We start from the raw sequence: 72,089 nt of genomic DNA, 5'->3' as shown, positions 1-72,089 counted from the left end.
CCCTTTTTTTTGTTTTTTTTCTATAGTGTAGTGTTTTATTTTCTTTTCATTTAAAACTCAATGTTTTTTTCTCTTCATAAACTGATAAGAGGAGAATTACTATTTTCATTTTTTTTATTATATATTTTATACTGGTTTAACAATATCTATGATTTTGACAATGTCCAACTTAATCTCGATTTATGTTGTTACTGATATATATATATATTTGAGATAATTTTCCTCTTGATTGTATTTCTGCTCCTTTTAAATTAATAAAAAGATTAATTTTTAAAAAAAGGCTCTTAAAAGATCCTATTGTATCCACCTCCGCCACCGTCGCTGGCAGTACATTCCACGCACCCACCACTCTCTGTGTGAAAAACGTACTCCTGACATCTCCTTGGAATCTATTTCCAAGCACCTTAAACATATGCCCCCTCGTGTTAGCCATTTCAGCCCTGGGAAGCCTCTGGTTATCAATATGATCAATGCCCCTCATCATCTTATACACCTCTGTCAGGTCACCTCTCATCCTCCTTTGCTCCAAGGAGAAAAGGCCAAGTTCACTCAACCTATTCTCATAAGGCATGCCCTCCAATCCAGGCAACAACCTTGTAAATCTTCTCTGCACTTTTTCTGTGGTATCCATATCCTTCCTGTAATGAGGTGACCAAAACTGAACACAGTACTTCTAGTGTGGTGTGACCAAGGTCTCATATAGCTGTAACATTACCTCACGGTTCTTGAACTCAATCCCATGGTTGATGAATGCCAACACATCATATGCCTTCTTAACAATACTGTAAAATTGCGCAATAGACCCCAAGATCGCTCAGATCCCCCACACTGCCAAGAGTCTTACCATTTTGTATTATATTCTGTCTTCAAATTGGACCTACCAAAATGTACCACTTCACACTTATCTGGGTTGAAGTCCATTCTGCCACTTCTCAGCCCATTTCTGCATACTATCGATGACCTGCTGTAACCTCTGACAACTCTCCTGACTATCCACAACACCCCCAACTTTTGCGTCATCAGCAAACTTACTAACCCACCCTTCTTCCTGATCCAGCTCATTTATAAAAATCACAATGAGGAGGGTTCCCAGAACAGATCCCTGCAGAACCCTCCGTGTACAATACGAACCAGCCAAAACAACTCTTAGCCTTCTGTGGGCAAACCAATTCTGGATCCACAAAGCAAGGTCTCCTTGGATCCCATGCTTCTTTACTTTCTGAACAAAACAAAAGAGATGGTTGTTGACTTCAGGAGGACACAAGACGACCACTCTCCACTGAAAATCGACGATTCCTCCGTAGAGATAGTTAAGAGCACCAAATTTCTTGGTATTCATTTGGCGGAGGATCTCACCTGGTCCCTCAACACCGGCTCTATAGCAAAGAAAGCCCAGCAGCGTCTCTACTTTCTTGAAGGCTGAGAAAAGTCCATCTCCCACCCCCAATCCTCACTACATTCTACAGAGGTTGTATTGAGAGCATCCTGAGCAGCTGCATCACGGCCTGGTTCGGAAATTGCACCATCTCGATCACAAGACCCTGCAGCGGATAGTGAGGTCAGCTGAGAAGATCATCGGGATCTCTCTTCCCGCTATAACAGACATTTACACCACATGCTGCATCCGTAAAGCAAACAGCATCATGAAGGACCCCGCGCACCCCTCATACACTCTTCTCCCTCCTGCCATCTGGCAAAAGGCACCGAAGTATTCGGGCTCTCACAATCAGACTATGTAACAGTTTCTTCCTCCAAGCCAAAAGACTCCTCAATACCCCTTGCCTGGACTGACACCAACCTACTGCCCTCTACTGTGCATATTGTCTTGTTTATTATTTATTGTAATGCCTGCACTGTTTTGTGCACTTTATGTAGTCCTGGGTAGGTCTGTAGTCTCATGTAGTTTTGTGTTGTTTTACGTAGTTCAGTGTAGTTTTTGTATTGTTCATGTAGCACCATGGTCCTGAAAAACGTTGTCTTGTTTTTACTGTGTACTGTACCAGCAGTTATGGTCGAAATGACAATAAAATGTGACTTGACTTGACTTGAATAAGTCTCGCATAGGGAACCTTATCAAATGCCTTACTAAAATCCATATACACGACATCCACTACTCTACCTTCATCAAAGTGTTTTGTTACTTCCTCAAAGAACTCAATCAGACTCGGAAGGTATGACTTGCCCTTGACAAAGCCATGCTGTCTATCCCTAATCAGATTACGTCTCTCCAAATGCTCAAAAATCTTGTCTCTCAGGTTCTTCTCCAACAACTTGCCCATCTCTGAATTCAGACTTACTGATGTATAATTTCCTGGGTTATCTCTTCTCCCTTTCTTGAACAAGAGAACAACATTTGCAACCCTCCAATCCTCCGGTACTGCTCCCATCCCTATTGATAATGTAAAGATCATCACAAGAGGCTCAAAAGTCTCCTTCCTCTTTTCCCACAGTAGCCTGGGGTATATCTCATCCGGTCCCAGTGACTTATCCAACTTAATGCTTTTCAAAAGCTCCAGCACATCCTCTTTCTTAATGTCTATATGCTCAAGGGTTTCAGGAACAACCCCACAATTACCAAGGTCCTTCCCTGGTCCATTCTGAAGCAAAGTACAGTACTCATTAAGCACCTCCGCTACCTCCTCGAGTCCATGCACACATTTCCACTATTGCACCTGATTGGTTCTATTCTCACATGGCTCATCTTCTTGCTCTTCACATACTTGTAGAATGCCTTGGGGTTTTAACATAGTACATAGAACATAGAATAGTACAGCACAGTACAGGCCCTTCAGCCCACAATGTTGTGCCAACCCTCAAACCCTGCCTCCCATATAACCCCCCACCTTAAATTCCTCCATATACCTCTCTAGTAGTCTCTTAAATTTCTTGAGTGTATCTGCCTCCACCACTGACTCAGGCAGTGCATTCCATGCACCAACCACTCTCTGAGTAAAAAACCTTCCTCTAACATCCCTCTTGAACTTCCCACCCCTTACCTTAAAGCCGTGTCCTCTTGTATTGAGCAGTGGTGCCCTGGGGAAGAGGCGCTGGCTATCCAAGCTATCTATTCCTCTTAATATCTTGTAAACCTCTATCATGTCTCCTCTCATCCTCCTTCTCTCCAAAGAGTAAAGCCCGAGCTCCCTTAATCTCTGATCATAATGCATACTCTCTAAACCAGGCAGCGTCCTGGTAAATCTCCTCTGTATCCTTTCCAATGCTTCCACATCTTTCCTATAGTGAGGCGACCAGAACTGGACACAGTACTCTAAGTGTGGCCTAACCAGAGTTTTATAGAGCTGCATCATTACATCGCGACTCTTAAACTCTATCCCTTGACTTATGAAAGCTAACACCCCATAAGCTTTCTTAACTACCCTATCTACCTGTGAGGCAACACTTAGGGATTTGTGGACATGTACCCCCAGATCCCTCTGCTCCTCCACACTACCAAGTATTTTCCTTAATCCTGCTCACCAAAGCCTTCTCATGGCCCTTTCTGGCTCTCCTAATTCCATTCTTAAGCTCCTTCTTAGTAAACTTGTAATTTTCTAGAGCTCCAACATAGAAACATGGAAAACCTACAGCACAATACAAGCCCTTCGGCCCACAAAGCTGTGCTAAACATGTCCTTACCTTAGAAATTACCTAGGGTTACCCATAGCCCTCTATTCTTCTGAGCTCCATGTACCTATCCAGGAGTCTCTTAAAAGACCTTATCGTATCTGCCTCCACCACCGTTGCCAGCAGCCCATTCCACCCACTCACCACTCTCTGCATAAAAAACTTACGCCTGATATCTCCTCTGTACCTGCTTCCAAACACCTTAAAACTGTGCCCTCTCGTGCTAGCCATTTCAGCCCTGAGAAAAAGCCTCTGACTATCCACACAATCAATCATATTATACATCTCTATAAGGTCACCTCTCATCCTCTGTCACTTCAAGGGAAAAAACAGCACCTAGTTTTTTGAACCTTTCGTAAGCCTTTCTTTTCTGAACTAGATTTTTTACATATTTTGAACACCATGGTTCTTTAACTCTACCATTCTTCCCTTTCCTCAATGGAACATACCTTTACAGACCTCCATATTCCCTGAACATTTGCCACATTTCTACCATGCATTTCCCTGAGAGCACCTGCTCCCAATTTATCCAAGTTCCTCCCTAATAGCATCATATTTCCCCTTACCCCAATTAAATGTTTTTCCAAACAGTTTGCTCCTATCCTTCTCCTGTGCTATGGTGAAGGAGATAGAGTTGTGGTCACTACCTCCAAAATGCTTTCTCACCGAGAGACCTGGCATCTGACCAGGTTCACTTCCCAATACCAGATCAAGTACAGCCTCTCCTCTAGTTGGCTTATCTAGATATTATGTCAGGAAACCTTCCTGGACACACCTAACAAACTCCACCCCATCTAAACCCCTTGCGCTAAGGAGATACTAATCAATATTAGGAAAGTTAAAATCTCCCATTGCAACAATCCTATTATTATAGCACTGTTCCAGAATCTGCTCCTCGATATCCCTGTTACTATTGGGGTGGGGTCTGTAAAAATAATCAGGAGAGTTATTGCCCCTTCCTTGTTTCTGACTTCCACCCATATTGACTCAGTAGACCGTCCCTCCTTTTCTGCATCCGTGACACTATCCCTAATTAGCAATGCCACACCCTCCCTCCCTGTCCTTTTGGAAACATCAAGACCTGGCACACTTCCTGCTACTGAGACATCCAAGTCTCTGTAATGGCCACAACGTCACAGTTCCACGTATTGATCCGCGCTCTAAGTTTTATCTGCTTTGTGTATGATACTCCTTGCATTAAAATAGACACATCTCAAACCATCAGGCTGAGTGCATCTTTGCTCTAACATCTGCCTGTTCTTCCTCACAAACTCCCTGCAAGCTGTCTCTACTTGTGCTCCAACCTCCCTGTCCACTTCCTCTTTACTTCGGTTCCCACCCCCCTGTAATTCTAGTTTAAACCCTCCCCAATGGCATTAGCAAACCTCCCCACTAGGATATTGGTCCCCCTCGGATTCAAGTTCAACCCGTCCTTTTTTTTGCAGGTCCACCTGCCCCAGAAGAGGTCCCAATAATCCAAAAATCTGAATCCCTGCCCCCTACTCCAATCCCTCAGCCATGTATTTATCCTCCACCTCATTGTATTCCTGCACTCACTGTTGCATGGCACAGGCAGCAATCCTGAGATTACTACTTTTGAGGTCCTGCTTCTCAGCTTCCTTCGTAACTCCCTGTATTCTGCTTTCAGGACTTCCTCCCTTTTTCTACCTATGTTCTTGAAACCAATATATACCACGACCTCTGGCTGCTCACCCTCCCATTTCAGGATATTGTGGACACGCTCAGAAACATCACGATCTGTGGCACCTGGGAGGCAAACTACCATCCTTGTTTCTTTTTCACATCCACAGAATCGCCTATCTGTCCCCCTGACTATAGAGTCCCCATTACTGCTACCCTCCTCTTTTGTTTCCTACCTTTCTGAGCCACAGTGCCAGAGGCATGGCCACTGTTGCTTCCCCCCAAGTGAGTCATCCCCCAACAGCACTCAAAATGGAGTACATTATTAAGGGGGACAGCCACAGGGGTGCTCTCCACTACCTGATACCCTCCCTTCCCTCTCCTGACGGTACCCACTTATCTGTCTCCTGAAGGTCATCGAGCTGCAGCTCCAGTTCCCTAATTCGGTCTCTGAGGAGCTGCAGCTCGATGCACCTGGCGCAGATGTGCCCATCAGGGAGGCTGACATCCCACAGCTGACACCCAGAGCTGAAAACTGGACTTGCAGTCATGCCCCCTATTCTAATGCGCAGACTCCTGCAAAACTTTTTTTAAACTTTTCTCCTCGACCTGTGCGAAGCTCCCTCTCTACTTAGCGATTGGTACGCCGCTAAGACATCTGTGAAGAGGCTACAAGGGGAGCTGCAGGGGGCTGTTTATAAGTTACGTAGGTAGAAATTTAGCAAATGGGTTTTCATTTGGGGAATGTGAAGTTCTCCATTTTGGTAGGAAAACTAAAAGCTGAGAGAGTACAGGTCTGAGTGTCTGATACAAGACACAAAGAACGCTGTTAAGCATATACTCTAAGTAGTTAGGAAACCTGACCATAATAATGGAGATTGCTTGTTGCTGGAGAAATTGAAATGTTAAGGGATGTTATGCTTTGGTTGCAAAGGGCATTGGGGGGACTACATGTGGGGTAAAGTGACAAATTGGTCTCCTGATTCAAGGAAGAACGTTAATACTTTAGAAGTAATTCAGGGAAATGTACTGTAACTGGGTGCCGTGGTAGCGTAACAGTTTGGTGTTCAATTCCCTGACGTCCTTTGTTAATGGTTTGTATGTCCTTCCTGAGTGTGTGTGCATTTCAAAGAGATGTGAGTTATCAGGTTAATTGGTCATTGCAAGTGGATCTGTAATTAGGCGAGGGTGAAGTAGATGGGTTGATGGTCAGTGCTGCTCGTTGGGCTGGAAGGACCCTGTTCCTTGCTGTACCTCTAACTAAAATAAATAGTACCTGAACTGGAAGGGTTGGAGAGACTAGGCTTGTTCAGGACAATGGCAGGTATTCATTGAAACATATAAGATTCCAAGGAGTCTTTGCAGGATGAATAGGGAGAAAATTTTTCATCATATGGGAGAATCTCTTTCCCATCCTTTGGGTCCCCCCCCCCTTGTCTTTCTTCCCGGACCTCCTGTCCCATGATCCTCTCATATCCCCTTTTGCCTATCACCTGTCCAGCTCTCGGCTCTATCCCTCCCCCTCCTGTCTTCTATCATTTTGGATCTCCCCCTCCCCCTCCAACTTTCAAATCCCTTACTCACTCTTCCTTCAGTTAGTCCTGACGAAGGGTTTCGGCCTGAAACGTCGACTGTACCTCTTCCTACAGTTGCTGCCTGGCCTGCTGCGTTCACCAGCAACTTTGATGTGTGTTGCTTGAATTTCCAGCATCTGCAGAATTCCTTTTGTTTGGGAATATATGATGTCAGCCACCCTAGAGGAAGAAATAAAACAACAGAGAATTATTTTTAAATGTGTGGGATTGTTGGTGTTCAGAATTCCTGAAGGGTTTTTACAGGGTAGCTGGCAGGTTAGAACCACAGTGTCAGAGTAAGCGATTGGTTGGACAGAAATCTCTGCTTTAAGGGGTGCTGAGGCTCAGCACTTGATTAACAGCAAAACTGAGGTCTTGGCAGCCATTAATCTAACTCAGGCTCAGTAAATACAGTGTTTAAATTATATATAGACATTGAAATGATTCTAGTTTTACAGCCAGTCCTTTGCAAAAACTGAACACATTCCAACTTACAAAGGGTAATGGGAAGCCAATGGTAAATCAGAGAGGGCATGGTCTATTCGAAAGTAGCAGCTAAAATCAGAGGAGAAAATAGTCTCCAAGGAAGTTTGCCTCCCGTTGTGTTTCCAGTTTCTAACAGCAGTGGTGAGTGATAAGGGTATACTGGTAAAAATGTTCATAAGAACAGTTTTGAAGTTTTATTTCTTGCACAAATATTGATATTCTGCATGAGAGAGACGGTTTACATACAGAACTGCTGTCATCCAGACTGCAGGCATGAATGACCTATCAATGAAACTGTTCTCAGATAAAGAGGGTGGTGAAGGAAGATAAATGTATTTTTTGACACAGATGTAAAGTGGATTGTGTAGGTGGGTAGATGGAGACACCTGGCAGACAGGAGAAGTTCCTGCAGCTCAGTAAAGTGGTGAAATAGGAGTGGGGAAATTCAGATCTCTCTCATTCCTCCCAACTCTCCAGTGACAGCATTATGACAGCAAGTATCTCTCCCACACCTGGTCATCTGCTGATACCCCAACCATCAGCCCACATCCCCAAAATGACAAGAGGACTTGAAAGCATGTTGAATGAATAGAAGGAAGACAATCTGTAACCTCCACTTCCTTAGGAGTCTGCGAAGATTCGGCATGACATCTAAAACTTTGTAAAACTTCCATAGATGTGTAGTGGAGAGTGCATGTGTAGTGGCTGCATCACGGCCTGGATTGGGAACACCAATGCCTTTGAACAGAAAATCCTACAAAAGGTAGTGGATTCGGGCCAGGACAGCATGCGTAAATCGTTCCCAGCCATTGAGCACATTGACAGGAAGCACATCCATCATCAAAGATCCTCACCACCCAAGCCGTGCTCTTTTCTCACTGCTACTATCAGGCAGAACATACAAAAGCCTCAGGGTCAGGAACATTTACTACCCCTCAACTATCAGCTCTTGAACAAAAGAAGATAACTACACTCATCTATTGAGATGTTCCCATGACCAATGATCTCACTTTAAGAACTCTTCATCCTGTTATTTCATGTTCACATTACTTGTTGCTATTTATTTATATTTGCATTTGCACAGCTTGTTGTCTTCCATGCTCTACTTGATCCTTCATTGATCTTGTTATCATTTGATAGTTTTGCAAAGTATACCCATATAGGAATAAATCTTACTGATGACTTAAGTACTTTGATATTAAAATTGACATTGAACACCAGCACCATCACCTGTAACATCAAAGTATCACCTGTAGCAATGGCATCAAAAGGTTGTGACCAGGGCAACATTGTCTATTGTGTTGGTGTAGAGGGTAAAGCACACAGAGAGATGAAAGCAAATATTTGTGATCTGAGGGAGTCGAAGAGATACTGAATTACATGTGATTATGCTAGTGAAGTTTCATTAATCGTCACCGACCCTTGTGGAGCACGACTAGAAAACCAGAAAAGGATCCTTTTATTCCCACTCACTCCCTCCTACCAGTCAGCCAATGCCCGAACCATATTAGTAACCTTCCAGTAATACCATGGGCTCTTAATTTGGTAGGCAGCATCATGTGTGGCACCTTCTGAAAGTCCAAATATACAACATCCTCTTCATCCACTTTATCCATCCTACTTGTAAACCCCACAAAGAATTCCAACAGGTTCATCAGGCAGGATTTTCCCTGAAGGAAACCATACCAACTTTGTACGATCTTGTATTGCGTCACCAAGTACTCCACAACCTCAGACATAGCAATTGAATCTAATTACTTTCCAACCACTGAGGTCAGGCTAAATGGTCCATGATTTCCTTTCTAACAGAATGACTGTCTCAAAGAAAGTAAAGGAAGTGATGAATGAGAACCAAGAGACGAACAGCCAACCACGTCACACACCAACAACGCTCTAACATCCAACCGACCTCGTCCCCTGACCTCTTATCTCCCTCCAACATCCAATCGACCATATCCCCCATCACTTATCTCCCTCTAACAGCCAACTGACCACGTACCCCACCCCCTACCTCCCTTAACATAAAATGACCACTTTCCCTACCCCCACCTCCCTTAACACCAATCATGTCAACACCCTCTTAACACCAATCGCTTTCCCTACACCCTCCCTCAACACTAATCGATCATGCCCCCACCCCCTCCCTCAACACCAATCGATCATGCCCTCACCCCTTCCCTCAACAACAATCGATCACATCCCCACCCCCTACCTCCCTTAACACCAATCGATCATGTTCCCATCCTCTCCCTCCCTTAACACCAATCGATCACGTCCCCACCCTCTCCCTCCCTTAACACCAATTGACCACGTCCCCACCCTCTCCCTCCATTAACACCAGTCGACCACGTCCCCACCTCCCCTTAACACGAATCGACCACGTCCCCACCCTCTCCCTCCATTAACACCAATCGATCACATCTCCACCCTCTCCCTCCATTAACACCAAACGATCACATCCCCCACCACCCCCATCTCCCTTATCACCAATCGATCACATCCCCACCCTCTACCTCCCTCAACACCAATTGACCATGTCCTCAGCCTCTACCTCCCTTAACATCGATCGACCACGTCCCCGCCCCCTATGTCCCTTTACTCCAATTGACCACGTTCCCACCCCCTCCCTCCTTTAACACCAATCAATCATGTCCCCAACCCTCCCTCCCTAAACAGCCACCTACCACATCTCCTCCCACCTACCAAAACACCAATCTATCCACAACCCCTCCCTCCCTTACCACCACCCCCACCACCCTTATCACCAATCGATCATGTCCCCACCCCCTACCTCCCTTAACACTAATCGACCATGTTCCCACCCCCTACCTCCCTTAACACCAATTGATCATGTCCCTACCCCCTACCTCCCTCAACACCAATCAATCATGTCCCCACCCCCTACCTCCCTCAACACCCATCGACCACGTCCCCACCCCCTACCTCCCTTAACACCAAACGACCACGTCCCCGCCCCTTACTTCCCTCAACACCAGTCGATCAAGTCCCCACCCTCTACCTCCATTAACACTAGTCGACTAAGTCCCCACTCCCTACCTCCATTAACACCAATCGATTACGTCCCCACCCCCTACCTCCCTTAACACCACCCCCACCTCCCTTATCACCAATTGATCACGTCCCCACCCCCTACCTCCCTTAACACTAATTGACCATGTCCCCACCCTTTACCTCCCTTAACACCAATCGACCATGTCCCCACCCTTTACCTCCCTTAACACTAATCGACCATGTCCCTACCCTCTACCTCCCTTAACAGCAATCGATCACATCCCCACCCCCTACCTCCCTCAACACCAATCGTTCACGTCCTCAGCCTCTACCTCCCTTAACATCGATTGACCACGTCCCTTAACACCAATCAATCATGTCCCCACGCCCTCCCTCCCTTAAAACCAATTGACCACATCCCCACCCTCTCCCTCCCTTAACACCAATTGATCACGTCCCCCACCCCCACTTCCCTTACCACCAATAGATCTCGTCCTCACCCTCTACCTCCATTAACAACAATCAACCACGTCCCCTCTCCCCCTCCCTTAACACCCATTGATCACGTCACCACCCCCACCTCCCTTATATCCAATAGATCACGTCCCCACCCCCTACCTCCCATAACACCAATCGATCATGTCCCACCCCCTCCCTCCCATAACACCAATCGATAACGTCCCCACCTCCTACCTCCCTCAACACCAATCGATAATGTCCGCACCCCCTACCTCCCATAACACCAATCGATAACGTCCCCACCTCCTACCTCCCTCAACACTAATCGATCACGTCCCCACTCCCTCCCTCCCTTAACACTAATCGACCACGTCCCCTCTCCCTACATTCGTTTACTCCAGTTGACCATGTCCCTACCCCTCCCTCCATTAACAGCAATCGAATAAGTCCCCCACCCCTCCCTCCCTCAACACCAATCGACCATGTCCCCACCCCTTCCCTCCGTAAACACTAATCAAGCACATTCCCACCTCTCCCTCCCTTAACACCAATCGAATACATCCCCACCCCCTACCTCTATTAACACCTCCCATAACACCAATCGATAACGTCCCCACCTCCTACCTCCCTCAAAACCAATGGATCACGTTTCCACACTCTCCCTCCATTAACACCAATCGACCACATCCCCACCCCCCTTAACACCAATTGACCACGTCCCCACCCTCTCCCTCCATTAACACCAACAGATCACGTCCCTACCCCCATCTCCCTTATCACCAATTGATCACATCCGCACCCTCTACCTCCCTTAACACCAATCGACCACGTCCCCACCCTCTCCCCCCCTAACATCGATCGACCATGTCCCTGCCCCCTACGTCCCTTTACTCCAATTGACCACGTTCCCACCCCCTCCCTCCTTTAACACCAATCAATCATGTCCCCACCCCTTCCCTCTGTAAACACCAATCGACCACGTCTCCTCCCCCTACCTAAACAAATCAATGATATCCCCAACTCCTCCCTCCCTTAACACCAGTTGATTATGTCCCCACCCCCTACCTCCCTTAACACTAATCGACCATGTCCCTACCCCCTACCTCCCTTAACACCAATTGATCATGTCCCCACCCCCTACCTCCCTCAACACCAATCAATCATGTCCCCACCAACTACCTCCCTCAACACGAATCGACCACGACCCCACCCCCTACCTCCCTCAACACCAATCGACCACATCCCCACCCCCACCTCCCTCAACACCAATCAATCAAGTCCCCACCCTCCACCTCCATTAACACTAGTCGACCACATCCCCACCCCCTACCTCCCTTAACACCAAATGACCACGTCCCCACCCCCACTTCCCTCAACACCAGTCAATCAAGTCCCCACCCTCTACCTCAATTAACACTAGTCGACCACGTCCCCACTCCCTACCTCCATTAACACCAATCGATCACGTCCCCACCCCCTACCTCCCTTAACACCAAACGACCACGTCCCCACCCCCACTTCCCTCAACACCAGTCAATCAAGTCCCCACCCACTACCTCCATTAACACTAGTTGACCACGTCCCCACTCCCTACCTCCATTAACACCAATCGATCACGTCCCCACCCCCTACCTCCCTTAACACCAATCAACCACGTCCCCACCCCCACTTCCTTCAACACCAGTCAATCAAGTCCCCACCCTCTACCTCCATTAACACTAGTCGACCACGTCCCCACTCCCTACCTCCATTAACACCAATCGATCACGTCCCCACTCCCTACCTCCATTAACACCAATTGATCACGTCCCCACCCCCTACCTCCCTTAACACCAATCAACCACGTCCCCACCCCCACTTCCTTCAACACCAGTCAATCAAGTCCCCACCCTCTACCTCCATTAACACTAGTCGACCACGTCCCCACCCCCACCTCCCTTATCACCAATCGATCACATCCCCACCCTCTACCTCCCTCAACACCAATTGACCATGTCCTCAGCCTCTACCTCCCTTAACATCGATCGACCACGTCCCCGCCCCCTATGTCCCTTTACTCCAATTGACCACGTTCCCACCCCCTCCCTCCTTTAACACCAATCAATCATGTCCCCACCCCCTCCTTCCCTAAACACCAATCGACCACGTCCCCTCCCCCCTACCTAAACAAATCAATGATATCCCCAACTCCTCCCTCCCTTAACACCAGTCGATCACGTCCCCCACCCCCACCTCCCTTATCACCAATCGATCACGTCCCCACCCCCTACCTCCCTTAACACTAATCGACCACGTCCCCACCCCCTACCTCCCTTAACACTAATCGACCATGTCCCTATCCCCTACCTGCCTTAACACCAATTGATCACGTCCCCACCCCCTACCTCCCTCAACACCAATCAATCATGTCCCCACCCACTACCTCCCTCAACACCAATCGATCACGTCCCCTCCCCCTACCTCCCTCAACACCAATCGACCATATCCCCACCCCCTACCTCCTTCAACACCAATCAATCAAGTCCCCACCCTCTACCTCCATTAACACTAGTCGACCACATCCCCACCCCCTACTTCCCTTAACACCAATTGACCACGTACCCACCCCCACTTCCCTCAACACCAGTCAATCAAGTCGCCACCCTTTACCTCCATTAACACTAGTCGACCACGTTCCCACCCCTTACCTCCATTAACACCAATCGATCATGTCCCCATCCCCTACCTCCTTTAACACTAATCGACCATGTCCCCACACCTACCTCCCATAACACTAATCGACCATGTCCCCACCCTCTACCTCAGGGGTCGCCAACCTTTTTTGCACTGCGGACCGGTTTCATATTGACAATATTCTTGCGGACCGGCCGACTGTGGGTGGGGGGGGGCGGAATGGTTGCCAACGGACAAGAGAAGCAGGCAAATACATTGTGTTTACCCCGAGAAAGACTACAATGACCATGAAACCTTGCGCAGGCACCAGTGCGCATGCGTAAGCGTGCACGTGCCGATTTCTTTACTGCAAATCGTTTTTGGCGATTCTGTCCGGGGGGGGGGGATGTTAATCACGACCGGAATATAGGTGATAAGTGGCTGATACACTCAATTTCGTTTCTGAAAGGGTTTATCTAACGAATTTAATATTAAACACACAGCGCATATTTTCCTCACATGAATATAGCAGTAAGTCAATTATCAGGGGAGGACAGGGGAGCTTGAAGTAAGTGTTGAACGAACTTCCAGTAGAAGTGGTAGAGGCAGGTTCAATATTATCATTTAAAGAAAAGTTGTATAGGTATATGGACAGGAGAGGAATGCAGGGTTATGGGCTGAGTGCAGGTCGGTGGGACGAGGTGAGTGTAGCGTTCAGCATGGACTAGAAGGGCAGAGATGCCCTGTATCCATGCTGTAATTGTAATATGGTTATATAAGTCACTTATAAGTTAATAGCATCATAACATTTTAAGTAACGTTTGGATATTAAACACACAGCGCATATTTTCCTCATATGAACATATAAAATCATTGCAACGCACCAATATCACTGAATCAGTGGGAGCCCTGGGCTGAATACTTGTTTTCCTGGAACGAACGGTGATGGGAGACAGCGATACTTGAATGGGTTCCTTATGTCCCGTCTATTCTGCAATTTAGTTTTCGTTGCATTCGTTGCAGCGATATGTTGGAAATGGAAGCAACGTTTTCAGTGCTTTCGTGGCTATCTCAGGATATTTAGCCTTGACTTTGATCCAGAATGCCAGCAGAGATGTTATGTCAAACATACTTTTCAGTCCACCATCATTTGCAAGCTCGATGAGTTGATCTCCTTCCCGTTTTGACATGGATGAAGCGCGGGTAATGACCTCGCGTGCTTTCGAGCTCCACAGTGGCCATGACAGGGAATGAGGAAAGGTGCAGCTGACTCACATCACCAAATCATATCGTTTCCTCGCGGCCCAGTAGCGCATGTCTTGCGGGTTCCGCTGCTCTACCTACCTTATCACCAATTGACTATGTCCCCACCCCCTACCTCCCTTAACACTAATCGACCATGTCCCCACCCTCTACCTACCTTAACAGCAATCGATCACGGCTCCACCCCCTACCTACCTTATCACCAATCGACCATGTCCCCACCCTTTACCTCCCTTAACATCAATTGACCACGTCCCTTCCCCTACGTCCCTTAACACCATTCAATCATGTCCCCACGCCCTCCCTCCCTTAAAACCAATCGACCACGTCCCCACCCTCTCCCTCCCTTAACACCAATCGATCACGTCCCCCACCCCCACCTCCCTTATCTCCAACAGATCATGTCCTCACCCTCTACCTCCATTAACAACAATCGACCACGTCCCCTCCCCACTCCCTTAACACCCATTGATCACGTCCCCACCCCCACCTCCCTTATATCCAATAGATCACGTCCCCACCCCCTACCTACCGTAACACCAATCGACCACGTTCCCTCTCCCTAGGTCCCTTTACTCCAATTGACCATGTCCCTACCCCTCCCTCCATTAACAACAATCGAATAAGTCCCCCACCCCTCCCTCCCTCAACACCAATTGACCACGTCCCCTCCCCCTCCCTAAACACCAATTGACCACGTCCCCACCCCTTCCCTCCCTTCACACCAATTGATCACGTCCCTCACAATCACCTCTCTTATCACCAATCGATCACGTCCCACGACCCCCTATCTCCCTCAACACCAATCGATAACGTCCCCACCCCCTACGTCCCTTAACACCAATCGACCATGTCCCCTTCCCCTCCTTCCCTAAACACCAATTGACCATGATCCCACCCTCTATCTCCCTCAACACCAATCGACCACATCCCCACTCTCTACCTCCATTAACACCAATCAATCACGTTCCCCACCCCTACTTCCCTTCAGACCTTTCGACCATGCCCCCCCACCCCCCACCTCCATATGACAGGTAACCGTCCGGAGATGTAGAAGCTGCTCGCCACAGACAAGACTTTCAAGGCTAATGGGCATCCGCTGGACAGACAGACTATGGCTCCAAGCGGCCATGATGCTCGTGGCCCAGCAGATCTTCCCAACTCCTATACTCAATACTTTGATTTATGAATGCCAGGATGCCAAAAGCCTTCTTTACAACCCTGCCTACCTGTGACGCCACTTTCAGGGAATTATGTATCTAAACTCCCAAATCCCTTTGTTCCTCCACACTCCTCAGTGCCCTACCATTTACTGTGTATGTCCTACCTTGATTTGTCCTTCTAAAATGCAACACCTCACATTTGTCTGCATTAAATTCCATCTGCCATTTTCTGGCCCATTTTTCCAGTTGGTCCAGATCCCTCTGCAAGCTTTGGAAGCCTTCCTCGCTGTTCACAATGCCTCCAATCTTAGTGTCATCAGCAAACTTGCTGATCCAATTTACTGCATTATCATCTAGATCATTGATATAGACAACAAACAACAATGGTCCCAACACAGATCCCTGAGGTAATGCGAGTAGGCTCTTTCCACAGGTTAAGAGAGATAAATATGAGAGGACATAGCTCTAGGGTGAAAGGGGAAAGATTTAGAGGGAACATTAGGGGGAACTTCTTCACTCAGAGAGTGGTGAGAGTGTGGAACGAGTTGCCATCTGATGTGGTAAATGCTTTTAAGCTTTAAGAATAAATTGGATAGATACATGGATGGGAGAGGTCTGGAGGGTTATGGACTGGGTGCAGGTCAATGGGACTAGCGGAATAAAGCTTCAGCACAGACTAGAAGGGCTGAATGGCCTATTTTCTGTTCTGTAATGTTCTATGGTTCTATCCTCTGGTACAAACATTGGGACGATCCTCAGGAATTTTCCCCTCTCACTCACACAACTCATACAACACGGACTGGAGGATATTGAGGGAGGCTGCTATCTACGCTCATCATATTATCATTATCATTGCTGAATATGCAGCATTGGTGACTGGCTATATAGGAAAATGCATCGAGGACATTACCATGATTAAACAGTCCACCGACTGGGCAAACCGGAGCCATGACTGACGCAAAGGTTCATGCACTGTTTCGGGATCAGGATGCTGCCTTCAGATCAAGTGACAGGGAGACCTTCAGATCAAGGTCAGCCATAGTCTCAGCTCCTGTGCCATCAGGAAGGCGAAATATGAATACTTGTAGAAAATTCACAGACATCTTTGTAACTCCAAGGATATATGGCACATGTGGTTTACAAACCAAAACAGATTATGTCAACCCTACACATCAACAACAGTGATGCCTCCCTTCCTGAAGGCTGAATGCAGAATTTGACTGAGAAAAGACCTCTCTCCACCTAAGGAACAGGCACCCTGTCTGGCCAAGGCCAACAAGAGGAGAATCCGACCAGGGTAGACCCACGCTGCGCCGCGTGGCTGGACTACACACCTGGTCAGGTGTGCAGCTCAGCTAGCAGAGCTCTTAATGGACATCTTTAACATTTCCACTCTCCTTACAGGTTTCATTGTAGGATATTAGGCCTAAGAGAGAGATGGTGACTGGCCAAAATGATTACTGCAGAGAGCCACTGACTTCAACAATCATCAAGTTAATTAGTCATATAAAATACCACTTTCCAGCTACATTGGACCCTTTCCAGTTCACCTACAGTTCAAATTGATCCACTGATGATGCCACAGCCTCAGCCTTCTACTCTGTCCTGTCCCACCTAAAAAATTATGCCTCATATGCTTGGATGTTGCTCATCAACTTCAGCTCGGCAGTTAAGATGACCATCCCTCAGGGGCTGGTGGGTAAACAGTCCTCGTTGGGACTCAACACCCCTCTTAGAAACTGGATTTTGGACTTGTAGATGGAAAGACCCCAGTCTGTCCGAGTTGGCACAACACTTCAAGTTCTGTCACGCTGAATATTGGTGCCTCCCATGGCTGTGTGCTCAGCCCACTGTTGTTCACACTGCTCACAACTGCACTGCTAGATCCAGCTCAAACCACATGAATTTCGCTATCAACACAACAGTGGTTGGCCTCATCAGCAACAATGATGAGTCAGCATACAGAGAGGAGATAGAGAGGCTTGTGTTACGTACCCCGTAACTGGGTTGCCAAACCAGTAGAAATGGATCACTCAGTTGGAGTCTGGATTACTAGAACTAAGAAAGTTTTATTAAAGAAACAAGCAACACAGTAATCGAAAGGATAATAAATGCAACAGTTCAGCAATGATAAACACACATGTGCACAGAATTAAGATAACAGCATCAATCAAGCTCTATCGTTGTCTAGGGGTAAATGACCAATTTCAAAGTGACACAAAGTCCAGTTCAATTTAGTTCAGTTCGCAGTAATCGTTGCCATGGCGATGGACAACGTGGGGGGAGGGAGAGAGAGAACGAGAACGACTGATCATTCAGAACGGCTTCCACTCACAGACCGGCGATATTGCTCACAAGCAGCTTTCGGGCGAGTCCTTTGTGATGTCACCTGAGGTCACCGACTGTGACCCCTCCTCCAGATGCGGTCGATCCTCTGCAGTGAACCCGGCACCCAAGCGAGGGTGGACACACACCGGGTTCCCACTGATCGTACCTTTCCACCCTGTGCGTTTATGTCCCGGTACTTCCCACTGACTTGTGAGAGGCGCACTGCTTCCAGGGTCTCGTTACCTCGGGTGTCGTGTGTGTCCTGCCTCAGTGAACCTGTCCCTTTTTATCCCCCTGCTGGGGTATCGCCTGTCCATCACTTCAAACAGTTCAGGGTTCAAAGGGGGAGCCGATCTTGACAATACCCAGACTGATGGCTCCTTCATTAACACCTCCAAATGCTGCTTCATTGTGTTCCTTATATCTCCCCTTAGGACAGGTGGCAGACCAACTGCTGATCACACAGGACAGCTAACATCTATTCTTGTCACACTTCCCCCCTTTAAGGATTTTTATCGGGAGGTAAAAATTACAAACATGAATACATTATTTGATACACACACAAATATACATCTTTATCAGCTATTTGGCTAACACCGCGAGTTTGAAGTTGTCAACACCTTGACAGACAGTCAGCCATCACATTTTCCATCCCTTTTATATGTGGTATTAATAATCCCTTAGACCAGGCTCCAACTTCATAGTGGCCAAAAACACTGATGAATTGCGATCAATGTAACCTCTCATTTAGTTTTGTCCCGGACCACAATAACAAGGGTCGTCCCATTCCGACCTAGTTTTCTCTCGCAAGGGCTTAGTAGGAGGGGGTGGGGTAGTGACCGCAGAGTTATTGCAAAACTTCCTACAGTACCCCACCATCTCCAAGAGCCTTCTGAGGGCCCTCTTGTCTGTCGGGGTTGGGAGGTCAGCGATAGCCTGCACTGTAGCTTGCATCACTGCCAGCTGCCACTGTGTCACCACAATTCCCAGGTAAGTGACCTCGCGTGGCCGAACGCATTTTTTTTCAAGGTTCACTATCAAGCTGGCTTCAGACAGCCGTATTAAATTGCCAATACACACCTCTGTGTTCATCAGCCCTTTAGTCACTTAATAACTCATTCCATATGACTGTTGTTTACTAGGCTGGCCTATTGTAACAGACACCACCCAACGTCCCAGTTCTTTGCATCGCCCTGGGACAATCAAACACACGGGTGCGAGTCGTTTAATTACTTCTCCTAAAGAGTCGCTTTGTTCGGGAATTAAGGGAGAGACCTTATCAGTAGACCTGGCCAAAACAATAGCCTTCTCCCATCTGATCGATACCATACTAATCTTTTCAAAATGGTTTTTTTCTCTTATCAGGGGGCCCCGAGCTTCACTGATTTCCACGCTAACCCCGACTAGGTTTGTTAGCATATCAAAAGCCTGTGACCGTCTCAGTTCGCGTCGGCCATAATCAATAACATCCTCCCCCATGGGCAGCCAGTAAACCTCTTTCATGATTCCACCAACTGTTTCCTCCAGCACCGCAAAATGTCCACCGGGGGGTACCTCGTGGGCCAGGTTAAAAACCTCATCCCCATAACTCTTTTGCACCACCCCCCCATTCCTCATCTGTGGGCACGGCACTTGGTCTCCCTTGCTTCCTTAGCACTTCCTCCTCCGCACAATAGCCTACTAGTTCCCTTGTTAAAGCTGTGTCAGAGAGAGCTGTCTCTGCCGAAACCATCAGCCCCTCGTCTTGCTCCTGCGCTTGCACAAATTCTTTCCTGGCTACTGCTACGTCTGTCCCAGCTCTCTCACTACCTCTTGTCTCACTACACTCCTTCTTTTCATTTTCTACCCCCTTCTCTTACAAGGTTGGCAGAAACGTTTCAGCTAAATTTACCACCGCAGCTAAATTCACTACCGCAGCCCCATGATGAACCTGTGAGTCCATGGGCGGGGCCTCAATGCTGGCAGGCTGACCTGTCAATCTCACGACTGGGAACACGATTCTCCCGGCGAGGTCATTACCGAGCAAGACTTCCACGTCTTTCATCGGTAATTCGGACCTCACCCCGATCGTGACTAGTCCAGAGACTAGGTTGCTCTGTAAGTGTATCTGGTGCAAAGGGACTGACTCTGTCCCTTCCCCAACACCTTTGACCTTTACCTCCCCAGTCTGGGTCTCTGAGCTAAACTCTAATACACTCTTCAGTATTAGTGACTGACACGCTCCCGTGTCTCGATCCGCACTGGAACTGGTTTTAACCCCTCCTTCGCTGACACCAATCCGGCCGAGATAACCCTCTCGCGCCCTTCCTGAACTTTGGCAGACCTGTCCTTCCCTAGCGGTTCGCTTAACAGCTCGATACAGCCAGTCAAAATCGCTGTCTTCCCTTTTCCCGTCTCCTTCTTTGGGGCAAAGCACCTGGACGCAAAGTGTCCGACTTTCCCGCAATTATAACAGACGACCCCAGGAGACTTCCTGCCAGACTGCTCCCGGTCTACCTTATCCTTCTCACTAGTCCCCGGCTTACTTTTTGACTTTTCCGGTGAACTCTCCCCGCCGTCCTGACTACCCTTCTGGTAGCCTTTACTCGGGGCAAACTTCATTTTATGCGTCAACGCATACTCATCCGCTAACTTAGTTGCGGCTAACGTGGCTGCCTCCTTCTCATCTAGGTAGGGTCTCATACCCTCAGGGACACAACCTTTAAACTGCTCAATCAGGATCAGCTATAGCAGTTTGTCATAATCCCCCTCTACCCCCTTTGAGGCGCACCAACGCTCACAATATGTCTGCATCTCTCAGGCAAACTCCAAATACGTCCCACTGCTTCCTCGCATTCCGGAACCTCTGCCTGTATGCCTCCGGGACCAACTCATAAATCCTGAGGATGGCCTCTTTCACCACCTCATACCTCTGGGCATCTTCCGCGGACAAAGTGGAGTAAGCTTCTTGGGCTTTCCCTTTCAGTACACTCTGAAGTAAAACAACCCACTTATCCCTCAGCCAGTCCTGGCTTATAGCCACTTTTTCGAAGTGGAGAAAGTACCGATCCACGTCGGTATCGTCAAATGGGGGAACCAGCCTAACCTCCTGGGTCGCCCGGAACCCTCCACCTTGGTTCGGCACGAGCCCCTGCTCTGCCCTTAACCTTAACTTCTCCAATTCGAATTCCCTTTCCCTCTGTTTCTCCTCTCGCTGCAACTGTCTCTCTTTCTCTTTCTCTTCTCTCTCCAACTGTCTGTCCCTCTCTTTCTCTTCCCGCTCCAACTACCGTACCCGGAACTCGTGCTCGAGTCTCAGTTTTTCAAGCTGCACCTGTACCGCATCTCCAGCAGGTTTTTCAATAGACACCACCTCCAGCTCGCCTTGGGGAAACACACCTTTAGATACATTGTGCTCTACGATAGCTCTATGTATCTCCTCTCTCCTCATTGTCGACTTCCCGTTCGCAAGATTCAACCGTTTGGCCACAGCTACCAATTCCGATTTCCTGGCATCCTCTAATGCCTCCAAGGTCAGCGCCTTTATAAATTCCTCAGCCTCCATGTCTGCTGTTTGTCTTTTCTTTCTTTCGGGAATTTTGACCCAATCAATTTACTCCGTCCCAAATTTAGCGTTCAAAATCGCGGACGAGAACCCCACTTATGTTACGTACCCCATAACTGGGTTGCCAAACCAGCAGAAATGGATCACTCAGTTGGAGTCTGGATTACTAGAACTAAGAAAGTTTTATTAAAGAAACAAGCAACACAGTAATCGAAAGGATAATAAATGCAACAGTTCAGATAACAGCATCAATCAAGCTCTATCGTTGTCTAGGGGTAAATGACCAATTTCAAAGTGACCCAAAGTCCAGTTCAATTTAGTTCAGTTCGCAGTAATCGTTGCCATGGCGATGGACAATGTGGGGGGAGGGAGAGAGAGAACGAGAACGACTGATCATTCAGAAACGGCTTCCACTCACAGACCTGCGATATGGCTCACAAGCAGCTTTTGGGTGAGTCCTTTGTGATGTCACCTGAGGTCACCGACTGTGACCCCTCCTCCAGATGCGGTCGATCCTCTGCAGTGAACCCGGCACCCAAGCAAGGGCGGACACACACCGGGTTCCCGCTGACCGTACCTTTCCACCCTGGCCGTTGTCTGATACTTCCCACCGACTTGTGAGAGGTGCACCGCTTCCAGGGTCTCGTTACCTCGGGTGTCGTGTGTGTCCTGCCTCAGCGAACCTGTCCCTTTTTATCCCCCTGCTGGGGTATCGCCTGTCCATCACTTCAAACAGTTCAGGGTTCAAAGGGGGAGCCGATCTTGACAATACCCAGACTGATGGCTCCTTCATTAACACCTCCAAATGCTGCTTCATTGTGTTCCTTATCTCTCCCCTTAGGACAGGTGGCAGACCAACTGCTGATCACACAGGACAGCTAACATCTATGTCACACTTGTCAAATGGTGTGAGAACAACCACCTGAGTCTCAACATGGATAAGACAAAAGAGACAATTGTGGACTTCAGGGAGGTGCAGGTTGACAATTCTGCATTGCACATCAATGGTTCTACTGTGGAGAGAGTGAAGAGCACAAAGTTTCTTGGTGTGCAAAAAGTGGACAGTCAAACCTGGATCCACAACACCTCCTCATTTGTCAAGAAGGCACAACAGAATCTACACTTTCTGAGGAGATTAAATCATGCAAGCCTCCCCACCTCTGCCCCCCCCCCCCACATTCTAATAACTGAGAATGTCCTGTCTGGCTGCATCATTGTGCAGTATGGAAGCTGCAAGACATCTGAAGGTACGACCCGACAGATGATAAAAAAAACTTCCGAGATTATCACCAGAGTCCCCCTCCCTCCTATTTGTGACATTTCCCATGAGTATTGTAGACAAAGATCCTTGCACCCATTCCACAGTCTCTTTGACCCACTACCAGGACTAGGACTGTCAGACAAGGTCACAGTGTCTTCTCTACATCTGCCACCACTGAGGTCTCATCACTAGGATAGAGAGCTGTTTGCTGTACCGTTTATGGTTTATCTGCGCTCTTCATTCCATACATTTTGAATTCTATTTTATTTAAGTATTTATTATAATTTTTGTTTTATATTCTGTGAATGAAAATGTTTTGTGAGTGAACCATTGTCCAGAAGAACATTGTTTTGTTGTGATTGAATATATGTACAGCCATATGATAATAAACTTGAATCCACAATGGGGAGTTAGGCCACAAGGCTGCAGTTCATATTCAGCCGGATTTACTGCTGCTATTCCTGACATGGGGGTAAATTTAAAATTGAGCTTTGGATTTGAAGATTCAGGCTGGCATTATCCTTTCTGACACCAGGGAGCACTCACGCCTCATGATTGCTCTTCTTCCCTGACCCGAGCTCTGATCAAAGAGAGACCTGTTATCACAAAGCGGATAGCTGTGATTTCAGCCTCATTACAGAGTACCCCTTAAAATCCCCAAAGGGGGAGCATAGCCTTCTCCTCCTCAGTATAATATAGGGCATATAATTTCATCTCCATCATTTTGGAATGACACTAGCAGTAAATGCCAGATAGATCCTGATGTAGACTTAGATTCAGATTTATTTTTTAGTCACATGTATATCAAAACATACAGTAAACTGTGGTCGTTTGCTTTAACAACAACACACCTGAGGGTGTGCTGGAGCAGCCTGCAAGGGTTGCCACACATTCCGGCACACACAAATCATTCCCATAATGCTCAGCAGGACCACATAGAGCAAACAGATAACAACAGCAGCAAAACAAACCTCTTCCTACCCCCAATACCCCATCGGAGATTACTGGCCCTTGACCTCGGGGATCCCATGTCTTTGGTGTCAGCACCTGTCACCCTGATCTCCATTCGGGATCACTGGAGTCCTAAATTTGATCTACTGACCGATGTTGGACTATGGTTGGAGGACTACAACTATGGCCTCTGACCACAGCATATCTGTGATAGCTGCACCACACTTCACGGGTCTATCAGTACTTGGTCCTGCTCCCAGTCAAGCACAGCTCCTCACTCTGGAAGGTCAGCAGACCAGAGGAGGTCATTCTTTGGGTTTACGTTCTTCCTGCAGCAGTCTAACTGTGGAGTGCTGTTGGGAACAGCCCACAGAGAAGCCTGCTGCAGGCACTGTGTGATTGTAAACCATGGCTCTTTCAAGCAATGATTGTCACACGCTGCTCCTGGAGTAACACCAGTCCTAGCTCACACAGCAGTCAGATTTGACTCAACTGGTGATAGCAGACCAAACCTGGTCATGTGTAAATGACACTAGCAGTATCAGCCCCTTCTCTCTCCCCTTCTGCTTGCAATTCATGGTGAAAAACGTTACTGATAACACTTCTCATGAGGTAAATTATAAACTATCACCACAAACAATGAAGAGGTGAGTGGAGGCGAAGTTGCCTCGAGGGATGAGTCATGCTGGTGTGTTGCAAAGTTGCAGCCTAACATGTTCGAGATGATTTCAGAGATGAAGATGGAAATGGAGCAAGTGATTTGGAGAAGAATCTCTCCAATCTATATCTCTCCGCAGACTCTCTGTATCTTCTGCACAATTTGCTTTTCCAAACTTAGATACACTACACTCGGCCTCCTTTTCCAGATCATTAATTATATCCTGAACAGTTGTGGGCCCAGCACGAACACCTGTGGCACACCGCTCACCACTGATTGACATCCAGAGTAACACCCGTGTATTCCAACTCTCCGCTTTCTATTAGTTAATCATGCCAATACATCGCCGCCAACTCCATGCATCCTTATCTCTTATCTATTAACTCTTTTATGTGGAAGCCTCTGAAAATCAAAGTAAATAATGTCCATCTGTTCCCCTCTATACACTGCACTCATTATATCCTCAAAGAATTCCAGTAAGTTTGTCAAACAGGAAACACACATCAAAGTTGCTGGTGAACGCAGTAGGCCAGGCAGCATCTCTAGGAAGAGGTACAGTCGACGTTTCAAGCCGAGACCCTTCATCAGGACTAACTGAAGGAAGAGTTAGTAAGAGATTTGAAAGTGGGAGGGGGAGGGGGGAGATCAAAAATGATAGGAGAAGACAGGAGGGGGAGGGATGGAGCCAAGAGCTGGACAGGTGATTGGCAAAGGGGATATGAGAGGATCATGGAAGGATAGGCAAGACTGAGAGACCGCTTTGCTGAACACCTACGCTCCGTCCGCCAGAGAAAGCAGGATCTCCCAGTGGCCACACATTTTAATTCCACATCCCATTCCCATTCTGATATGTCTGTCCACGGCCTCCTCTACTGTAAAGATGAAGCCACACTCAGGTTGGAGGAACAACACCTTATATTCCGTCTGGGTAGCCTCCAACCTGATGGCATGACCATTGACTTCTCTAACTTCCGCTAATGCGCCACCTCCCCCTCGTATCCCATCCGTTATTTATTTTTATACACATTCTTTCTCTCTCTCTCCTTTTTCTCCCTCTGTCCCTCTGACTGTACTCCTTACCCATCCTCTGGGTTTTTCCGCCCCCAAGTCTTTCTCCCCGGACCTCCTGTCCCATGATACTCTCATATTCCCTTTGCCAATCACCTGTCCAGCTCTTGGCTCCATCCCTCCCTGTCCTGTCTTCTCCTATCATTTTGGATCTCCCCCTCCCCCTCCCACTTTCAAATCTCTAACTCACTCTTCCTTCAGTTAGTCCTGACGAAGGGTCTCGGCCTGAAACGTCGACTGTACCTCTTCCAAGAGATGCTGCCTGGCCTGCTGCGTTCACCAGCAACTTTTATGTGTGTTGCTTGAATTCCCAGCGTCTGCGGAATTCCTGTTGTTTTTGTCAAACAGGACCTGTTTGGCTAAATCTATGCTGTGTCTGCCTGTTGGATTCATTTCTTCCAGATACCTCACTATTTCTTCTTTAATGAGAGCTTCAAGCATTTTCCCAACAACAGACGTTAAACTAACTGGCGTACAGTTACTTGTCTTCAGCACAGATCCCTTTTTGAACAGTAACGTGACATTTACCATCTTCCAATCTGCCGGGAGATGCACAGAGTCCATTGAATTTTGCTAAATTTGGTTCAGAATGTGGTTGATGGCTTTTATTGTTTGAATAATTTGTGTTGTTTTTTACTCTTTCTCCATGATATTTACAACTCAGTCAGTCCAGACCCATCCATTCACCCAGAGACATTTACAACTCAATCAGTCCAGACCCATCCAGTCCAAACGAGACATTCACAACTCAGTCAGTCCAGACCCATCCAGTCTGAACGAGACATTTACAACTCAGTCAGTCCAGGCCCATCCAGTCCCACCGAGACATTTACAACTCAGTCAGTCCAGACCCATCCAGTCCGACCGAGACATTTACAATGCAGTCAGTCCAGTCCCATCCAGTCTACACGGAGACATTAACAACACAGTCAGTCCAGACCCATCCAGTCCCCCAGAGACATTTACAACTCAGTCAGTCAAGACAAATCCAGTCCCCCACAGACATTCACAACTCAGTCAGTCTAGACCCATCCAGTCCCCCAGAGACATATACAACTCAGTCAGTCCAGGCCCATCCAGTCCCCGGAGACATTTACAGCTCAGACATTCCAGACCCACCCAGTCCCACAGAGCATTCACAACTCAGTAAGTCCAGACTCATCCAGATCCAGTCGCACAGAGACATTTACAACTCAGTAAGTACAGACCCATCCAGTCCGACCGAGACTTTTACAACTCAGTCAGTCCAGACCCATCCAGTCCCACAGAGACATTTACAACTCAGTCAGTCCAGACCCATCCAGTCCCACAGAGCATTTACACCTCAGTCAGTCCAGGCTCATCCAGTCCGATCGAAACATTCACAACTCAGTCAGTACAGACCCATCCGATCCGACCGAGACATTTACAACTCAGTCAGTCCAGGCCCATCCAGTCCGACGAAGACATTTACAACTCAGTCAATCCAGGCTCATCCAGCCCCACGTAGAGATTTACAACGCAGTCAGTCCAGACAATTCCAGTCCCCCAGAGACATTTACAACTCAGTCAGTCTAGACCCATCCAGTCCCCCAGAGACATATACAACTCAGTCAGTCCAGGCCCATCCAGTCCCCGGAGACATTTACAGCTCAGACATTCCAGACCCACCCAGTCCCACAGAGCATTCACAACTCAGTAAGTCCAGACTCATCCAGATCCAGTCGCACAGAGACATTTACAACTCAATCAGTCCAGACCCATCAAGTCCGACCGAGACATTCACAACTCAGTCAGTCCAGACCCATCCATTCCCCCAGAGACATTTACAACTCAGTCAGTCCAGGCCCATCCGGTCCCACAGAGAATTTACAACTCAGTCAGTCCAGACCCATCCAGTCCCCAAGAGACATTCACAACTCAGTCAGTCCAGACCCATCCAGTCCGACCGAGACATTTACAATGCAGTCAGTCCAGACCCACCCAGTCTCCCAGACCATTTACAACTCAGTCAGTCCAGGCCCATCCAGTCCTATGGAGACATTTACAATGCAGTCAGTCCAGTCCCATCCAGTCTACACGGAGACATTAACAACACAGTCAGTCCAGACCTATCAAGTCCGACCAAGACATTTACAAATCAATCAGTACAGACCCATTCGGTCTCACAGAGCATTTACAACACAGTCAGTCCAGACCCATCCAGTCCCACAGAGACATTTACAACTCAGTCAGTCCAGACCAATCCAGTCCCCCAGAGACATTCACAACTCAGTCAGTCTAGACCCATCCAGCCCCCAGAGACATATACAACTCAGTCAGTCCAGGCCCATCCAGTCCACGGAGACATTTACAGCTCAGACATTCCAGACCCATCCAGTCCCACAGAGACATTTACAACTCAGTCAGTCCAGACCCATCCAGACCAACTGAGATATTTACAACTCAGTCAGTCCAGACCCATCCAGTCCCCCAGAGACATTTACAACTCAGTCAGTACAGACCAATCCGGTCTCACAGAGCATTTACAACTCAGTCAGTCCAGATCCATCCAGTCCGACCGAGATATTTACAACTCAGTCAGTCCAGACCCATCCATTCCCCCAGAGACATTCACAACTAAGTCAGTCCAGACCCATCCAGTCCTATGGAGACATTTACAATGCAGTCAGTCCAGTCCCATCCAGTCTACACAGAGACATTTACAACACAGTTAGTACAGACCTATCCAGTCCGAGCGAGACATTTACAACTCAGTCAGTCCAGACCCATCCAGTCCCCAGAGACATTTACAACTCAGTCAGTACAGACCCATCCAGTCCCACGGAGACATATACAACTCAGTCAGTCCAGACCCATCCAGACCGACCGAGATATTCACAACTAAGTCAGTCCAGACCCATCCAGTCTCCCAGAGCATTTACAACTCAGTCAGTCCATTCCCATCCAGTCCCACGGAGACATTTACAACGCAGTCAGTCCAGTGCCATCCAGTCACCAGAGACATTGACAACTCAATCAGTCCAGACCCATCCATTCCCCCAGAGACATTTACAACTCAGTCAGTCCAGGCCCATCCGGTCCCACAGAGACATTTACAATTCAGTCAATCCAGACCCATCCAGTCTCCCAGAGACATTTACAAATCAGTCAGTCCAGATCAAACCAGTCCCCCAGAGACATTCACAACTCAGTCAGTCCAGGCCCATCCAGTCCCATGGAGAGATTTACAATGCAGTCAGTCCAGTCCCATCCAGTCTACACGGAGACATTAACAACACAGTTAGTCCAGACCTATCCAGTCCGACCGAGACATTTACAGCTCAATCAGTACAGACCCAGTCGGTCTCACAGAGCATTTACAACGCAGTCAGTCCAGACTCATCCAGATCCAGTCGCACAAAGACATTTACAACTCAGTAAGTACAGACCCATCCAGTCCGACCGAGACTTTTACAACTCTGTCAGTCCTGACCCACCCAGTCCCACAGAGCGTTCACAACTCAGTAAGACCAGACTCATCCAGATCCAGTCGCACAGAGACATTTACAACTCAGTAAGTACAGACCCATCCGGTTCCACAAAGACATTTACAACTCAGTCAGTGCAGACCAATCCAGTCTCACAGAGCATTTACAACTCAATCAGTCCAGACCCATCCAGTCCGACCGAGACATTCACAACTCAGTCAGTCCAGACCCATCCATTCCCCCAGAGACATTTACAACTCAGTCAGTCCAGGCCCATCCGGTCCCACAGAGCATTTACAACTCAGTCAATCCAGACCCATCCAGTCCCCCAGAGACATTTACAAATCAGTCAGTCCAGACCCATGCAGTCCGACCGAGACATTTACAATGCAGTCAGTCCAGACCCACCCAGTCTCCCAGACCATTTACAACTCAGTCAGTCCAGGCCCATCCAGTCCCATGGAGACATTTACAATGCAGTCAGTCCAGTCCCATCCAGTCTACACGGAGACATTAACAACACAGTCAGTCCAGACCTATCCAGTCCGACCGAGACATTTACAACTCAATCAGTACAGACCCATTCGGTCTCACAGAGCATTTACAACGCAGTCAGTCCAGACCCATCCAGTCCCACAGAGACATTTACAACTCAGTCAGTCCAGACCAATCCAGTCCCCCAGAGACATTCACAACTCAGTCAGTCTAGACCCATCCAGCCCCCAGAGACATATACAACTCAGTCAGTCCAGGCCCATCCAGTCCACGGAGACATTTACAGCTCAGACATTCCAGACCCACCCAGTCCCACAGAGCATTTACAACTCAGTCAGTCCAGACCCATCCAGACCAACTGAGATATTTACAACTCAGCCAGTCCAGACCCATCCAGTCCCCCAGAGACATTCACAACTCAGTCAGTCCAGACCCATCCAGTCTCACAGAGACATTTACAAATCAGTCAGTCCAGACCCATCCAGTCCGACCGAGACATTTACAACTCAGTCAGTCCAGACCCATCCAGTCCCCCAGAGACATTTACAACTAAGTCAGTCCAGACCCATCCAGTCCTATGGAGACATTTACAATGCAGTCAGTCCAGTCCCATCCAGTCTACACAGAGACATTTACAACACAGTTAGTACAGACCTATCCAGTCCGAGCGAGACATTTACAACTCAGTCAGTCCAGACCCATCCAGTCCCCAGAGACATTTACAACTCAGTCAGTCCAGACCAATCCAGTCCCCCAGAGACATTCACAACTCAGTCAGTACAGACCCATCCAGTCCCACGGAGACATATACAACTCAGTCAGTCCAGACCCATCCAGACCGACCGAGATATTTACAACTCAGTCAGTCCAGACCCATCCAGTCCCCCAGAGACATTTACAACTCAGTCAGTCCAGACCCATCCAGTCCCACAGAGACATTTACAACGCAGTCAGTCCAGTGCCATCCAGTCACCAGAGACATTGACAACTCAATCAGTCCAGACCCATCCATTCCCCCAGAGACATTTACAACTCAGTCAGTCCAGGCCCATCCAGTCCCACAGAGACATTTACAACTCAGTCAGTCCAGACCCATCCAGTCCCCCAGAGACATTTACAACTCAGTCAGTCCAGACCCATCCAGTCCGACCGAGACATTTACAATGCAGTCAGTCCAGACCCACCCAGTCTCCCAGACCATTTACAACTCAGTCAGTCCAGGCCCATCCAGTCCAATGGAGACATTTACAATGCAGTCAGTCCAGTCCCATCCAGTCTACACGGAGACATTAACAACACAGTCAGTCCAGACCTATCAAGTCCGACCGAGACATTTACAAATCAATCAGTACAGACCCATTCGGTCTCACAGAGACATTTACAACTCAGTCAATCCAGACCCATCCAGTCCCCCAGAGACATTTACAACTCAGTCAGTCCAGACCAATCCAGTCCCCCAGAGACATTCACAACTCAGTCAGTCTAGACCCATCCAGTCCCCCAGAGACATATACAACTCAGTAAGTCCAGGCCCATCCAGTCCCCGGAGACATTTACAGCTCAGACATTCCAGACCCACGCAGTCTCACAGAGCATTTACAACTCAATCAGTCCAGACCCATCCAGAACAACCGAGACATTTACAACTCAGTCAGTCCAGACCCATCCAGTCCCCCAGAGACATTTACAACTCAGTCAGTCCAGACCCATCCAGTCTCACAGAGACATTTGCAACTCAGTCAGTCCAGACCCATCCAGTCCAACCGAGACATTTACAATGCAGTCAGTCCAGACCCATCCAGTCCCCCAGAGACATTTACAACTCAGTCAGTCCAAACCCATCCAGTCCTATGGAGACATTTACAATGCAGTCAGTCCAGACCCATCCAGTCTACACAGAGACATTTACAACTCAGTCAGTCCAGACCCATCCAGTCCGACCGAGACATTTACAACTCAGTCAGTCCAGACCCATCCAGTCCCCAGAGACATTTACAACTCAGTCAGTCCAGACCCATCCAGTCCCACCAGAGACATTTACAACTCAGTCAGTCCAGACCCATCCAGACCGACCGAGATATTTACAACTCAGTCAGTCCAGACCCATCCAGTCCCCCAGAGACATTCACAACTAAGTCAGTCCAGACCCATCCAGTCCCACAGAGACATTTACAACTCAGTCAGTCCAGACCCATCCAGTACCACAGAGACATTTACAACTCAGTCAGTCCAGACCCATCCAGTCCCCCAGAGACATTTACAACTCAGTCAGTACAGACCCATCCAGTCCCACAGAGACATTTACAACTCAGTCAGTCCAGACCCATCCAGTCTCACAGAGACATTTACAACTCAGTCAGTCCAGATCAAACCAGTCCCCCAGAGACATTCACAACTCAGTCAGTCCAGGCCCATCCAGTCCCATGGAGACATTTACAATGCAGTCAGTCCAGTCCCATCCAGTCTACACGGAGACATTAACAACACAGTCAGTCCAGACCTATCCAGTCCGACCGAGACATTTACAGCTCAATCAGTACAGACCCAGTTGGTCTCACAGAGCATTTACAACGCAGTCAGTCCAGACTCATCCAGATCCAGTCGCACAAAGACATTTATAACTCAGTAAGTACAGACCCATCCAGTCTGACCGAGACTTTTACAACTCAGTCAGTCCAGACCCATCCAGTCCCACAGAGCATTCACAACTCAGTAAGTCCAGACTCATCCAGATCCAGTCGCACAGGACATTTACAACTCAGTAAGTACAGACCCATCCAGTCCGACCGAGACTTTTACAACTCAGTCAGTGCAGACCAATCCAGTCCCCCAGAGACATTCACAACTCAGTCAGTCCAGACCCATCCAGTCCGACCGAGACATTCAGAACTCAGTCAGTCCAGACCCATCCATTCCCCCAGAGACATTTACAACTCAGTCAGTCCAGGCCCATCCGGTCCCACAGAGCATTTACAACTCAGTCAGTCCAGACCCATCCGGTCCCACAGAGCATTCACAACTCAGTCAGTCCAGACCCATCCAGTCCGACCGAGACATTTACAATGCAGTCTGTCTAGACCCACCCAGTCTCCCAGACCATTTACAACTCAGTCAGTCCAGGCCCATCCAGTCCCATGGAGACATTTACAATGCAGTCAGTCCAGTCCCATCCAGTCTACACGGAGACATTAACAACACAGTCAGTCCAGACCTATCCAGTCCGACCGAGACATTTACAACTCAATCAGTACAGACCCATTCGGTCTCACAGAGATTTACAACGCAGTCAATCCAGACCCATCCAGTCCGCCACAGACGTTTACACCTCAGTCAGTCCAGACCAATCCAGTCCCCCAGAGACATTCACAACTCAGTCAGTCCAGACCCATCCAGTCCCCAGAGACATTTACAACTCAGTCAGTCCAGGCCCATCCAGTCCTACGTAGACATTTACAACTCAGTCAGTCCAGACCCATCCAGTCCCACAGAGACATTTACAACTCAGTCAGTCCAGATAAATCCAGTACGACCGAGACATTTACAACTCAGTCAGTACAGACCCATCCGGTCTCACAGACCATTTACAACTCAGTCAGTCCAGCCCATCCAGTCCCATGGAGACATTTGCAATGCAGTCAGTCCAGTCCCATCCAGTCTACACGGAGACATTAACAACACAGTCAGTCCAGACCTATCCAGTCCGACCGAGACATTTACAACTCAGTCAGTCCAGACCCATCCAGTCCACAGAGACATTTACAACTCAGTCAGTCCAGACCCATCCAGTCCGACCGAGACATTTACAACTCAGTCAGTCCAGACCCATCCAGTCCCCCAGAGACATTTACAACTCAGTCAGTCCAGACCCATCCAGTCCCCCAGAGACATTTACAACTCAGTCAGTCCAGGCCCATCCAGTCCCCACGGAGACATTTACAACTCAGTCAGTCCAGACCCATCCAGTCCCACAGAGACATTTACAACTCAGTCAGTCCAGACCCATCCAGACCGACCGAGATATTTACAACTCAGTCAGTCCAGACCCATCCATTCCCCCAGAGACATTCACAACTAAGTCAGTCCAGACCCATCCAGTCTCACAGAGACATTTGCAACTCAGTCAGTCCAGACCCATCCAATCCAACCGAGACATTTACAATGCAGTCAGTCCAGACCCATCCAGTCCCCCAGAGACATTTACAACTCAGTCAGTCCAGCCCAATCCAGTCCTATGGAGACATTTACAATGCAGTCAGTCCAGACCCATCCAGTCTACACAGAGACATTTACAACTCAATCAGTCCAGACCCATCCAGTCCCACCGAGACATTCACAACTCACTCAGTCCAGACCCATCCAGTCCGCCAGAGACATTTACAACTCAGTCAGTCCAGACCAATCCAGTCCCCCAGAGACATTTACAACTCAGTCAGTCCAGACCCATCCAGTCCGACCGAGACATTTACAACTCAGTCAGTCCAGACCCATCCAGTCTCCCAGAGCATTTACAACTCAGTCAGTCCATTCCCATCCAGTCCCACGGAGACATTTACAACGCAGTCAGTCCAGTGCCATCCAGTCACCAGAGACATTGACAACTCAATCAGTCCAGACCCATCCATTCGCCCAGATACATTTACAACTCAGTCAGTCCAGACCCATCCGGTCCCACAGAGACATTTACAACTCAGTCAGTCCAGACCCATCCAGTCTCCCAGAGACATTTACAACTCAGTCAGTCCAGACCCATCCAGTCCCCCAGAGACATTTACAACTCAGTCAGTCCAGGCCCATCCAGTCCCATGGAGTCATTTACAATGCAGTCAGTCCAGTCCCATCCAGTCTACACGGAGACATTAACAACACAGTCAGTCCAGACCTATCCAGTCCGACCGAGACATTTACAGCTCAATCAGTACAGACCCAGTTGGTCTCACAGAGCATTTACAACGCAGTCAGTCCAGACTCATCCAGATCCAGTCGCACAAAGACATTTATAACTCAGTAAGTACAGACCCATCCAGTCTGACCGAGACTTTTACAACTCAGTCAGTCCAGACCCATCCAGTCCCACAGAGCATTCACAACTCAGCAAGTCCAGACTCATCCAGATCCAGTCGCACAGGACATTTACAACTCAGTAAGTGCAGACCCATCCGGTCCCACGGAGACATTTATAACTCAGTCAGTGCAGACCAATCCGTCTCACAGAGCATTTACAGCTCAATCAGTCCAGACCCATCCAGTCCGACCGAGACATTCAGAACTCAATCAGTCCAGACCCATTCATTCCCCCCTAGACATTTACAACTCAGTCAGTCCAGGCCCAACAGGTCCCAGAGAGCATTTACAACTCAGTCAATCCAGACCCATCCAGTCCCCCAGAGACATTTACAAATCAGTCAGTCCAGACCCATGCAGTCCGACCGAGACATTTACAATGCAGTCAGTCCAGACCCACCCAGTCTCCAAGACCATTTACAACTCAGTCAGTCCAGGCCCATCCAGTCCCATGGAGACATTTACAATGCAGTCAGTCCAGACCCATCCAGTCTACACGGAGACATTAACAACACAGTCAGTCCAGACCTATCCAGTCCGACCGAGACATTTACAACTTAATCAGTACAGACCCATTCGGTCTCACAGAGATTTACAACGCAGTCAATCCAGACCCATCCAGTCCGCCACAGACGTTTACACCTCAGTCAGTCCAGACCAATCCAGTCCCCCAGAGACATTCACAACTCAGTCAGTCCAGGCCCATCCGGTCCCACAGAGCATTCACAACTCAGTCAGTCCAGACCCATCCAGTCCGACCGAGACATTTACAGCTCAGACATTCCAGACCCACCCAGTCCCACAGAGCATTTACAACTCAGTCAGTCCAGACCCATCCAGTCCCACCGAGACATTACAACTCAGTCAGTCCAGACCCATCCATTCCCCCAGAGACATTTACAACTCAGTCAGTCCAGACCCATCCAGTCTCACAGAGACATTTACAACTCAGTCAGTCCAGACCCATCCAGTTCGACCGAGACATTTACAATGCAGTCAGTCCAGACCCATCCAGTCCCCCAGAGACATTTACAACTCAGTCAGTCCAGACCCATCCAGTCCGATGGAGACATTTACAATGCAGTCAGTCCAGTCCCATCCAGTCTACACGGAGACATTAACAACACAGTCAGTCCAGACCAATCCAGTACGACCGAGACATTTACAACTCAATCAGTACAGACCCATCCGGTCTCACAGAGCATTTACAACGCAGTCAGTCCAGACCCATCCAGTCCCCCACAGACATTTACAACTCAGTCAGTCCAGACCAATCCAGTCCCCCAGAGACATTCACAACTCAGTCAGTCCAGACCCATCCAGTCCCCAGAGACATTTACAACTCAGTCAGTCCAGACCCATCCAGTCCGACAGAGACATTTACAACTCAGTCAGTCCAGACCCATCCAGACCAACTGAGATATTTACAACTCAATCAGTCCAGACCCATCCAGTCCCACCGAGACATTCACAACTCACTCAGTCCAGACCCATCCAGTCCCCCAGAGACATTTACAACTCAGTCAGTCCAGACCCATCCAGTCCCACAGAGACATTTACAACTCAGTCAGTCCAGACCCATCCAGACCGACCGAGATATTTACAACTCAGTCAGTCCAGACCCATCCAGTCCCCCAGAGACATTTACAACTCAGTCAGTCCAGACCCATCCAGTCCTATGGAGACATTTACAATGCAGTCAGTCCAGTCCCATCCAGTCTACACGGAGACATTTACAACTCAGTCAGTCCAGACCTATCCAGTCCGACCGAGACATTTACAACTCAGTCAGTCCAGACCCATCCAGTCCCCCAGAGACATTCACAACTCAGTCAGTCCAGACCCATCCAGTCCCACAGAGACATTTACAACTCAGTCAATCCAGACCCATCCAATCCGACCGAGACATTTACAATGCAATCAGTCCAGACCCATCCAGTCTCCCAGAGACATTTACAACTCAGTCAGTCCATTCCCATCCAGTCCCACGGAGACATTTACAACGCAGTCAGTCCAGTGCCATCCAGTCACCAGAGACATTTCCAACTCAATCAGTCCAACCAATCCAATCCCCCAGAGACATTTACAACTCAGTCAGTCCAGACCCATCCAGTCCCACAGAGACATTTACAACTCAGTCAGTCCAGACCCATCCAGTCCCCCAGAGACATTCACAACTCAGTCAGTCTAGACCCATCCAGTCCCCCAGAGACATATACAACTCAGTCAGTCCAGGCCCATCCAGTCCCATGGAGACATTTACAATGCAGTCAGTCCAGTCCCAACCAGTCTACACGGAGACATTCACAACTCAGTCAGTACAGACCCATCCAGTCCGACTGAGATATTTACAACTCAGTCAGTCCAGACCCAGTTGGTCTCACAGAGCATTTACAACGCAGTCAGTCCAGACTCATCCAGATCCAGTCGCACAAAGACATTTATAACTCAGTAAGTACAGACCCATCCAGTCTGACCGAGACTTTTACAACTCTGTCAGTACAGACCCATCCGGTTCCACAGAGACATTTACAACTCAGTCAGTCCAGACCCATACAGTCCCACAGAGACATTTACAACTCAGTCAGTCCAGGCCCATCCAGTCCCCAGAGACATTCACAACTAAGTCAGTCCAGACCCATCCAGTCTCACAGAGACATTTGCAACTCAGTCAGTCCAGACCCATCCAATTCAACCGAGACATTTACAATGCAGTCAGTCCAGACCCATCCAGTCCCCCAGAGACATTTACAACTCAGTCAGTCCAGGCCCATCCAGTCCCACAGAGACATTTACAACTCAGTCAGTCCAGACCCATCCAGTCCCCCAGAGACATTTACAACTCAGTCAGTCCAGACCCATCCAGTCCGACCGAGACATTTACAACTCAGTCAGTCCAGACCCATCCAGTCCCCCAGAGACATTTACAACTCAGTCAGTGCAGACCAATCCAGTCTCAGAGAGCATTTACAACTCAATCAGTCCAGACCCATCCAGTCCGACCGAGACATTTACAACTCAGTCAGTCCAGACCAATCCAGTCCCCAGAGACATTTACAACTCAGTCAGTCCAGGCCCATCCAGTCCCATGGAGACATTTACAATGCAGTCAGTCCAGTCCCATCCAGTCTACACGGAGACATTTACAACTCAGTCAGTCCAGACCTATCCAGTCCGACCGAGACATTTACAACTCAGTCAGTCCAGACCCATCCAGTCCCCCAGAGACATTTACAACTCAGTCAGTCCAGACCCATCCAGTCCCCCAGAGACATTTACAACTCAGTCAGTACAGACCCATCCAGTCCCACGGAGACATATACAACTCAGTCAGTCCAGACCCATCCAGACCGACCGAGATAGTTACAACTCAGTCAGTCCAGACCCATCCATTCTCCCAGAGACATTTACAACTCAGTCAGTCCATTCCCATCCAGTCGCACGGAGACATTTACAACGCAGTCATTCCAGAGCCATCCAGTCACCAGAGACATTTACAACTCAGTCAGTCCAGACCCATCCAGTCCCCCAGAGACATTCACAACTCAGTCAGTCCAGACCCATCCAGTCCCACAGAGACATTTACAACTCAGTCAGTCCAGACCCATCCAGTCCCCCAGAGACATTCACAACTCAGTCAGTCCAGACCCATCCAGTCCCCAGAGACATTTACAACTCAGTCAGTCCAGGCCCATCCAGTCCCATGGAGACATTTACAATGCAGTCAGTCCAGTCCCATCCAGTCTACACGGAGACATTAACAACACAGTCAGTCCAGACCTATCCAGTCCGACCGAGACATTTACAACTCAGTCAGTCCAGACCCATCCAGTACGACCGAGACATTTACAACTCAGTCAGTACAGACCCATCCGGTCTCACAGACCATTTACAACTCAGTCAGTCCAGGCACATCCAGTCCCATGGAGACATTTACAATGCAGTCAGTCCAGTCCCATCCAGTCTACACGGAGACATTAACAACACAGTCAGTCCAGACCTATCCAGTCCGACCGAGACATTTACAACTCAATCAGTCCAGACCCATCCAGTCCCCCAGAGACATTTACAACTCAGTCAGTCCAGACCAATCCAATCCCCCAGAGACATTTATAACTCAGTCAGTCCAGACCAATCCAGTCCCCGAGAGACATTCACAACTCAGTCAGTACAGACCCATCCAGTCCCCCAGAGACATATACAACTAAGTCAGTCCAGGCCCATCCAGTCCCCGGAGACATTTACAGCTCAGACAGTCCAGACCCACACAGTCGCACAGAGACATTTACAACTCAGTAAGTACAGACCCATCCGGTCCCACAGAGACATTTACAACTCAGTCAGTCCAGACCCATCCAGTCCCCCAGAGACATTTACAACTCAGTCAGTCCAGACCCATCCAGTCCCACAGAGACATTTACAACTCAGTCAGTCCAGACCCATCCAGTCCGACCGAGACATTTACAACTCAGTCAGTCCAGAACCATCCATTCCCCCAGAGACATTCACAACTAAGTCAGTCCAGACCCATCCAGTCCTATGGAGACATTTACAATGCAGTCAGTCCAGTCCCATCCAGTCTACACAGAGACATTTACAACACAGTTAGTACAGACCTATCCAGTCCGAGCGAGACATTTACAACTCAGTCAGTCCAGACCCATCCAGTCCCACAGAGACATTTACAACTCAGTCAGTCCAGACAAATCCAGTCCCCCAGAGACATTCACAACTCAGTCAGTCTAGACCCATCCAGTCCCCCAGAGACATTGACAACTCAGTCAGTACAGACCCATCCAGTCACCCAGAGACATTTACAACTCAGTCAGTCTAGACCCATCCAGTCCCCCAGAGACATTGACAACTCAGTCAGTACAGATCCATCCGGTTCCACAGGGACATTTATTACTCAGTCAGTCCAGACCCATACGGTCTCACAGAGACATTTACAAGTCAGTCAGTACAGACCCATCCAGTCCCCCAGAGACATTTACAACTCAGTCAGTCCAGGCCCATCCAGTCCCATGGAGACATTTACAATGCAGTCAGTCCAGTCCCATCCAGTCTACGCGGAGACATTAACAACACAGTCAGTCCAGACCTATCCAGTCCCATGCAGACATTTACAACGTAGTCAGTCCAGACCCAGTTGGTCTCACAGAGCAATTACAACGCAGTCAGTCCAGACTCATCCAGATCCAGTCGCACAAAGACATTTACAACTCAGTAAGTACAGACCCATCCAGTCCGACCGAGACTTTTACAACTCTGTCAGTCCTGACCCACCCAGTCCCACAGAACGTTCACAACTCAGTAAGACCAGACTCATCCAGATCCAGTCGTACAGAGACATTTACAACTCAGTAAGTACAGACCCATCCGGTTCCACAAAGACATTTACAACTCAGTCAGTCCAGACCCATCCAGTCTCACAGAGACATTTGCAACTCAGTCAGTCCAGACCCATCCAATCCAACCGAGACATTTACAACTCAGTCAGTCCAGACCCATCCAGTCACCCAGAGACATTTACAACTCAGTCAGTCCAGACCAATCCAGTCCCACAAAGAGATTTACAACTCAGTCAGTCCAGACCAATCCAGTCCGACCGAGACATTTACAACTCAGTCAGTACAGACCCATCCGGTCTCACAGACCATTTACAACTCAGTCAGTCCAGCCCATCCAGTCCCATGGAGACATTTGCAATGCAGTCAGTCCAGTCCCATCCAGTCTGCATGGAGTCATTAACAGCACCGTCAGTCCAGACCTATCCAGTCCGACCGAGACATTTACAACTCAGTCAGTCCAGACCCATTCGGTCTCAGAGAGCATTTACGACGCAGTCAGTCCAGACCCATCCAGTCCGCCAGAGACATTTACCCCTCAGTCAGTCCAGACCCATCCAGTCGCCCAGAGACATTTACAACTCAGTCAGTCCAGGCCCATCCAGTCCCCAGAGACATTTACAACTCAGTCAGTCCAGGCCCATCCAGTCCTACGTAGATATTTACAACTCAGTCAGTCCAGACCCATCCAGTCCCCCAGAGACATTTACAACTCAGTCAGTCCAGACCCATCCAGTCCCCCAGAGACATTCACAACTCAGTCAGTCCAGACCCATCCAATCCGACCGAGACATTTACAACTCAGTCAGTCCAGACCCATCCATTCCCCCAGAGACATTCACAACTAAGTCAGTCCAGACCCATCCAGTCCTATGGAGACATTTACAATGCAGTCAGTCCAGTCCCATCCAGTCTACACAGAGACATTTACAACACAGTTAGTACAGACCTATCCAGTCTGAGCGAGACATTTACAACTCAGTCAGTCCAGACCCATCCAGTCCCCCAGAGACATTTACAACTCAGTCAGTCCAGACCCATCCAGTCCCCCAGAGACATTTACAACTCAGTCAGTCCAGGCCCATCCGGTCCCATAGAGCATTCACAGCTCAGTCAGTCCAGACCCATCCAGTCCGACCGAGATATTTACAACTCAGTCAGTCCAGACCCACCCAGTCTCCCAGAGACATTTACAACTCAGTCAGTCCATTCCCATCCAGTCCCACGGAGACATTTACAACGCAGTCAGTCCAGTGCCATCCAGTCACCAGAGACATTGACAACTCAGTCAGTCTAGACCCATCCAGTCCCCCAGAGACATTGACAACTCAGTCAGTACAGATCCATCCGGTTCCACAGGGACATTTACAACTCAGTCAATCCAGACCCATCCAGTCTCCCAGAGACATTTACAAGTCAGTCAGTCCAGATCAAACCAGTCCCCCAGAGACATTTACAACTCAGTCAGTCCAGGCCCATCCAGTCCCCGGAGACATTTACAGCTCAGTCAGTCCAGACCCATCCAGTCTACACGGAGACATTTACAACTCAGTCAGTCCAGACCCATCCAGTCCGACCGAGACATTTACAACTCAGTCAGTCCAGACCCATACGGTCTCACAGAGACATTTACAACTCAGTCAGTACAGACCCATCCGATCCCCCAGAGACATTTACAACTCAGTCAGTCCAGACCCATCCAGTCCGACCGAGACATTTACAACTCAGTCAGTCCAGACCCATCCAGTCCCACCGAGACATTCACAACTCACTCAGTCCAGACCCATCCAGTCCACCAGAGACATTTACAACTCAGTCAGTCCAGACCCATCCAGTCCCCCAGAGACATTTACAACTCAGTCAGTCCAGACCAATCCAGTCTCACAGAGACATTTACAACTCAGTCAGTCCAGACCCATCCAGTCCGACCGAGACATTCACAACTCAGTCAGTCCAGACCCATCCAGTCCCCCAGAGACATTTACAACTCAGTCAGTCCAGGCCCATCCAGTCCCACAGAGACATTTACAACTCAGTCAGTCCAGACCCATCCAGTCCGACAGAGACATTTACAACTCAGTCAGTCCAGACCCATCCAGTCCGACCGAGACATTTACAACTCAGTCAATCCAGGCTCATCCAGTCCCACGTAGAGATTTACAACTCAGTTAGTCCAGACCCATCCAGTCCCCCAGAGACAATTACAACTCAATCAGTCCAGACCCATCTAGTCCAACTGAGACATTCACAACTCAGTCAGTCCAGACCCATCCAGTCCCCCAGAGACATTTACAACTCAGTCAGTCCAGGCCCATCCAGTCCCCAGAGACATTTACAACTCAGTCAATCCAGGCTCATCCAGTCCCACGTAGAGATTTACAAATCAGGCAGTCCAGACCCACCCAGTGCCCCAGAGACATTTACAACTCAGTCAGTGCAGACCAATCCAGTCTCAAAGAGCATTTACAACTCAGTCGGTCCAGACCCATAGAGAGACATTTACAACTCAGTCAGTCCAGGCCCATCCAGTCCCCAGAGACATTTACAACTCAGTCAGTCCAGACCCATCCAGTCAGCCAGAGACATTTACAACTCAGTCAGTGCTGACCAATCCAGTCTCAGAGATCATTTCCAACTCAATCAGTCCAACCAATCCAATCCCCCAGAGACATTTACAACTCAGTCAGTCCAGACCCATCCAGTCCGACCGAGACATTTACAATGCAGTCAGTCCAGACCCACCCAGTCTCCCAGACCATTTACAACTCAGTCAGTCCAGGCCCATCCAGTCCTATGGAGACATTTACAATGCAGTCAGTCCAGTCCCATCCAGTCTACACGGAGACATTAACAACACAGTCAGTCCAGACCTATCCAGTCCGACCGAGACATTTACAACTCAGTCAGTCCAGACCAATCCAGTCCCCCAGAGACATTCACAACTCAGTCAGTCCAGACCAATCCAGTCCCCCAGAGACATTCACAACTCAGTCAGTACAGACCCATCCAGTCCCACGGAGACATATACAACTCAGTCAGTCCAGACCCATCCAGACCAACCGAGATATTTACAACTCAGTCAGTCCAGACCCATCCAGTCTCCCAGAGACATTTACAACTCAGTCAGTCCAGACCCATCCAGTCCCACCGAGACATTTACAACTCAGTCAGTCCAGGCCCATCCAGTCCCCGGAGACATTTACAACTCAGTCAGTCCAGACCCACACCAGTCGCACAGAGACATTTACAACTCAGTAAGTACAGACCCATCCAGTCCCACAGAGACATTTACAACTCAGTCAGTCCAGACCCATCCAGTCCCCCAGAGACATTTACAACTCAGTCAGTCCAGATCAATCCAGTCCCCCAGAGACATTCACAACTCAGTCAGTCCAGGCCCATCCAGTCCCATGGAGACATTTACAATGCAGTCAGTCCAGTCCCATCCAGTCTACACGGAGACATTAACAACACAGTCAGTCCAGACCTATCAAGTCCGACCGAGACATTTACAACTCAATCAGTACAGACCCATCCGGTCTCACAGAGCATTTACAGCGCAGTCAGTCCAGACAATTCCAGTCCCCCACAGACATTTACAACTCAGTAAGTACAGAGACCCATCCAGTCTGACCGAGACTTTTACAACTCTGTCAGTCCTGACCCACCCAGTCCCACAGAGCGTTCACAACTCAGTAAGACCAGACTCATCCAGATCCAGTCGCACAGAGACATTTACAACTCAGTAAGTACAGACCCATCCGGTCCCACAGAGACATTTACAACTCAGTCAGTCCAGACCCATCCAGTCTCACAGAGACATTTACAACACAGTCAGTCCAGACCCATCCAGTCCGACCGAGACATTTACAATGCAGTCAGTCCAGACCCATCCAGTCCCCCAGAGACATTTACAACTCAGTCAGTACAGACCCATCCAGTCCCACAGAGACATTTACAACTAAGTCAGTCCAGACCGATCCAGTCTCACAGAGACATTTACAACTCAGTCAGTCCAGGCCCATCCAGTCTCCAGAGACATTTACAACTCAGTCAGTACAGACCCATCCAGTCCCACGGAGACATATACAACTCAGTCAGTCCAGACCCATCCAGTCCCCCAGAGACATTTACAACTCAGTCAGTCCAGACCCATCCAGTCCCCAGAGACATTTACAACTCAGTCAGTCCAGACCATTCCAGTCTCACAGAGACATTTACAACTCAGTCAGTCCAGGCCCATCCAGTCCCCAGAGACATTTACAACTCAGTCAGTCCAGGCTCATCCAGTCCTACGTAGATATTTACAACTCAGTCAGTCCAGGCCCATCCAGTCCGACCGAGACATTTACAACTCAGTCAGTCCAGACCCATCCAGTCCCCCAGAGACATTTACAACTCAGTCAGTCCAGACCCATCCAGTCCCATGGAGACATATACAGCTCAGTCAGTCCAGACCCATCCAGACCGACCGAGATATTTACAACTCAGTCAGTCCAGACCCATCCAGTCCCCCAGAGACATTTACAACTCAGTCAGTCCAGACCAATCCAGTCTCACAGAGACATTTACAACTCAGTCAGTCCAGACCCATCCAGTCCGACCGAGACATTTACAACTCAGTCAGTCCAGACCCATCCGGTCTCACAGACCATTTACAACTCAGTCAGTCCAGGCCCATCCAGTCCCATGGAGACATTTACAATGCAGTCAGTCCAGTCCCATCCAGTCTACACGGAGACATTTACAACACAGTCAGTCCAGACCTATCCAGTCCGAGCGAGACATTTACAACTCAGTCAGTCCAGACCCATCCAGTCCCCAGAGACATTTACAACTCAGTCAGTCCAGACCCATCCAGTCCCCCAGAGACATTTACAACTCAGTCAGTCCAGACCCATCCAGTCCCCCAGAGATATTCAAAACTCAGTCAGTCCAGACCCATCCAGACCGACCGAGATATTCACAACTAAGTCAGTCCAGACCCATCCAGTCTCCCAGAGCATTTGCAACTCAGTCAGTCCATTCCCATCCAGTCCCACAGAGACATTTACAACTCACTCAGTCAAGACAAATCCAGTCCCCCACAGACATTCACAACTCAGTCAGTCTAGACCCATCCAGTCCCCCAGAGACATATACAACTCAGTCAGTCCAGGCCCATCCAGTCCCCGGAGACATTTACAGCTCAGACATTCCAGACCCACGCAGTCTCACAGAGCATTTACAACTCAGTCAGTCCAGATCAAACCAGTCCCCCAGAGACATTCACAACTCAGTCAGTCCAGGCCCATCCAGTCCCATGGAGACATTTACAACTCAGTCAGTCCAGACCCATCCAGTCTACACGGAGACATTTACAACTCAATCAGTCCAGACCCATCCAGTCCCACCGAGACATTCACAACTCACTCAGTCCAGGCCCATCCGGTCCTTAGAGCGTTTACAACTCACTCAATCCAGACCCATCCAGTCCCCCAGAGACATTTACAACTCAGTCAGTCCAGACCCATCCAGTCCGACCGAGACATTTACAACTCAGTCAGTCCAGACTCATCCAGTCCCACGTAGAGACATTTACAACTCAGTCAGTCCAGACCCACATAGTCCCCCAGAGACATTTACAACTCAGTCAATCCAGACCCATACAGTCCCGAGAGACAATTACAACTCAGTCAGTCCAGACCAATCCAGTCCCCCAGCGACATTCACAACTCAGTCAGTCCAGACCCATCCAGACCGACCGAGACATTCACAACTCAGTCAGTCCAGACCCATCCAGTCCCCCAGAGACATTTACAACTCAGTCAGTCCAGACCCATCCAGTCCCACGGAGACATTTACAACTCAGTCAGTCCAGACCCATCCAGTCCGACCGAGACATTTACAACTCAGTCAGTCCAGACCCATCCAGTCCCCAGAGACATTTACAACTCAGTCAGTCCAGACTCATCCAGTCCCACGTAGAGATTTACAACTCAGTCAGTCCAGACCCATCCATTCCCCCAGAGACATTTACAACTCAGTCAGTCCAGGCCCATCCGGTCCCACAGAGCATTCACAACTCAGTCAGTCCAGACCCATCCAGTCCCCCAGAGACATTTACAACTCAGTCAGTCCAGGCCCATCCAGTCCCCAGAGACATTTACAACTCAGTCAATCCAGGCTCATCCAGTCCCACGTAGAGATTTACAAATCAGGCAGTCCAGACCCATCCAGTCCGACCGAGATATATACAACTCAGTCAGTCCAGACCCATCCAGTCCCCCAGAGACATTTACAACTCAGTCAGTGCAGACCAATCCAGTCTCAAAGAGCATTTACAACTCAGTCGGTCCAGACCCATCCAGTCCGACCGAGACATTTACAATGCAGTCAGTCCAGACCCACCCAGTCTCCCAACCATTTACAACTCAGTCAGTCCAGGCCCATCCAGTCCCATGGAGACATTTACAATGCAGTCAGTCCAGTCCCATCCAGTCTACACGGAGACATTAACAACACAGTCAGTCCAGACCTATCCAGTCCGACCGAGACATTTACAACTCAGTCAGTCCAGACCAATCCAGTCCCCCAGAGACATTTACAACTCAGTCAGTACAGACCCATCCAGTCCCACGGAGACATTTACAACTCAGTCAGTCCAGACCCATCCAGTCCCCCAGAGACATTTACAACTCAGTCAGTCCAGACCCATCCAGTCACCCAGAGACATTTACAACTCAGTCAGTCCAGACCAATCCAGTCTCACAGAGACATTTACAACTCAGTCAGTCCAGGCCCATCCAGTCACCAGAGACATTTACAACTCAGTCAGTCCAGACCCATCCAGTCCGACCGAGACATTCACAACTCAATCAGTCAAGACCCATCCAGTACGACCGAGACATTTACAATGCAGTCAGTCCAGACCCATCCAGTCCCCAGAGACATTTACAACTCAGTCAGTCCAGACCCATCCAGTCCCCAGAGACATTTACAACTCAGTCAGTCCAGCCTCATCCAGTCCCACGAAGAGATTTACAGCTCAGTCAGTCCAGACCCATCCAGTCCGACCGAGACATTTACAACTCAGTCAGTCCAGACCCATCCAGTCACCCAGAGACATTTACAACTCAGTCAGTCCAGGCCCATCCGGTCCCACAGAGCATTCACAACTCAGTCAGTCCAGACCCATCCAGTCCGACCGAGACATTTACAATGCAGTCAGTCCAGACCCACCCAGTCTCCCAGACCATTTACAACTCAGTCAGTCCAGGCCCATCCAGTCCCATGGAGACATTTACAATGCAGTCAGTCCAGTCCCATCCAGTCTACACGGAGACATTAACAACACAGTCAGTCCAGACCTATCCAGTCCGACCGAGACATTTACAACTCAGTCAGTCCAGACCCATCCAGTCCCCAGAGACAATTACAACTCAGTCAGTCCAGACCAATCCAGTCCCCCAGAGACATTCACAACTCAGTCAGTACAGACCCATCCAGTCCCACGGAGACATATACAACTCAGTCAGTCCAGACCCATCCAGACCGACCGAGATATTTACAACTCAGTCAGTCCAGACCCATCCAGTCTCCCAGAGCATTTACAACTCAGTCAGTCCATTCCCATCCAGTCCCACGGAGACATTTACAACGCAGTCAGTCCAGTGCCATCCAGTCACCAGAGACATTGACAACTCAATCAGTCCAGACCCATCCATTCCCCCAGAGACATTTACAACTCAGTCAGTCCAGGCCCATCCGGTCCCACAGAGACATTTACAATTCAGTCAATCCAGACCCATCCAGTCTCCCAGAGACATTTACAAATCAGTCAGTCCAGATCAAACCAGTCCCCCAGAGACATTCACAACTCAGTCAGTCCAGGCCCATCCAGTCCCATGGAGACATTTACAATGCAGTCAGTCCAGTCCCATCCAGTCTACACGGAGACATTAACAACACAGTCAGTCCAGACCTATCCAGTCCGACCGAGACATTTACAACTCAGTCAGTACAGACCCATCCGGTCTCACAGAGACATTTACAACTCAGTCAGTCCAGACCCATCCAGTCCAGTCGCACAGAGAAATTTACAACTCAGTCAAGTCCAGACCCATCCAGTCTGACCGAGACTTTTACAACTCTGTCAGTCCTGACCCACCCAGTCCCACAGAGCGTTCACAACTCAGTAAGACCAGACTCATCCAGATCCAGTCGCACAGAGACATTTACAACTCAGTAAGTACAGACCCATCCGGTTCCACAAAGACATTTACAACTCAGTCAGTCCAGACCCATCCAGTCTCACAGAGCATTTACAACTCAATCAGTCCAGACCCATCCAGTCCGACCGAGACATTCACAACTCAGTCAGTCCAGACCCATCCATTCCCCCAGAGACATTTACAACTCAGTCAGTCCAGGCCCATCCGGTCCCACAGAGAGATTTACAACTCAGTCAGTCCAGACCCATTCAGACCGACCGAGATATTCACAACTACGTCAGTCCAGGGCCATCCAGTCGCCAGAGACATTTACAACTCAGTCAGTCCAGACTCACCCAGTCCCACGTAGAGATTTACAACTCAGTCAGTCCAGACCATCCAGTCCCCCAGAGACATTTACAACTCAGTCAGTCCAGGCCCATCCGTCCCACAGAGCATTCGCAACTCAGTCAGTCCAGACCCATCCAGTCCCCCAGAGACATTTACAACTCAGTCAGTCCAGGCCCATCCAGTTCCCAGAGACATTTACAACTCAGTCAATCCAGGCTCATCCAGTCCCACGTAGAGATTTACAAATCAGTCAGTCCAGACCCATCCAGACCGACCGAGATATTTACAACTCAGTCAGTCCAGACCCATCCATTCCCCCAGAGACATTCACAACTAAGTCAGTCCAGACCCATCCAGTCCTACTGAGACATTTACAATGCAGTCAGTCCAGTCCCATCCAGTCCGACCGAGATATATACAACTCAGTCAGTCCAAACCCATCCAGTCCCCAAGAGGCATTTACAATTCAGTCAGTGCAGGCCAATCCAGTCTCACAGAGCATTTACGACTCATTCGGTCCAGACCCATCCAGTCCGACCGAGACATTTACAATGCAGTCAGTCCAGACCCACCCAGTCTCCCAACCATTTACAACTCAGTCAGTCCAGGCCCATCCAGTCCCATGGAGACATTTACAATGCAGTCAGTCCAGTCCCATCCAGTCTACACGGAGACATTAACAACACAGTCAGTCCAGACCTATCCAGTCCGACCGAGACATTTACAACTCAGTCAGTCCAGACCCATCCAGTCCCCAGAGACAATTACAACTCAGTCAGTCCAGACCAATCCAGTCCCCCAGAGACATTCACAACTCAGTCAGTACAGACCCATCCAGTCCCACGGAGACATATACAACTCAGTCAGTCCAGACCCATCCAGACCGACCGAGATATTTACAACTCAGTCAGTCCAGACCCATCCAGTCTCCCAGAGACATTTACAACTCAGTCAGTCCAGTCCCATCCAGTCGCACGGAGACATTTACAACGCAGTCATTCCAGAGCCATCCAGTCACCAGAGACATTTACAACTCAGTCAGTCCAGACCCATCCATTCCCCCAGAGACATTTACAACTCAGTCAGTCCAGGCCCATCCGGTCCCACAGAGACATTTACAATTCAGTCAGTCCAGACCCATCCGGTCCCGCAGAGCATTCACAACTCAGTCAGTCCAGACCCATCCAGTCCCCCAGAGACATTTACAACTCAGTCAGTCCAGGCCCATCCAGTCCCATGGAGACATTTACAATGCAGTCAGTCCAGTCCCATCCAGTCTACACGGAGACATTAACAACACAGTCAGTCCAGACCTATCCAGTCCGACCGAGACATTTACAACTCAGTCAGTCCAGACCCATCCAGTCCACACAGAGACATTAACAACTCAGTCAGTCCAGACCCATCCAGTCCAGTCGCACAAAGACATTTACAACTCAGTAAGTACAGACCCATCCAGTCCGACCGAGACTTTTACAACTCTGTCAGTCCTGACCCACCCAGTCCCACAGAGCGTTCACAACTCAGTAAGACCAGACTCATCCAGATCCAGTCGCACAGAGACATTTACAACTCAGTAAGTACAGACCCATCCGGTTCCACAAAGACATTTACAACTCAGTCAGTCCAGACCAATCCAGTCCCCCAGAGACATTTACAACTCAGTCAGTCCAGACCCATCCAGTCCGACCGAGACATTTACAACTCAGTCAGTCCAGACCCATCCATTCCCCCAGAGACATTCACAACTAAGTCAGTCCAGGCCCATCCAGTCCCACAGAGACATTTACAACTCAGTCAGTACAGACCCATCCAGTCCGACCGAGACATTCACAACTCAGTCAGTCCAGACCCATCCAGTCGCCCAGAGACATTTACAACTCAGTCAGTCCAGACCCATCCAGTCCCACGGAGACATTTACAACTCAGTCAGTCCAGACCCATCCAGTCCCCCAGAGACATTTACAACTCAGTCAGTCCAGACCCATCCAGTCCCACAGAGACATTTACAACTCAGTCAGTCCAGACCCATCCAGTCCCCCAGAGACATTTACAACTCAGTCAGTCCAGACCCATCCAGTCCCCAGAGACATTTACAACTCAGTCAATCCAGGATCATCCAGTCCCACGAAGAGATTTACAGTTCAGTCAGTCCAGACCCATCCAGACCGACCGAGATATTTACAACTCAGTCAGTCCAGACCCATCCAGTCCCCCAGAGACATTTACAACTCAGTCAGTGCAGACCAATCCAGTCTCACAGAGCATTTACAACTCAATCAGTCCAGACCCATCCAGTCCGACCGAGACATTTACAATGCAGTCAGTCCAGACCCACCCAGTCTCCCAACCATTTACAACTCAGTCAGTCCAGGCCCATCCAGTCCCATGGAGACATTTACAATGCAGTCAGTCCAGTCCCATCCAGTCTACACGGAGACATTAACAACACAGTCAGTCCAGACCCATCCAGTCCGACCGAGACATTTACAACTCAGTCAGTCCAGACCCATCCAGTCCCCCAGAGACATTTACAACTCAGTCAGTCCAGGCCCATCCAGTCCCACGGAGACATTTACAGCTCAGTCAGTCCAGACCCATCCAGTCCCACAGAGACATTTACAACTCAGTCAGTCCAGACCCACCTAGTCACCCAGAAACATTTACAACTCAGACAGTACAGACCCATCCGGTTCCACAGAGCATTTATACCTCAGTCAGTCCAGGCTTATCCAGTCCAATCGAAACATTCACAACTCAGTCAGTACAGACCCATCTGATCCGACCGAGACATTTACAACTCAGTCAGTCCAGACCCATCCAGTCCGACCGAGACATTTACAACTCAGTCAGTCCAGACCCATCCAGTCCCCCAGAGACATTTACAACTCAGTCAGTCCAGGCCCATCCAGTCCCCAGAGACATTTACAACTCAGTCAATCCAGGCTCATCCAGTCCCACGTAGAGATTTACAACTCAGTCAGTCCAGACCCATCCAGACCGACCGAGATATTTACAACTCAGTCAGTCCAGACCCATCCAGTCCCCCAGAGACATTTACAACTCAGTCAGTGCAGACCAATCCAGTCTCACAGAGCATTTACAACTCATTCAGTCCAGACCCATCCAGTCCGACCGAGACATTTACAATGCAGTCAGTCCAGACCCACCCAGTCTCCCAACCATTTACAACTCAGTCAGTCCAGGCCCATCCAGTCCCATGGAGACATTTACAATGCAGTCAGTCCAGTCCCATCCAGTCTACACGGAGACATTAACAACACAGTCAGTCCAGACCTATCCAGTCCGACCGAGACATTTACAACTCAGTCAGTCCAGACCCATCCAGTCCCACAGAGCATTCACAACTCAGTCAGTCCAGACCAATCCAGTCCCCCAGAGACATTCACAACTCAGTCAGTACAGACCCATCCAGTCCCACGGAGACATTTACAACTCAGTCAGTCCAGACCCATCCAGTCCGACCGAGACATTTACAACTCAGTCAGTCCAGACCCATCCAGTCTCCCAGAGACATTTACAACTCAGTCAGTCCATTCCCATCCAGTCGCACGGAGACATTTACAACGCAGTCATTCCAGAGCCATCCAGTCACCAGAGACATTTACAACTCAGTCAGTCCAGACCAATCCAGTCCCCCAGCGACATTCGCAAATCAGTAAGTACAGACCCATCCGGTCCCACAGAGACATTTACAACTCAGTCAATCCAGACCCATCCAGTCTCCCAGAGACATTTACAACTCAGTCAGTCCAGATCAATCCAGTCCCCCAGAGACATTTACAACTCAGTCAGTCCAGGCCCATCCAGTCCCATGGAGACATTTACAATGCAGTCAGTCCAGTCCCATCCAGTCTACACGGAGACATTAACAACACAGTCAGTCCAGACCTATCCAGTCCGACCGAGACATTTACAACTCAGTCAGTCCAGACCCATCCAGTCCCCAGAGACATTTACAACTCAGTCAGTCCAGACCAATCCAGTCCCCCAGAGACATTCATAACTCAGTCAGTCCAGACCCATCCAGTCCCACAGAGACATTTACAACTCAGTCAGTCCAGACCCATCCAGTCCGACCGAGACATTTACAACTCAGTCAGTCCAGACCCATCCAGTCTCCCAGAGCATTTACAACTCAGTCAGTCCATTCCCATCCAGTCCCACGGAGACATTTACAACGCAGTCAGTCCAGTGCCATCCAGTCACCAGAGACATTTACAACTCAGTCAATCCAGACCAATCCAGTCCCCCAGCGACATTCGCAAATCAGTAAGTACAGACCCATCCGGTCCCACAGAGACATTTACAATTCAGTCAATCCAGACCCATCCAGTCTCCCAGAGACATTTACAAATCAGTCAGTCCAGATCAAACCAGTCCCCCAGAGACATTCACAACTCAGTCAGTCCAGGCCCATCCAGTCCCATGGAGAGATTTACAATGCAGTCAGTCCAGTCCCATCCAGTCTACACGGAGACATTAACAACACAGTTAGTCCAGAACTATCCAGTCTGACCGAGACATTTACAACTCAGTCAGTCCAGACCCATCCGGTCTCACAGACCATTTACAACTCAGTCAGTCCAGACTCATCCAGATCCAGTCGCACAAAGACATTTACAACTCAGTAAGTACAGACCCATCCAGTCCGACCGAGACTTTTACAACTCTGTCAGTCCTGACCCACCCAGTCCCACAGAGCGTTCACAACTCAGTAAGACCAGACTCATCCAGATCCAGTCGCACAGAGACATTTACAACTCAGTAAGTACAGACCCATCCGGTTCCACAGAGACATTTACAACTCAGTCAGTCCAGACCAATCCGGTCCCACAGAGACATTTACAACTCAGTCAGTCCAGACCCATCCAGTCCGACCGAGACATTCACAACTCAGTCAGTCCAGACCCATCCAGTCCCCCAGAGACATTTACAACTCAGTCAGTCCAGGCCCATCCGGTCCCACAGAGAATTTACAACTCACTCAATCCAGACCCATCCAGTCCCCCAGAGACATTTACAACTCAGTCAGTCCAGGCCTATCCAGTCCCCAGAGACATTTACAACTCAGTCAATCCAGGCTCATCCAGTCCCACGTAGAGATTTACAACTCAGTTAGTCCAGACCCATCCAGTCCCCCAGAGACAATTACAACTCAGTCAGTGCAGACCAATCCAGTCTCACAGAGCATTTACAACTCAGTCAGTCCAGACCCATCCAGTCCGACCGAGACATTTACAACTCAGTCAGTCCAGACCCATCCGGTCTCACAGACCATTTACAACTCAGTCAGTCCAGGCCCATCCAGTCCCATGGAGACATTTACAATGCAGTCAGTCCAGTCCCATCCAGACTAAACGGAGACATTAACAACACAGTCAGTCCAGACCTATCCAGTCCGACCGAGACATTTACAACTCAGTCAGTCCAGACCCATCCAGTACGACCGAGACATTTACAATGCAGTCAGTCCAGACCCATCCAGTCCCCCAGAGACATTTACAACTCAGTCAGTCCAGGCCCATCCTGTCCCCGGAGATATTTACAGCTCAGTCAGTCCAGACCCATCCAGTCCCACAGAGACATTTACAACTCAGTCAGTCCAGACCCACCTAGTCACCCAGAAACATTTACAACTCAGTCAGTACAGACCCATCCGGTTCCACAGAGCATTTACACCTCAGTCAGTCCAGGCTTATCCAGTCCAATCGAAACATTCACAACTCAGTCAGTACAGACCCATCTGATCCGACCGAGATATTTACAACTCAGTCAGTCCAGACCCATCCAGTCCGACCGAGACATTTACAACTCAGTCAGTCCAGGCCCATCCAGTCCCCGAGAGACATTCACAACTCAGTCAGTACAGACCCATCCAGTCCCACGGAGACATATACAACTCAGTCAGTCCAGACCCATCCAGACCAACTGAGATATTTACAACTCAGTCAGTCCAGACCCATCCAGTCCCACAGAGACATTCACAACTCAGTCAGTCCAGACCCATCCAGTCTCCCAGAGCATTTACAACTCAGTCAGTCCATTCCCATCCAGTCGCACGGAGACATTTACAACGCAGTCATTCCAGAGCCATCCAGTCACCAGAGACATTTACAACTCAGTCAGTCCAGACTCATCCAGTCCCACGTAGAGATTTACAACTCAGTCAGTCCAGACCCATCCATTCCCCCAGAGACATTTACAACTCAGTCAGTCCAGGCCCATCCAGTCCCACAGAGACATTTACAACTCAGTCAGTCCAGACCCATCCAGTCCCCAGAGACATTTACAACTCAGTCAGTCCAGGCTCATCCAGTCCCACGTAGAGATTTACAGCTCAGTCAGTCCAGACCCATCCAGACCGACCGAGATATTTACAACTCAGTCAGTCCAGACCCATCCAGTCACCCAGAGACATTTACAACTCAGTCAGTGCAGACCAATCCAGTCTCACAGAGCATTTACAACTCAGTCGGTCCAGACCCATCCAGTCCGACCGAGACATTTACAATGCAGTCAGTCCAGACCCACCCAGTCTCCCAGACCATTTACAACTCAGTCAGTCCAGGCCCATCCAGTCCCATGGAGACATTTACAATGCAGTCAGTCCAGTCCCATCCAGTCTACACGGAGACATTAACAACACAGTCAGTCCAGACCTATCCAGTCCGACCGAGACATTTACAACTCAGTCAGTCCAGACCCATCCAGTACGACCGAGACATTTACAATGCAGTCAGTCCAGACCCATCCAGTCCCCCAGAGACATTTACAACTCAGTCAGTCCAGGCCCATCCAGTCCCCAGAGACATTTACAACTCAGTCAGTCCAGCCTCATCCAGTCCCACGAAGAGATTTACAGCTCAGTCAGTCCAGACCCATCCAGACCGACCGAGATATTTACAACTCAGTCAGTCCAGACCCATCCAGTCCCCCAGAGACATTCACAACTAAGTCAGTCCAGACCCATCCAGTCCAACTGAGACATTTACAATGCAGTCAGTCCAGACCCATCCAGTCCCCCAGAGACATTTACAACTCAGTCAGTCCAGCCTCATCCAGTCCCACGAAGAGACTTACAGCTCAGTCAGTCCAGACCCATCCATTGCCCTGGAGACATTTCCAACTCATTCAGTCCAGGCCCATCTGGTCCCACAGAGCATTCACAACCAGGTCAGTCCAGACCAATCCAGTCCCCCAGAGACATTTACAACTCAGTCAGTCCAGACCAATCAAGTCCCCCAGAGACATTTACAACTCAGTCAGTGCAGACCAATCCAGTCTCACAGTGCATTTACAACTCAATCAGTCCAGACCCATCCAGTCCGACCGAGACATTCACAACTCAGTCAGTCCAGACCCATCCATTCCCCCAGAGACATTCACAACTAAGTCAGTCCAGGCCCATCCGGTCCCACAGAGCATTCACAACTCAGTCAGTCCAGACCCATCCAGTACGACCGAGACATTTACAATGCAGTCAGTCCAGACCCATCCAGTCCGACCGAGACATTTACAACTCAGTCAGTCCAGACCCATCCATTCCCCCAGAGACATTCACAACTAAGTCAGTCCAGACCCATCCAGTCTCACAGAGACATTTGCAACTCAGTCAGTCCAGACCCATCCAGTCCAATGGAGACATTTACAATGCAGTCAGTCCAGTCCCATCCAGTCTACACGGAGACATTAACAACACAGTCAGTCCAGACCTATCCAGTCCGACCGAGACATTTACAACTCAGTCAGTCCAGACCCATCCAGTACGACCGAGACATTTACAACTCAGTCAGTACAGACCCATCCGGTCTCACAGACCATTTACAACTCAGTCAGTCCAGGCCCATCCAGTCCCATGCAGACATTTACAATGTAGTCAGTCCAGTCCCATCCAGTCTACACTGAGACATTAACAACACAGTCAGTCCAGGCCCATCCAGTCCCACAGAGACATTTACAACTCAGTCAGTCCAGACCAATCCAGTCCCCCAGAGACATTTACAACTCAGTCAGTCCAGGCCCATCCAGTCCCCAGAGACATTTACAACTCAGTCAGTCCAGGCTCATCCAGTCCCACGGAGACATTTACAACTCAGTCAGTCCAGACCCATCCAGTCCGACCGAGATATTTACAACTCAGTCAGTCCAGACCCATCCATTCCCCCAGAGACATTCACAACTAAGTCAGTCCAGACCCATCCAGTCTCACAGAGACATTTGCAACTCAGTCAGTCCAGACCCATCCAATCCAACCGAGACATTTACAATGCAGTCGGTCCAGACCCACACAGTCTCCCAGACCATTTACAACTCAGTCAGTCCAGGCCCATCCAGTCCAATGCAGACATTTACAATGTAGTCAGTCCAGACCCATCCAGTCCACACTGAGACATTAACAACACAGTCAGTCCAGACCCATCCAGTCCCCCAGAGACATTTACAACTCAGTCAGTCCAGGCCCATCCAGTCCCCAGAGACATTTACAACTCAGTCAGTCCAGACCCATCCAGTCCCACAGAGACATTTACAACTCAGTCAGTCCAGACCCATCCAGTCCGACCGAGACATTTACAATGCAGTCAGTACAGAGCCATCCAGTCCCCAGAGACATTTACAACTCAGTCAGTCCAGGCCCATCCAGTCCCCAGAGACATTTACAACTCAGTCAGTCCAGACCAATCCAGTCCCCCAGAGACATTCACAACTCAGTCAGTCCAGACCCATCCAGTCCCACGGAGACATATACAACTCAGTCAGTCCAGACCCATCCAGACCGACCGAGATATTTACAACTCAGTCAGTCCAGACCCATCCATTCCCCCAGAGACATTTAACTAAGTCAGTCCAGACATCCAGTCCCCCAGAGACATTTACAACTCAGTCAGTCCAGCCTCACCCAGTCCCACGAAGAGACTTACAACTCAGTCAGTCCAGACCCATCCAGTCACCCAGAGACATTTACAACTCAGTCAGTGCTGACCAATCCAGTCTCAGAGAGCATTTCCAACTCAATCAGTCCAACCAATCCAATCCCCCAGAGACATTTACAACTCAGTCAGTCCAGACCAATCCAGTCCCCGAGAGACATTCACAACTCAGTCAGTCCAGACCCATCCAGTCCCCGGAGACATTTACAACTCAGTCAGTCCAGACCCACGCAGTCTCACAGAGCATTTACAACTCAGTCAGTCCAGACCCATCCAGTCCCACCGAGACATTCACAACTCAGTCAGTCCAGACCCATCCAGTCCCCAGAGACATTTACAACTCAGTCAATCCAGACCCATCCAGTCCCCCAGAGACATTTACAACTCAGTCAGTCCAGACCAATCCAGTCCCCCAGAGACATTCACAATTCAGTCAGTACAGACCCATCCAGTCCCACGGAGACATATACAACTCAGTCAGTCCAGACCCATCCAGACCGACCGAGATATTTACAACTCAGTCAGTCCAGACCCATCAATTCCCCCAGAGACATTCACAACTAAGTCAGTCCAGACCCATCCAATCCAACTGAGACATTTACAATGCAGTCAGTCCAGACCCATCCAGTCCCCCAGAGACATTTACAACTCAGTCAGTCCAGACCCATCCAGTCCGACCGAGACATTTACAACTCAGTCAGTCCAGACCCATCCAGTACGACCGAGACATTTACAACTCAGTCAGTACAGACCCATCCGGTCTCACAGAGACATTTACAACTCAGTCAGTCCAGGCCCATCCAGTCCTATAGAGACATTTACAATGCAGTCAGTCCAGTCCCATCCAGTCTACACGGAGACTTTTACAACTCAGTCAATCCAGACCCATACAGTCCCGAGAGACAATTACAACTCAGTCAGTCCAGACCAATCCAGTCCCCCAGCGACATTCACAACTCAGTCAGTCCAGACCCATCCAGTCCCCCAGAGACATTTACAACTCAGTCAGTACAGGCCCATCCAGTCCCCAGAGACATTTACAACTCAGTCAGTCCAGCCTCATCGAGTCCCACGAAGAGATTCACAACTCAGTCAGTCCAGACCCTTCCAGTCCAGTCGCACAGAGACATTTACAACTCAGTCAGTCCAGACCCATCCAGTCCGACCGAGACATTTACAACTCAGTCAGTCCAGACCCATCCAGTCCCACAGAGACATTTACAACTCAGTCAGTACAGACCCATCCAGTCCCACAGAGACATTTACAACTCAGTCAGTCCAGACCCATCCAGTCCGACCGAGACATTCACAACTCAATCAGTCAAGACCCATCCAATCCGACCGAGACATTTACAATGCAGTCAGTCCAGTCCCATCCAGTCCGACACAGGAGACATTTACAACGCAGTCAGTCCAGACCCATCCAGTCCCACAGAGACATTTACAACTCAGTCAGTCAAGACAAATCCAGTCCCCCACAGACATTCACAACTCAGTCAGTCTAGACCCATCCAGTCCCCCAGAGACATATACAACTCAGTCAGTCCAGGCCCATCCAGTCCCCGGAGACATTTACAGCTCAGACAGTCCAGACCCACACAGTCGCACAGAGACATTTACAACTCAGTCAGTCCAGACCCATCCGGTCCAGTCTCACAGAGACATTTGCAACTCAGTCAGTCCAGACCCATCCAGTACGACCGAGACATTTACAATGCAGTCAGTCCAGACCCATCCAGTCCCCCAGAGACATTTACAACTCAGTCAGTCCAGGCCCATCCAGTCCCCAGAGACATTTACAACTCAGTCAGTCCAGACCCATCCAGTCCCACAGAGACATTTACAACTCAGTCAGTCCAGACACATCCAGTCCGACCGAGACATTTACAACTCAGTCAGTACAGACCCATCCGGTCTCACAGACCATTTAAAACCCAGTCAGTCCAGGCACATCCAGTCCCATGGAGACATTTACAACTCAGTCAGTCCAGACCCATCCAGTCTACATGGAGACATTAACAACACAGTCAGTCCAGACCTATCCAGTCCGACCGAGACATTTACAACTCAGTCAGTCCAGACCCATCCAGTCTCACAGAGACATTTACAACTCAGTCAGTCCAGGCCCATCCAGTCCCCCAGAGACATTTACAACTCAGTCAGTCCAGACCAATCCAGTCCCCCAGAGACATTCACAACTCAGTCAGTACAGACCCATCCAGTCCCTCAGAGACATATACAACTCAGTCAGTCCAGACCCATCCAGAACGACCGAGATATTTACAACTCAGTCAGTCCAGGCCCATCCAGTCCCACAAAGAGATTTACAGCTCAGTCAGTCCAGACCCATCCAGACCGACCGAGATATTTACAACTCAGTCAGTCCAGACCCATCCATTCCCCCAGAGACATTCACAACTAAGTCAGTCCAGACCCATCCAGTCTCACACAGACATTTGCAAATCAGTCAGTCCAGACCCATCCAATTCAACCGAGACATTTACAATGCAGTCAGTCCAGACCCATCCAGTCCCCCAGAGACATTCACAACTAAGTCAGTCCAGACCCATCCAGTCCATGGAGACATTTACAATGCAGTCAGTCCAGTCCCATCCAGTCTACACAGAGACATTTACAACACAGTCAGTCCAGACCTATCCAGTCCGACCGAGACATTTACAACTCAGTCAGTCCAGGCCCATCCAGTCCCCAGAGACATTCACAACTCAGTCAGTACAGACCCATCTAGTCCCACAGAGACATTTACAACTCAGTCAGTCCAGACCCATCCAGACCGACCGAGATATTCACAACTCAGTCAGTCCAGACCCATCCAGTCTCCCAGAGACATTTACAACTCAGTCAGTCCAGCCCATCCAGTCCCACGGAGACATTTACAACGCAGTCAGTCCAGACCATCCAGTCACCAGAGACATTTACAACTCAGTCAGTCCAGACCCATCCATTCCCCCAGAGACATTTACAACTCAGTCAGTCCAGACCCATCCAGTCTCACAGAGACATTTACAACTCAGTCAGTCCAGACCCATCCAGTCCCCCAGAGACATTCACAACTCAGTCAGTCCAGACCAATCCAGTCCCCAGAGACATTTACAACTCAGTCAGTCCAGGCCCATCCAGTCCCATGGAGACATTTACAATGCAGTCAGTCCAGTCCCATCCAGTCTACACGGAGACATTAACAACACAGTCAGTCCAGACCTATCCAGTCCGACCGAGACATTTACAACTCAGTCAGTCCAGACCCATCCAGTCTCACAGAGCATTTACAACTCAGTCAGTCCAGACTCATCCAGATCCAGTCGCACAGAGACATTTACAACTCAGTCATTCCAGGCCCATCCCGTCCGACCGAGACATTTACAACTCAGTCCGTCCAGCCCCATCCAGTCCCACAGAGCATTCACAACTCAGTCAGTCCAGACTCATCCAGATCCAGTCGCACAGAGACATTTACAACTCAGTAAGTACAGACCCATCCAGTTCCACAAAGACATTTACAACTCAGTCAGTGCAGACCAATCCAGTCTCACAGAGCATTTACAACTCAGTCAGTCCAGACCCATCCAGTACGACCGAGACATTTACAATGCAGTCAGTCCAGACCCATCCAGTCCCCCAGAGACATTTACAACTCAGTCAGTCCAGGCTCATCCAGTCCTACGTAGATATTTACAACTCAGTCAGTCCAGACCCATCCAGTCCCACAGAGACATTCACAACTCAGTCAGTCCAGACCCATCCAGTCCGACCGAGACATTTACAATGCAGTCAGTCCAGACCCATCCAGTCTACACGGAGACATTTACAACTCAGTCAGTCCAGGCCCATCCAGTCCCATGGAGACATTTACAATGCAGTCAGTCCAGTCCCATCCAGTCTACACGGAGACATTAACAACACAGTCAGTCCAGACCTATCAAGTCCGACCAAGACATTTACAACTCAATCAGTACAGACCCATTCGGTCTCACAGAGACATTTACAAGTCAGTCAGTACAGACCCATCCAGTCCCTCAGAGACATTTACAACTCAGTCAGTCCAGACCCATCCATTCCCCCAGAGACTTTCACAACTAAGTCAGTCCAGACCGATCCAGTCTCACAGAGACATTTACAACTCAGTCAGTCCAGGCCCATCGAGCCCCGGAGACATTTACAGCTCAGTCAGTACAGACCCATCCGGTTCCACAGAGACATTTACAACTCAGTCAGTCCAGACCCATCCAGTCCGACCGAGACATTCACAACTCAGTCAGTCCAGACCCATCCATTCCCCCAGAGACATTCACAACTAAGTCAGTCCAGACCCATCCAGTCTCACAGAGACATTTGCAACTCAGTCAGTCCAGACCCATCCAATCCGACCGAGACATTTACAACTCAGTCAGTCCAGACCCATCCAGTCCCCCAGAGACATTTACAACTCAGTCAGTCCAGACCCATCCAGTCCAGAGACATTTACAACTCAGTCAGTCCAGACCCATCCAGTCCCACAGAGACATTTACAACTCAGTCAGTCCAGACCATCCAGTCCGACGAGACATTTACAACTCAGTCAGTCCAGACCCATCCAGTCACACAGAGACATTTACAACTCAGTCAGTCCAGACCCAATCCAGTCCCCCAGCGACATTCACAACTCAGTCAGTCTAGGCCCTTCCGGTCCCACAGACCATTCACAACTGAGTCAGTCCAGACCCATCCAGTCCGACCGAGACATTTACAACTCAGTCAGTCCAGACCCATCCAGTCCCCAGAGACATTTACAACTCAGTCAGTCCAGCCCATCCAGTCCCACAGAGACATTTACAACTCAGTCAGTCCAGACCCATCCAGTCCACCAGAGACATTTACAACTCAGTCAGTCCAGACCCATCCAGTCCCCCAGAGACATTTACAACTCAGTCAGTCCAGGCCCATCCAGTCCCACGAGAGCATTTACAACTCAGTCAGTCCAGACCAATCCAGTCCCCCAGCGACATTCACAACTCAGTCAGTACAGACCCATCGAGTCCGACCGAGATATTTACAACTCAGTCAGTCCACACCCACCCAGTCTTCCAGACCATTTACAACTCAGTCAGTCCTGGCCCATCCAGTCCCATGGAGACATTTACAATGCAGTCAGTCCAGTCCCATCCAGTCTACACGGAGACATTAACAACACAGTCAGTCCAGACCTATCCAGTCCGACCAAGACATTTACAACTAAGTCAGTCCAGACCCATACAGTCTCACAGAGACATTTGCAACTCAGTCAGTCCAGACCAATCCAATCCCCCAGAGACATTTACAACTCAGTCAGTCCAGACCAATCCAGTCCCCGAGAGACATTTACAACTCAGTCAGTCCAGACGCACATAGTCCCCCAGAAACATTTACAACTCTGTCAGTACAGACCCATCCGGTTCCACAGAGACATTTACAACTCAGTCAGTCCAGACCCATCCGGTCCCACAGAGCATTTACAACTCAGTCAGTCCAGACCCATCCAGTCCGACCGAGACATTTACAACTCAGTCAGTCCAGACCCATCCAGTCCCCCAGAGACATTTACAACTCAGTCAGTCCAGACCCATCCGGTCCCACAGAGACATTTACAACTCAGTCAGTCCAGACCATCCAGTCCGACCGAGATATTTACAACTCAGTCAGTCCAGACCCATCCAGTCCCCCAGAGACATTCACAACTCAGTCAGTCCAGACCCATCCAGTCCTATGGAGACATTTACAATGCAGTCAGTCCAGTCCCATCCAGTCTACACAGAGACATTTACAACACAGTCAGTACAGACCTATCCAGTCTGAGCGAGACAATTACAACTCAGTCAATGCAGACCAATCCAGTCCCCCAGCGACATTCGCAAATCAGTAAGTACAGACCCATCCAGTCCCACAGAGACATTTACAACTCAGTCAGTCCAGACCCATCCAGTCCGACCGAGACATTTACAACTCAGTCAGTCCAGACCCATCCAGTCCCCCAGAGACATTTACAACTCAGTCAGTGCAGACCCATCCAGTCCCACGAGACATTTACAACTCAGTCAGTCCAGACCCATCCAGTCACCAGAGACATTTACAACTCAGTCAGTCCAGACCCATCCATTCCCCCAGAGACATTTACAACTCAGTCAGTCCAGACCCATCCAGTCCCACAGAGACATTTACAACTCAGTCAGTCCAGACCCATCCAGTCTCCCAGAGACATTTACAAATCAGTCAGTCCAGACCAATCCAGTCCCCCAGAGACATTCACAACTCAGTCAGTCCAGGCCCATCCAGTCCCATGGAGACATTTACAATGCAGTCAGTCCAGTCCCATACAGTCTACACGGAGACATTAACAACACAGTCAGTCCAGACCTATCCAGTCCGAGCGAGACATTTACAACTCAGTCAGTCCAGACCCATCCGGTCTCACAGACCATTTACAACTCAGTCAGTCCAGACCCATCCATCCCCAGAGACATTTACAACTGCAGTCAGTCCAGACCCATCCAGTCCCCCAGAGACATTTACAACTCAGTCAGTCCAGACCCATCCAGTCCCCCAGAGACATTCACAACTCAGTCAGTCCAGACCCATCCAGTCCCACAGAGACATTTACAACTCAGTAAGTCCAGACTCATCCAGATCCAGTCGCACAGAGACATTTACAACTCAGTCAGTCCAGACCCATCCAGTCCCACAGAGACATTTACAACTCAGTCAGTCCAGACCAATCCAGTCTCACAGAGACATTTACAACTCAGTCAGTCCAGACCCATCCAGTCCGACCGAGACATTTACAACTCAGTCAGTCCAGACCCATCCAGTCCCCCAGAGACATTTACAACTCAGTCAGTCCAGGCCCATCCAGGTCCCACAGAGCATTTACAACTCAGTCAATCCAGACCCATCCAGTCCCCAGAGACATTTACAAATCAGTCAGTCCAGACCCATCCAGTCCGACCGAGATATTTACAACTCAGTCAGTCCAGACCCACCCAGTCTCCCAGACCATTTACAACTCAGTCAGTCCAGGCCCATCCAGTCCCATGCAGACATTTACAATGCAGTCAGTCCAGTCCCATCCAGTCTACACGGAGACATTAACAACACAGTCAGTCCAGACCAATCCAGTACGACCGAGACATTTACAGCTCAATCAGTACAGACCCATCCGGTCTCACAGAGCATTTACAACTCAGTCAGTCCAGACCCATCCAGTCCCCCAGAGACATTTACAACTCAGTCAGTCCAGACCCATCCAGTCCCCCAGAGACATTTACAACTCAGTCAGTCCAGACCCATCCAGTCCCCCAGAGACATTTACAACTCAGTCAGTCCAGACCCACACAGTCGCACAGAGACATTTACAACTCAGTAAGTACAGACCCATCCGGTCCCACAGAGACATTTACAACTCAGTCAGTCCAGACCCATCCAGTCCGACCGAGACATTTACAATGCAGTCAGTCCAGACCCATCCATTCCCCCAGAGATATTCACAACTAAGTCAGTCCAGAACTATCCAGTCTCACAGAGACATTTGCAACTCAGTCAGTCCAGACCCATCCAATCCAACCGAGACATTTACAACTCAGTCAGTCCAGACCCATCCAGTCCCCCAGAGACATTTACAACTCAGTCAGTCCAGACCCATCCAGTCCCCCAGAGACATTTACAACTCAGTCAGTACAGACCCATCCAGTCCCACAGAGACATTTACAACTCAGTCAGTCCAGACCCATCCAGTCCGACCGAGACATTTACAACTCAGTCAGTACAGACCCATCCAGTCTCACAGAGACATTTACAACTCAGTCAGTCCAGACCCATCCAGTCCACCAGAGACATTTACAACTCAGTCAGTCCAGACCCATCCAGTCCCCCAGAGACATTTACAACTCAGTCAGTCCAGACCCATCCAGTCCCCCAGAGACATTTACAACTCAGTCAGTACAGACCCATCCGGTTCCACAGAGACATTTACAACTCAGTCAGTCCAGACCCATCCAGTCCCACAGAGACATTTACAACTCAGTCAGTCCAGACCCATCCAGTCCGACCGAGACATTTACAACTCAGTCAGTCCAGACCCATCCAGTCCCCCAGAAACATTGACAACTCAGTCAGTACAGATCCATCCGGTTCCACAGAGACATTTATTACTCAGTCAGTCCAGACCCATCCAGTCCGACCGAGACATTTACAACTCAGTCAGTCCAGACCCATCCAGTCCCCCAGAGACATTCACAACTCAGTCAGTCCAGACCCATCCAGTCCTATGGAGACATTTACAATGCAGTCAGTCCAGTCCCATCCAGTCTACACAGAGACATTTACAACACAGTCAGTCCAGACCCATCCAGTCCGACCGAGACATTTACAACTCAGTCAGTCCAGACCCATCCAGTCCCACTTAGAGCATTTACAACTCAGTCAGTCCAGACCAATCCAGTCCCCCAGAGACATTTACAACTCAGTCAGTCCAGACCCATCCAGTCCGACCGAGACATTTACAACTCAGTCAGTCCAGACCCATCCAGTCTCCCAGAGACATTTACAACTCAGTCAGTCCAGACCCATCCAGTCCCACGGAGACATTTACAACTCAGTCAGTCCAGACCCATCCAGTCCCGAGAGACATTTACAACTCAGTCAGTCCAGACCAATCCAGTCCCCCAGCGACATTTACAACTCAGTCAGTCCAGACCCATCCAGTCCCACAGAGACATTTACAACTCAGTCAGTCCAGACCCATCCAGTCCCCCAGAGACATTCACAACTCAGTCAGTCCAGACCCATCCAGTCCCCCAGAGACATTCACAACTCAGTCAGTCCAGGCCCATCCAGTCCCATGGAGACATTTACAATGCAGTCAGTCCAGTCCCATCCAGTCTACACGGAGACATTAACAACACAGTCAGTCCAGACCTATCCAGTCCGACCGAGACATTTACAACTCAGTCAGTCCAGACCCATACGGTCTCACAGAGACATTTACAAGTCAGTCAGTACAGACCCATCCAGTCCCTCAGAGACATTTACAACTCAGTCAGTCCAGGCCCATCGAGCCCCGGAGACATTTACAGCTCAGTCAGTCAGTCCAGACCCATCCAGTCCCACCGAGACATTCACAACTCACTCAGTCCAGGCCCATCCCGGTCCTTAGACATTTACAACTCAGTCAGTCCAGACCCATCCAGTCCCCCAGAGACATTTACAACTCAGTCAGTACAGACCCATCCGGTTCCACAGAGACATTTACAACTCAGTCAGTCCAGACCCATACGGTCTCACAGAGACATTTACAACTCAGTCAGTCCAGACCCATCCAATCCGACCGAGACATTTACAACTCAGTCAGTCCAGACCCATCCAGTCCCCCAGAGACATTTACAACTCAGTCAGTCCAGACCAATCCAGTCTCACAGAGACATTTACAACTCAGTCAGTCCAGGCCCATCCAGTCCCCAGAGACATTTACAACTCAGTCAGTCCAGGCCCATCCAGTCCGACCGAGACATTCACAACTCAGTCAGTCCAGACCCATCCATTCCCCCAGAGACATTTCCAACTCAGTCAGTCCAGACCCATCCAGTCCCGCAGAGACATTTGCAACTCAGTCAGTCCAGACCCATCCAGTACGACCGAGACATTTACAACTCAGTCAGTCCAGACCCATCCAGTCCCCCAGAGACATTTACAACTCAGTCAGTCCAGACCCATCCAGTCCAATGGAGACATTTACAATGCAGTCAGTCCAGTTCCATCCAGTCTACACGGAGACATTTACAACTCAGTCAGTCCAGACCCATCCAGTACGACCGAGACATTTACAACTCAGTCAGTCCAGACCCATCCAGTCCCCAGAGACATTTACACCTCAGTCAGTCCAGACCAATCCAGTCCCCCAGAGACATTCACAACTCAGTCAGTCCAGGCCCATCCGGTCCCACAGAGCATTCACAACTCAGTCAGTCCAGACCCATCCAGTCCGACCGAGACATTTAGAACTCAGTCAGTCCAGACCCATCCAGTCACCCAGAGACATTTACAACTCAGTCAGTCCAGGCCCATCCGGTCCCACAAAGAGGTTTACAACTCAGTCAGTCCAGGCCCATCCAGTCCCCAGAGACATTTACAACTCAGTCAGTCCAGACCCATCCAGTCCCCCAGAGACATTTACAACTCAGTCAGTCCAGGCCCATCCGGTCCCACAGAGCATTTACAACTCAGTCAGTCCAGACCCATCCAGTCCCCCAGAGACATTTACAACTCAGTCAGTCCAGACCCATCCAGTCCCCCAGAGACATTTACAACTCAGTCAGTCCAGGCCCATCCAGTCCCATGGAGACATTTACAATGCAGTCAGTCCAGTCCCATCCAGTCTACACGGAGACATTAACAACACAGTCAGTCCAGACCTATCCAGTCCGACCGAGACATTTACAACTCAGTCAGTCCAGACCCATCCAGTACGACCGAGACATTTACAACTCAGTCAGTACAGACCCATCCGGTCTCACAGACCATTTACAACTCAGTCAGTCCAGGCCCATCCAGTCCCATGGAGACATTTACAATGCAGTCAGTCCAGTCCCATCCAGTCTACACGGAGACATTAACAACACAGTCAGTCCAGACCTATCCAGTCCGACCGAGACATTTACAACTCAGTCAGTCCAGACCCATCCAGTCTCACAGAGACATTTACAACTCAGTCAGTCCAGACCCATCCAGTCCCCCAGAGACATTTACAACTCAGTCAGTCCAGACCAATCCAGTCCCCCAGAGACATTCACAACTCAGTCAGTCCAGACCCATCCAGTCCCCCAGAGACATTTACAACTCAGTCAGTCCAGGCTCATCCAGTCCTACGTAGATATTTACAACTCAGTCAGTCCAGACCCATCCAGTCCCACAGAGACATTTACAACTCAGTCAGTCCAGACCCATCCAGTCCGACCGAGACATTTACAACTCAGTCAGTCCAGACCCATCCAGTCCCCCAGAGACATTTACAACTCAGTCAGTCCAGACCCATCCAGTCCCACAGAGACATTTACAACTCAGTCAGTCCAGACCCATCCAGTCCGACCGAGACATTTACAACTCAGTCAGTCCAGACCCATCCAGTCCCCCAGAGACATTTACAACTCAGTCAGTCCAGACCCATCCAGTCCGATGGAGACATTTACAATGCAGTCAGTCCAGACCAATCCAGTCCCCCAGAGACATTTACAACTCAATCAGTCCAGACCCATCCAGTCCCACCGAGACATTCACAACTCACTCAGTCCAGGACCATCCGCTCCTTAGAGCGTTTACAACTCACTCAATCCAGACCCATCCAGTCCCCCAGAGACATTTACAACTCAGTCAGTCCAGACCCATCCAGTCCCCCAGAGACATTTACAACTCAGTCAGTCCAGGCCCATCCAGTCCCCAGAGACATTTACAACTCAGTCAGTCCAGACCAATCCATTCCCCCAGAGACATTCACAACTAAGTCAGTCCAGACCCATCCAGTCTCACAGAGACATTTACAATGCAGTCAGTCCAGACCCATCCAGTCCCCCAGAGACATTTACAACTCAGTCAGTCCAGACCCATCCAGTCCCCCAGAGACATTTACAACTCAGTCAGTCCAGGCCCATCCAGTCCCATGGAGACATTTACAATGCAGTCAGTCCAGTCCCATCCAGTCTACACCGAGACATTTACAACTCAGTCAGTCCAGACCCATCCAGTCCGACCGAGACATTTACAGCTCAATCAGTACAGACCCATCCAGTCCCACAGAGCATTCACAACTCAGTCAGTCCAGACTCATCCAGATCCAGTCGCACAAAGACATTTACAACTCAGTAAGTACAGACCCATCCAGTCCGACCGAGACTTTTACAACTCTGTCAGTCCTGACCCACCCAGTCCCACAGAGCGTTCACAACTCAGTAAGACCAGACTCATCCAGATCCAGTCGTACAGAGACATTTACAACTCAGTCAGTCCAGACCCATCCGGTTCCACAGAGACATTTACAACTCAGTCAGTCCAGACCCATCCAGTCCCACAGAGACATTTACAACTCAGTCAGTCCAGACCCATCCAGTACGACCGAGACATATACAACTCAGTCAGTCCAGACCCATCCAGTCCCCCAGAGACATTGACAACTCAGTCAGTCCAGGCCCATCCGGTCCCACAGAGCATTTACAACTCAGTCAATCCAGACCCATCCAGTCCGACCAAGACATTTACAACTCAGTCAGTCCAGACCCATCCAGTCCCCAGAGCCATTTACAACTCAGTCAGTCCAGGCCCATCCAGTCCCATGGAGACATTTACAATGCAGTCAGTCCAGTCCCATCCATTCTACACGGAGACATAAACAACACAGTCAGTACAGACCTATCCAGTGCGACCGAGACATTTACAACTCAATCAGTACAGACCCATTCAGTCTCAGAGAGCATTTACGACTCAGTCAGTCCAGACCCATCCAGTCCGCCAGAGACATTTACAACTCAGTCAGTCCAGACCAATCCAGTCCCCAGAGACATTCACAACTCAGTCAGTCCAGACCCATCCAGTCCCCCAGAGACATTTACAACTCAGTCAGTCCAGGCCCATCCAGTCCACCAGAGACATTTACAACTCAGTCAGTCCAGACCCATCCAGTCCCCCAGAGACATTTACAACTCAATCAGTACAGACCCATCCGGTCTCACAGAGCATTTACAGCTCAGTCAGTCCAGACCCATCCAGTCCGACCGAGACATTTACAACTCAGTCAGTCCAGACCCATCCAGTCCCCCAGAGACATTTACAACTCAGTCAGTCCAGGCCCATCCAGTCCCATGGAGACATTTACAATGCAGTCAGTCCAGACCCATCCAGTCTCAAAGAGCATTTACAACTCAGTCGGTCCAGACCCATCCAGTCCGACCGAGACATTTACAACTCAGTCAGTCCAGACCCATCCAGTCCCCAGAGACATTTACAACTCAGTCAGTCCAGACCCATCCAGTCCACCAGAGACATTTACAACTCAGTCAGTCCAGACCCATCCAGTCCCCCAGAGACATATACAACTCAGTCAGTCCAGACCCATCCAGTCCGACCGAGACATTCACAACTAAGTCAGTCCAGACCCATCCAGTCTCCCAGAGCATTTACAACTCAGTCAGTCCAGACCCATCCAGTCCCACGGAGACATTTACAACGCAGTCAGTCCAGTGCCATCCAGTCCCCAGAGACATTTACAACTCAATCAGTCCAGACCCATCCAGTCGCCCAGAGACATTTACAACTCAGTCAGTCCAGGCCCATCCGGTCCCACAGAGACATTTACAATTCAGTCAATCCAGACCCATCAAGTCTCCCAGAGACATTTACAAATCAGTCAGTCCAGATCAAACCAGTCCCCCAGAGACATTCACAACTCAGTCAGTCCAGGCCCATCCAGTCCCATGGAGAGATTTACAATGCAGTCAGTCCAGTCCCATCCAGTCTACACGGAGACATTAACAACACAGTTAGTCCAGACCTATCCAGTCCGACCGAGACATTTACAGCTCAATCAGTACAGACCCAGTCGGTCTCACAGAGCATTTACAACGCAGTCAGTCCAGACTCATCCAGATCCAGTCGCACAAAGACATTTACAACTCAGTAAGTACAGAGACCCATCCAGTCTGACCGAGACTTTTACAACTCTGTCAGTCCTGACCCACCCAGTCCCACAGAGCGTTCACAACTCAGTAAGACCAGACTCATCCAGATCCAGTCGCACAGAGACATTTACAACTCAGTAAGTACAGACCCATCCGGTCCCACAGAGACATTTACAACTCAGTCAGTCCAGACCCATCCAGTCTCACAGAGACATTTACAACTCAGTCAGTCCAGACCCATCCAGTCCGACCGAGACATTTACAACTCAGTCAGTCCAGACCCATCCAATCCCCCAGAGACATTTATAACTCAGTCAGTCCAGACCCATCCAGTCCCACAGAGACATTCACAACTCAGTCAGTCCAGACCCATCCAGACCGACCGAGATATTTACAACTCAGTCAGTCCAGACCCATCCAGTCCCCAGAGACATTTACAACTCAGTCAGTCCAGACCCATCCAGTCCCACAGAGACATTTACAACTCAGTCAGTCCAGACCCATCCAGTCCCCCAGAGACATTTACAACTCAGTCAGTCCAGACCAATCCAGTCTCACCGAGACATTTACAACTCAGTCAGTCCAGACCCATCCAATCCCCCAGAGACATTTACAACTCAGTCAGTCCAGACCCATCCAGTCCCCAGAGACATTTACAACTCAGTCAGTCCAGGCCCATCCAGTCCCACGAAGAGATTTACAGCTCAGTTAGTGCAGATCCATCCAGACCGACCGAGATATTTACAACTCAGTCAGTCCAGACCCGTCCAGTCACCCAGAGACATTTACAACTCAGTCAGTCCAGACCCATCCAGTCCCATGGAGACATTTACAACTCAGTCAGTCCAGACCCATCCAGACCGACCG

This window comes from Mobula hypostoma, chromosome 26 (assembly GCF_963921235.1).
Source record: "Mobula hypostoma chromosome 26, sMobHyp1.1, whole genome shotgun sequence".
NCBI lineage: Eukaryota > Metazoa > Chordata > Chondrichthyes > Myliobatiformes > Myliobatidae > Mobula > Mobula hypostoma.
Note: the sequence above shows the minus strand (reverse complement) of the source record.